Below are 72,089 nucleotides of genomic sequence, written 5' to 3'. Positions count from 1 at the left end.
TTGTGTCATCCCATCTTGTTTTTGGAGTATTCTCACTTGCAACCACATTCACATCACCCACATTTGTCCATTGTGTAGTTCTTTTGAATGGTAGTTTTGAAGCCATGTTCAAAAATACTATGATGTTGAGCCCTTAATATAAAATAACATAGCGAAATCATCGTTTAGTAAATAAAAAAAATAGCACACAACAATCTCTGAAAAAATAAGAATCCTAATGTGGTTTGAGTCTCAATATGAATAAGCCTCTTCACTTGAATATATATATATATATATATATATATATATGTATATTTATATACATAAAAAATATTGCTTAAGCTCAATAAAATTCCAGTCCCTAGTTATACTTGATAGAGTGAAGAGTAGATCTGCCCAACCATAATTTAAACAAGAGAGACTTAGTGTGACTACCAAATAACAAATATAAAATCTGAACAAGCTAAAAGAAACTCATAAAAAACAACTGCAAGCATACAAGCAAGGCTATTTGCTAACCATGCACATTAAAGAAGCCATCTTACCAAGGGAGTTTGGATAAAAAAACGGAACAATGGTCTTGAAGAACTTCAAGATTTGGAGGAGGTTTATACAATCAATATGTATTATTTGCAAAATCCTGCCTGTAGTCTGCTCATGCACCAGTTTATATATTATTTGCAGATCAAATAAGTAGCCTACAAAAAAACTGATAATTTTAGTTATTTCAAATAAATAGAAAAGAAGACATGCATTGAACAATCAAAATTTTGAGCAAGAGAAATAAGTGCACAGAATTATGCAGTTCATGGTTGCATATCAAAATTCATCTAACATAATTGAATGTACATTCTCTACCAACTCTTTTAATTGCTTTTGCAGTGAGTAAATTTGTATTGATGTTTAATTTAGTGGATTGCATTTGAACACTATTTTGTTTCATGCTCAGAATTCATTTAGTATTGTGTTTGATTAGAACAGCAGTTAGACAGGAATGCCTTAACGTATCGGTTAGTGAATCTTATAATCTAAACTAACTTGCTTTCTTTTTTGGAAGACAAGAACATTTGTGAATTTTCTGCAACTAAAGTTCTGATGGTTTACTTGTTATTCCCCATGATATTTCAAGCGGTTGTAGTGTGGGGGAATGATGGAACCTTAGGTTCATTTCTGCAGAAGTTGAGTGTCCATTCTTCTGAAAATAGGGAATCAAAATGTTTGATTTTGTTATCATGTTCTATATAATGAGATAATGTGGATTAAGTTTTTCAAATAGGTCATAAAATATATTTGCAGTTTGTGCAATGGTTTGTGCAAATACTGAATATTAGTCTCTGTTTTTGGCTACTTTCCACTCTTTTTCTTTTTTGCAATATTGATGTTGAAACCAAAGAACAATAGTCACAGAAGGGAAACCTTTTGTTATATAGTTTTTCAGAAACTAACTCAGTATAACACCATCAAAGATTAATCAAAGTCTATTATATACATCAATCAAGCAATGTGTTGACAATCATTTCTAACAATAGACTAGTACAGGTATACAACTCTAAGCATGAAATTTAATATACAAATACTAAGTTGGGTAAAAACAATCAAAAGAAGAAAAATAGAGGATCCTTTGACTTCAATTCTCTAATTCTTGCACCAAATTTCAAACACAAAATACCTGTGGTACCATATCCTAATTTTTTACCTCATGCCTTTTTACATTTTTGTACATGCATTAGGGGCAAAATAGTCATTTTGCACTAGTGGCATCCTTGCATGATTGCACAGTAGGTTATGTGTGGAAACCAGCCGAAAACTAGCGGCGAAACGGTCTTTTGGACCCTTTTTCATTCTATGTTCTCTTAAAGGGCATTTTGGTAATTTCTCCTTTTCTTTAAAAAAAATTTTGAAAATTCAACGGATAAGAAGCAACGTGGCTGCTTCTTTCCCTCATCCTTTCTTCTTCTTTGCTTTCATTTTCTTTTTCTTCTTCATTCGGCCAAAACCCATCCTTAAAAAATAAAATTTGTCTGCGAGTTTTTTTGGTGAATCAACGCTCCTATTATCTTCCTCTCATTCTCCTGAGCTTGGTAAGGCTCTGAAAATACTGTAGCACTAAAAAAACCTTGGTTTTTTTTTGTATTTCTTTGGTCCAAATCAAAGCCCTTCTTACTCAGAATCCATTGGAACTAGTTTTACGTCAGTTTGAGGTCGTTTGGCGTCCAAATGATGTCAATTTCCTCTAAAAACGCTAGCGTTACATGTTCAACATGTAACAATGCATTTGCATGCATTTTGTTTCCATTGTTGTATTCATTGGTTCTTAGATTCCCTGCTTGATTTTAGGTGGCAAGGCATCTTCCAAGGGGAAGGAAACTGTCGACTAGTGAGCGCATCTCGAGGCAAGACGACTGGTTCTGTGAGTTGTTAAATTCGTAATTGCATAGATTTAATAGGAGTAGTAGAGTATTTGTTTTTGTGTTTTATAACACAAGAAACATGGTTACATGTAATTGTATTTTACATACAAATGAAATATGGATTAATGTATATTTCCGTATTTACACATCGTATGCTTGATTTCTCGAGTTGGAATTGGAAATATTTGCATTGTGGCATTTGGATTTTGATGATGATGGCGGACTTCAAACCGACACCGCAATGTGGGGTTCCACTGTCCAGCCTGATGGGAGGCGGCATGGTCAACCCTGAGTTTGCCCTGGTCATGATGTGCGCGGAGTCATTGAAAGTTGGGTTCTTATATGTGAGAAACCCGGGGTCACCACACGGGGATCTCAGTGGCCAACACCAAGGAATGCAGCATTTTTGAACTTTAAAAGTCTTAAAACACCTTGGTAGTCCCGTAGCTAGTCGCGGCCACGATTAGCTTGGGAATTGTTTGAGGCCAGCCCGTATTTTGAGAGGTGCTCAATATGTTGAAAAATGTTACTTACCTGTACTATTTACTAAATCATTTTGTTATCTGTTAATCTGTTGAATACTTGGAACTCCTTTTATATGTTCTTATTATTTTGGTAATTACTATTTGGAATACTTTACAACTCTGTTGTATCATGCTGTCACCACTCACTAGGTAATGCTTGTTACTCACCACTCTCCTTTCTTCTTTCTCAGACTGTGACGTTGGACTAGGTTGTGCTGAGCAGGCAGTAGAGCGACCTACTTTTCCCCTAGGTTAGGTTAGTGTGCAGTGTGCATGTAAACTTTATGGGTCCACTAAACTTAATTTTGTGTGCATTGTTCCTGTACTTTGTATTTGCGCTTTCTGGTTATAGTTGGAACCCTGGCTGGTTTTGTTATTGTTGTTGGCTTCTTCTTTATTCAGTTGTGTTATTATAGTTGTTTTGAGCCTTACGGCAACTAGGAGGTAGGACGCTGTAGGGTCCACTCCTTGTTGTCGTGCCGATTGCCACTTGCTCGACTAGGGTTGGGGCATGACACTGCTGAACCCTCCCACCAATATTCATCTATGCCAGTGCATGGCATTGATAACTCATATCGAAGTTAAAAACTCTATATGACAGAATACAACCACAAACTACTTGAAACAATCTGATCAAGCATCAATGTTACTCAAACCATAACTCATATCAAAGTTACAAACTTTTCATAACAAAATATAGCCACAACCTGAGACAATCTAATGAAGCAATAATGTGCAAAAACCGGAGCTAATCATCAAAAGCTTAGATTAAACATTTTTTTTTGTAAAAAACTAATCATCATACATACCTTTTGATTGTAATCTAATCTATGAATTTGCAACTAAGATGGCAAACTGGTTGAGAGTGCACTCAGGACAGCATATGAGTTTATATTGTTCTTCCTTTACACTGAACAACAACAATAAAGAACTAAAGAAAATAAGAAAACAAGAAAACAAGAAAACAGAGACTGAAAGATGAAAGAGAGACATGAATCCACTGCTTCCATTGGCTAAGAATGAAATCTTCTTCTTTAGTTCAGAGACTTTGATTTTAATCTTAGTTTTGGACATGAGCCTCAGATGAAGTGAAGAGAGATGGAACTTGAGAACATGGCAGCACTTAAGTTCATTAGGAACATCAACACCTCTTTATTCTACAAAAAACTCAGTGACAAGTCCTTCAGTGCTTGAAAGAGTCACCGACCACTACAATGTTGTTCCCAGAGGGAGGGGGAGATGCAGGAGAGGCGTGAAGAGGAGATAAGGATGACATCAAGGCAGGGAAAAAGCGAGAGGAATCGGTTGATGTTGGGATCGGAGAGATGGGGAAGAATCAGGAGAGCAACTTAGGGATAGAGAGTGGGGAAATTTTAGAAAAGAACAAGGTTAATTTAGTAATTTTACAACCCACAAAATAGCTTTTTACAAGTGCTTTTCTCAAAAGCACCTGTTGAACAGCTTATGAAAAAAGCTATATTTTAGCTTTTTTTCACAACTTCAATTTTTGCCCAAAAGCCAATACAAACATGGTTTTTAAAACCCAGAACTGCTTAACTTATAAAAAAACACTTCTGGGATTTAAAAAAGCCAACCCAAACATGCCCATAATGTCTACCAAAAAAGAAAACAAAGATAGACCATGTTTTGACCTAAATGTACCAGCAGATCTGAGATTTCACTTGAATAAATCCACTGAAGAAGGAGAAGAAGCTTTGGAGGAAAAGTTTATTGTAGAAGAAAAAGAAGATATACGACTTTTCAACTTGAATGTACCAGCAGATCTTCAGTTTGACTTGAACAAATTCCATGACAAAGGAGAAAAAGTTTTAAAGGAGAAAGAATCGCAAAATGTAATCAAGGTCATGTTCAAAGTTTATCTTCCAAACTTTTATTGAGTAACACCTTTATTTTAGTAATTGTTTTGTTGTTAAAATTAGATTTTGAGTTTGTTGATGTTTTTGATTATTTGTATTATTTCCAAATAATCCGAATAGGTGGTTAAGGATTATTTGGGGAAAAAAATATCAAATTATAAAAAAAAAATCATCTCTTATTTATTTGCCGTTGTATTATTGAGTATATTTTCATTTTAATTTATGTTGAGTTGTTAAAAAATGTTCAAACACTTCTTAAAGAATTTGTTATCTACAAGCCAAAGATTTAAAATAGTAGATATATATATATAGATATATAACTATAAATGCTATTTGTCTGCAATCTTGAATATGATAGTATGTTAAGGCCATATCTTCTTAAACATTTTGGTTTATGGATGAAAATGAAATATTTTATCAAATGACTTGTGGATTTATACTAAACATGTTGGAAACACTAGCCATAGAATCAATCTTATGTAAGAAAAAGATCATAATTTAAAAAAAAAAAATTGGATTAAATTTTGCAATATTGTACAAGAGATTTCTTCTACATTTAGCTTAAATAATTGAGAACTTCTTCTACCAATGCAAAAGGTCATTTCAGTTGAGTAGGAAGATTGCCTTCACATTCTAACATTGCCTTCTTGATATGTGGAATTTTATATTTTTGGGATCCCCTTGCTCTCATAATTTCAATCATGCACAATTGCAATGTGAGAAATATACGATTAAACTTCACTTGAGGAAAAGCATCGAATGACTTCACAACAGTATCAATAAGTTCATCAACCGATTTAGGTGACTCCTTATATTGTAAGGATTGAATAGCACTAAAAAAAACCCAAGGTCTAACACATTCAAATCTGGAGAGTTTGCTGGTTGATTCATTAAATGAATATCAAGACCATCTTGTGTAGCAGCTTGGAGAAACACATCATCATCATTATTGATATGGGGTTTTGCATTATCTTGTTGAATGAATATTCGGTTTCTTAGATCCTCTCTTCGCCATTTTTCCTTGATGGCGGGCAATACTTTCTCAATCAAGTAACATCTTACAACTTCTTTATTTACTGAAGTTATTGGTCTAGTCTCTAACGTGCCTGCTGGTTTATTAACACAATCCCTTTTAGTTGCCTCTTTTTTGACAAAAGGAAATATGCCAATTTTTTCAAAGAAAAGTTCTGAACCTTGTGAATCAAACCTTGGGCGAGCTATAGCAACTAGAAACATGACTTTTCCAATAAAATTTTTTTCTTTTACAGCTGCGTGGTGGATCTTCTTCATCGGGTAGCAAGTAGTAATTTAAAGATTTTTTTGTCAGATAGAACCATTTATCATCAATATGAATAACACTATACATTCCTTTTGAAAGTTGGATCAGAATGTTACTTTCCTCAATCATTGATATGCAAAATTGTAGTCTATATGTTTTATTTTCTTACTTGAGGAAAGGTTTTATAGTATATGAATGCCGACGTATCGCTCCTGACTTTAGAAGGTAAAACAATCTTGTATTGCTTACTTCATGGCACATGATAAAGATTCAAGGGTTGTTCGTTTATGTAAAGGGATCTCTTGCAATCTAGTCAAGTAAAATTTGAATTCTTTTGCGACTACAATTTCCTGTTTACCTATGAGATACACTATCGTAGCTTTTTGATTGCTTTGAAATGCATTGAACAGTATGCATAGAAGAACTTATCTTTTCACTTGTATGACTTTGTGCTTGTGGCAGTTCCACATTTTGATAGTCATCATTACTTTCTTCTATTAGAAAATTGAAAAAAATAAGCATATTCGTAAAATTAAATAAAATAAATAAGCAATAAGATTTTTAATCCTACAATAGTAAATAAAACTTTATTTTTTCCACGTAAACTAGTTTTAATTAAAATAAAACTCGGATCATATCTGATTACAAGTTAATTTATCCATATCTATTTTGATTTAAATAAAACTATATTGTTTTTATCTTATACACTCCCTCCAAGATAAATTAAAAAGAGAGATTTATTTAAATCAAAATAGTTATTTATAAATAAATTAGTTTTGATTTAAATAAATCTCTCTTTTTATTTGATAACAGGTTGACTTATCTGTCAATTACTGTTTTTATCATAACCAAGTTTATTTACACTAGCAAACTAGTAAAATTCTAGGTTAATGTATTCATAAAGAACAGTCCAAATTTAAATAAAAATTTCTTTTTTAATCTTTGTTTACACTAGCATATTAGTAATTTTTTAAAATAATATAAAAAGAGAGTTAGCATACTTACCAATATCGAGTTTGTTTCCTGATGCAATCTTACTGCCATAGTTGAAGTTACTTCACCAAGTGCATCTGATTCGTTTAAGTTTAAATTTATAGGAGTATAATCTTCTACGATTTCTTCACATGGTGCACTGTTCAAGTCAAATTGTAAATGATTTGATGAAGTTATCTCAAATATTGAAAAAGTTGGACTGAGATTGAGGTCGATAACAGTAGCACCATCAACATTAAGATCAGGCAATTGAATTTGTACTTGCATTCGTGGCCTATCTCCATCTTTATTTAAATCTATTTCATGTAAATCCATTAATTGATAACCTTTTCTTACCATTGCTTTATTTTATAGGATAAGTTTTGGCGGGAATTATACATATCCATAATTTAAAATTAAAAATTTTAGTGGGAATAAATTTTATACATTGAAAAGTATGGATTTTCAAAATTTTAAAATGAAAATTTTGGTGGTAAAACATGTCAATTGGAGTATTTTGAAAAGAGAAAAGCAACCAACAATGTAATGGGTGAAAAAATTAATGAGGAGAATCATATTCAACTATAATTGTTGTCCTAAGAAAATGGGTAAATTGGTCATTTAACTTATTTTTATTCTAAAATATAGAAAATTTATTGTTATTGTTAATTTGTGTGCAAAGGGCTAAAACGGCATCTAATTCAGACTGAAGGGAGTATTAGGAGAGTACTTGGAGTGGTGCATCGCATGCATGTAGTGGAGTCTGAAAGTTAGTTGTAAATGCCACATGGCAGCATATGTATGGCACAATTGTTAGGGATTGAATAATACTTCTATATAAAGAACTTGTCTCATTTTAGAGGTTTTTTTTTTTTGTCTTTTTACTTGGCCATTGAGAAAATTTGTGAAGCATTATAAATTATTTTTAAAATTTATATTTTTTTATATTTAATATGCTTTTACAATTTTTAATAAATTATATTGAACTACACATTTCTTTAAAAATATATTTTAAATAAAAATAATTTTGAAAAATAAATATGATTTTTTTTCTAAATTTTAGATTATTAATTAATTTCAACCAACTTTTTTAATTTGTATGATTTAGTTAAAATGTACAACTCGTGATCAAGTATATCCAATGGAATCAATGGAGAGGCATTCAGTTTCTCTTCTCCTCATCGATATCTTGTCTTATCTATTTCTTTCTTTTCTCTCAACTCAATTTCTCTCTACTTTCTCTTTCTTATTTCCCATTAGTTGTCTGTTTATCATACCAGCTTGCAACAACATCATAACTTAAAAAACATAATTGTCCAAAGTAAAATAAAAAATTCCAATAATACTAAACAGTTTTTTAAGAAAAAATTATATAGTTTATGAATAAATAAATTTAATGATTTTTTTAATAAATATCTAATTTCTTACTTTAAATATTTTTAGTAATTAATTCTTAACCGATATATTTTTAACATTAAAAAAATGTAATTATTAACAAAAATTTTTAAAAGACAAAACAAATTTATAAAAATATTTTTCTTTTAACTTTTTAATTACATAACAAATATAGAAAAGAGTAATACTATATAGAACGAAAACCTCACACGAAACCCGACCACACGAATGATGTGGTCGGTGGCGTGTTTTTTAATTTAAAAAATTAAAAGAGAAGAGAGCCACACGTGATCTCTCTTTTTCTCGTCTCTCTCTCTCTCTCTCTCTCTCTCTCTCTCTCTCTCGTTTGAGTGTATACTCCCGGCCGATCTTGGTCTCCCCGCCTCCCGGCTCGCCTGGGTCCCGTCTCCCCGCTCCGGCCGCCATCGGTCTCCCGCTCCCAGGGCCTCGTCTGTCTCCCCGCTCCCTGCCCCGCTCCTGCTCTCCCCGCCTCCCGGCCCCACTCCGTCTCCCCGTTCCCGGCCCCGCCTGCATCTTCCCCACTCCCGGCCCCGTCCCGCGCCGCTTCCTTCCCCGCTCCCAGCCCCCATCCAGGCCGCCGTTTCCCGCCCCATCCCGGTGCGGCTTCCTCCTCGACTCCCGGCGCAATTTCCTTGACCGTAATTTCCTACTTGATTTGTTCAAATCCGCCATAGAATTGAGATTAAAAATTTTAAAAAAATAATCCATACTTAAAATTCTATTAGCATTGGGATAAAATTAAATTGAATTTATCTTTATTTTTCAAAAATTAATAGTTTACACATTTAATTAACGCATTTAATTAATTGTGGATTATTTTTTTGTTTGTGTTACTTATAACGGATTCTTATGGCCAAATTACGATTTTCAATCATTTAATTTCAAATGATGATTTAATTGAACTATAATCTCTTTTTAGGTGAATTCAAATTCTATATCGATCAATCCGGACAAGCATCATAGTTCTTCTCTAGGTTTTTACAAGCCATCCCAATGATTTCGAGGTGAGTTGCATCTGAGGGTACAATTTATATTTTTTTGCTCAATACTTACTGATCAAGATTTTTGGTGTTGTGAATTTCTCATGTATTATCCATTTTAATTTTTCAGGGCATCGTATGGTGATGCAAGTTGCTTGTGTTGCTTAATTTTTGTGTTTGTATTTGTGTTCATGTTCGTGGAGGAAAAACAAAAAAATTTGTGTTCATGTTCATGTTTAGTTGTTTGTGTTGATTATGTTTTGTTATTAAGATTTAATTTTTTTGTGTAAGGTATTTGTGTTCATGTTCGTGGAGGAAAAACAAAAAAATTTGTGTTCATGTTCATCTTCTAAGTTTGTGTTGATTATGTTTGAATACGATTTTGTAATGTTGTTTGATTTTTGTGTTTGATTTTTGTGTTTGATTTTGTAGTAAGGGAAGGGGTCCATGTTGTTTGATTTTGTAATGTTATTATTCTTGACCCTACAGAATACGAAAATTTGAATGTGTGTGTTGCTTATTATTGCTCAACAAAATACGATTTTGTAATGTTGTTTGATTTTTGTGTTTGATTTTGTAGTAAGGGAAGGTGTCCATGTTTGTTATGTGTGTGTCGCTTATTATTCTCTAAGGCATAACAGAATACGAAAATTTGAATGTGTGTGTTGCTTATTATTGCTCAACAGAATACGATTTATAAAACATATTGAACAAACAAACAAACAAACAAAATCTAGAAAAATCTCATCTCCAAATTACACAAATTAAATTGGAACTTAGAACAGATCCTTATACACATATGGAACATGATCTTCTTCTAAGTCATGCCATTTCTTGCTTGCTTGCACAGTGTAAATCATAACGGTGCAGACTTTTGATCATCTTCATCACTTTCTAAGCCCTGCAAGAAAACAGAAAAATGGAAACTTTTATTTGGTCTGTCTCTAAGGTCTACACTCAAGTCTAGATTATCATTAGAACAACTTTCATACTAATTTTTGCCAATCCTACATTAAACCAATAGAACTCAAGAGAGAACACTAGGGCAGGTAATTGGTGAATGTTGATTATAAACAAGCATAATTCTGAATCTTGTATATCTTATAAAATCACCAGAATGAGATGAAGCACAACAAGAAGCAATGAGAAATACTGAATTCACAGGGGCAAGTTAAGCTAAATCTGCATTGGCACCTTTCATAGTTGGCAATTGTCAGTCCTGTATAGCTTATAAAATCACCAGAATGTGACTTCCCGAACAAGAGAACCAGCTGGAAACTATAAAACAAAATCAGCATGTTCTTTTCTACTAGAAAACTAAAATCAAAAAATAAAGAAGAATCACAAAGAGGACAAAAATGTATACAAGACTTGCATATTTTCTTGCAGCATCAGATGTAAGTAAGTCTTCAATCTGAGTGACCAGTACGAAAATGTCCTGCCCAATCCTGAAAATTTTCAAATCAATGAAGTAATAACCATTGGGAGCACACTGAGTCCTCTCCTTGACTAGTCCATCTGTCGTGCGAAGCTCAACCTGCAACAATAGACAATAATTTATTTCTAATTTTTGTGAACACATGAACACTCATATAACCAATAACAGAATCTCCGCAATTTAGCAGCACGCATAGGGATGGCATGGAGTACCTTAACTATCTTCATGAATAAGTGAATCCAAAATGTGCAATAATTTATTTCTAATCCTGTCAAAAAATGAATACTCATATAACCAATAACATAGTCTCCACAATTTAGCAGCACTCACAGGGATGGCACGGAGTGCCTTAACTATCTTCATGAAGAAGTGAATCCAAAAGCAAGAATGGCATGTTGACAATTATGTCCCAAATAACACATCCACTAATACAATGGATTCTTAAATCATACACTTAAACATTCAACAAGAGTTCAAGATGCAAAAATTTCATTAAAAAAATCATACTAAAAAAACATTACTCTCACGAAAAGAAAAACACATCACAACAAAGCAAGAGACAATCATACAAGAATGTGCGAGTAATCCAACAGCATCGGTTGGCTTCCTAGCTTTTGATCAGCGTCGGACTCGCCTAGAAAAACAAGAATCAAACAAAGATTTATCAAAAAAACACCTCCATAAACCGAACCCTATACTACAAACAAAGTTTACGAGATTCGGATCACCTCAATGAATCCACCGCAACCATGGATCAAATTGGCGACAACCGAGCACACCGAAATGGGGACCAAAAAGGCAAAGAAAAAAACATCCTTAATCCCCCAAAACCAATAGGACCAAAACCAATAGGATCAAACCAATAGGACAATGCTCTATAATTCATCAAAGGCTCAGATCTTGCCCCCTATTCTTTCGAATGGATAAACATGTATCAAGGGCTGCAACTAAAGTTGCCACGCCACCCAATCTATATACTCTTTTATAAGGCAAATCATCATGGCCACAAGAACATTATTACTAAAGAGTAAGAGTAATGCTATATAGAACGAAAACATCACACGAAACCATCCACATCGACATAAAGAAATAGACCATGCAACAAAATGATTCCTGCTGAATGTATATAAAATATCAAGCAATAGAATCAAAATAGAGGCTCAGATTCAACATACATGATTTTCTCCCATCCTTCCCCCTCCCTCTACAATAATAACAGTAGCGGTTGCCTACTAGGCCATCCAAGCTACTATGCCATCATTGTAGAGAAACGAGTGCAGGAGAGAAATTTAGGGCATCATCATTGCCTCTATACCTGATTTCAAGGCGAGCCGGGCCTTTTGTCCCAAGAATTCAGAGATCCAGCCACACGAGAAAGAGGAGAAGCGATCTCGTGCCCTAGCTTCTCGTGCACCACCGGACCGGCCGCCGCTCTCTATCTCTTGTGTACCACTGACCCGTGCCCTAGTTTCTCTTCAAAGCCAAACAAGAGAGAGACGGCGGCCGGGAGTGGGGGAGGAAAGCGGCGGCGGGACGAGGGCCGGAGGCGGGGGACGACGGGGGCCGGGAGCGGGGGAGACGGACGCGGGCCGGGAGCACACACTCAAACGAGAGAGAGAAGAGAGATCACGGGGAGGAAGCGAAGGCCAGGAGCGGCGCCCGGTCGCGAGGGAGGGAAGAGGCGACCCGATCGCGATGGAAAGAAGAGGCGGTCGGTCGCGGGGGAGGGAAGAGGCGGCCGGTCACGAGGGAGGGAAGAGGCGGCCGGTCGCGATGGAAGGAAGAGGTTTTCGGTCGCCCTGGAGGGAAGCGGCGGCCGAGACCCACACGAGAGAGAGACACATAAATTAGGGCAAGTTGTGCGATTGTGCCCTAGAGAAGAGAGATCACGTGTGGCTCTCTTCTCTTTTTAAATTTTTTTAAATTAAAAAACACGTCACCGACCACATCATTCGTGTGGGTCTGGTTTCGTGAGGTTTTCGTTCTATATAGTATTACTCATAGAAAAAAATACATTAATTACACATTTTTTTTATCTTACAAAAGCAATTTTTGTGCTTAACGTTAAACAACAAACATAAAAACACTACAAGTATTGTATAGTATTTCAACCACTTATGTTTTTGTATTGCTTGTAGTATACTTATCTATGAGTCAAAAGGACTCTTAATTACCATATATATAAAAATTTTGGAATTTCATATATATATATACACATATATATACATGAAATGAAAACCTTTATCAAGGTTTGCACTAGTATATATAGATTTCCTAAAAGAGGACACCGCCATTTCATTACCTCAAACGGATGAGAATGGGTAGAGGGGGGCTTACGTACTTGAAATTTAGCATGTTATAAAATGACCTGGTATCTGATTCTCAGAGTAAACCAATTTGGTGCTTGAGTGTAAAATGCTTTCAAAAATATATTTTTAATGCATATATATATATATATATATATATATATATATATATATATATATATATATATATATATGTATATTTTTTAATGGATAGTTATATATGTTTTTAACTTTTAAATTAATGACTATGGTAGAAATGACAATTTTTTTATGGGAGTTGGATTAATATCTATATATATATATATATATATATATATATATATGATATATATCGGATCCGTTAAACAATTCCTAATAGAATTAATTATTATATGAGTTTGTTTAACTTTTTGGATTTTTAAAAAAATAAAAAAATAAAAAAATGTCTCATATGAACAAAAAAATTCGTCTTTTTAATTAAAAAGATAATAACAACAAGAACACCGGAGCAACTTATCCCTCTCCTTCCCTCCTCTCTCGCCCTTTTACTACTCTCTCTCTCTCTCTCTCTCTCTCTCTCTCTCTCTCTCTAGATTTTTTTATTTTTTTATTTTTTTAAAAATATCTCTATCTCTTTCTATAGGGTTTTTTTATTTTTTTGTTTAAAAAAAATAATTTTTTTAACAAATTAGTACCTATAGTTTAAAACATAATAATTTTATAAAAAAATATTTGCAAAAATTTATTATTTGATTTATTGATATTTTGCGCATTACTTTATGAGAATATTTGTTTTCAAAAATATATGTTTTAGTATTTTTGGTTTTTTTACAAATTAATTTATATAATATATAAAATTATATTTTTAGCTTAGGTTTTGTAAAAGTTTATTATTTGACTCTGATTTTTATAAACTAAACTATAAATTAACATATAAATAAATTTTAAAAACTTTAAAAAAAAATTATTAATTAATTTTTTCTTACAATTTCCTTCCTAGGTAATAATTTCTGACTCAGCGCTTGACCGAGATTATTATCACCGTGAGCACTCATTGAGATCATTATTTAACGATTGATTAAAAGACCTCTGCTATGAACACAAGTTTGTTGCTTTTAGAGCTCATCTTTGCCTCTTGAAATTTGGTATCACTAGTACGGAAATCAATGGCTCACCCATTCAGGGGCGAAGCTAGGGGTAGGTGAAGGGGCCATGGCCCCCCCTGATTTTTTATTTGGGTTTTGATTTTTTTTTCAATTATATATATATATATATATCACATTAATGTATAGAATATAAAAAATAATATTTTTAGAAAAAAATATTTGTGAAATTTATTGTTTTACAGTTTAATATTTTACAAATTAATTTATATAGTTTTTTTAAAGTCTAGTGTTTGGTGAGTTTTTTTTATCTTTTTTTTCAAATTACTATATATAATTAATATTATTATTTATTTTTTTGGCATTTAATAAATTAGTTATATAGTAATAATTTTTAAAAAAATTTATTGTTTGACAACTTGATTTTCTACAAATTGGTATATATGTTATTTAAAAAAACTGTAATATATTTATAAAATCTAATATTTTTCTCATTCACTTTTCTTATCTTTTAAAATGATTTTTTTAGCTCCCTTTTTATTTTGGGAGCGTTAAAAAAATTTTCTAACTCCACCCATACACCCATTGAGATTCTAAGTCAACATTGCCCTTTCATTGGAAACCATTATTAAAGTTTTTCGAATTTTTTTATTTTTTTCCTTATATAATTTTTTTATCAAAAAAACATGTACTTTAGGGTGAAAAAAAGGTTTATTTGCACGAATGTAAAAATTAGGAAAAAAAGGGTCTATTTGCAAAGATGGGTTTTATATGTAAATGTATAAAAAAATTGAGGATTTATTAAAAATCATGAAGAAAAATCATTATTACTATTTTAAAAAAATTTATTTGAGAGATATCATGAAAGAGTGGGAAAAGAATAAAGTTTGGGGTCTATTTTATGCAAAAATAACCTTGTAAATGCAAACTAATAGATAAATAAATAAAATTAATATAGATATAGGTGGTGTCTAGCTTAAATTTTTTTCATATTCAATTGAATTTACTCCCAACCAAAAAGTGAAACCCTTATCTCCAGTTTGCTGCTAGATTTGTGGAATTACAGATTTTTCATTGTAGGATGAGTGGAAGCAAGTGAGAGTGGGGCCTCACATACACATGTGGGTGTTAAACCCCCCACAAAGAAATATGTCTCACAGATTTCACAGAAATATGTCTCACAGGATTCAAATCTTTACCATTTGTAAAGAATTATAACCAAGTACGGATATTGAGGAATAGGGGGCAAAGCAAGGCAATCGTGGACCCCATTGCCCGAGACACCCTCCGCCTCCTTCCCTCGGCGCCGGCGCCCCTTCTCTAACCATGCGGCTCACCTCACCTATTTGGCCCTCCCCCCATAGCTGTTCTTGACCCAATCGCCCGCTGCGAAGCAAAGGGACCCGCTTTTTGGGATTAAGGATGGTGACTAACGGACAAGGTGAAGAGTCTAATCAATTTTAAAACGCTTAATGAAAAATGGAAACATGGTGTTTTGGTGGAGAAAAATATCCATTGCACTATTGCACACTTGCATTTACACATATCACGTGCTATTAAATGTATACATTATATATATAACAAGACTATCATGTTAACATCTTTACATTCTTTTTGAATCCATTTTCATCCATTTTCAAAGAATAGAGAATCATTCTTGATAAATAAGGTTGCTATCTTTCATCCATTTTCTCTCCAACAATTCAGTGAAACTCCGATTTTCTGATCTCTCCAAGCCTATAGTGAAGCTACGATCTTTCTAAGGAGGTGAAGCTTTTTGTAATCTTCTTCTCTATTTACTTATTTTTTTGTCATTTGTGAATATGGATGTTGTTTGAGAAAAATTTGTTGAAATGTTTGTAGATTGAGATTGATTAATGTGACTTGTGAATTAATAATTTAATATCATTGATTATTTGATTTAGAGATGTGGCATGTTCACTGATATCATTAATTTAATTTAAAGATTTAAGTAGTATTAAAATCAAAATTTGTGATTTACTAATAAATAAAAAAAGTTTAGCTGAAAAAAAGTTTAAATATAAGTTATCACTTTCAAATAAAATTTCATCTATAACTATATAAGATCATAAATTTAAAAACTTAATACAAATTAAAATTTTAAAAATTATAGAAATAAATTCAGAAAAATTATTTAAAATATAGTCATTTAAATAATATATGTCCATTCATTACAATTCTTCTAAATATTTTTTTTTTAAATTTAAAATACTACTTATATTTATATAACTATAATTGATGACCATAATAATGATAGAATATAATTATTTCTTTTATCCACTTATTGAATGTAAACTTATCCCACTCAACATAATTCTATTACATAAGAAATTTTTTTAATTTAAAATATTATTTACATTTGTATAACAAGTATAAGTTATACAAGTGGATAAAAATATTTATTTTAAGATAATGATAAATTGTAAATTATGCCTTTATTTTATTTATTGAATTCTAATCAATTGCTCTCAAAAATTTTAAATTTATATTATAGTTTTACTTTAAATAAACTCAAAGAGGTGCCACTAGTTCTCCCTCTTTGAATTATATCTTTCATATCTAAACAAATTGAGTTTTATAGCATAGTTATTTAAAAGGGGAAATTACTGTTTACCCTTCAAGAATTTCAAAACTTCCCAAATAACCCCTGTGAGTTTTGAATACTTCAGACAACCCTTCCTTTATTGTTTCACTTCCTTTTTGCCCCCTGCATTATGAAATTCCATCATTGCCGTTAAACCTTTTTGCATACATTTTTTCATTCTTTTTGCATTCCTTTTTGCATGTACTCATTTCTTAAACAGAGAACTCATTTCTTAAACAGAGGGTTTATTTTTTAAATAGAGAGCTCATTTCTTAAACAGAGAGCTCATTTCTTTAAACATGAACCTCATTTCTTAAACAAAAACCTCATTTTGTTAAACAGAAAACTCATTTTTTAAACAGAAACATTGATATTTAAACAGGAAAACCAATATTTACGTGAAAAATTAATCCTGGGTATAAAAACCAATTAATCTTGGCCACTCATACATATTTAAATAGAACAACGATATTTAAGCACTTTTTAAAACGTAAACGCAATATATTAAACAGAAACATCGATAGTTAAACAAAGACAACCAAGCATAAAGACGATCGTTCTTTATTATATGGAGATAACGATATTTACATTAAAAATTTAATAAGTTTGTGGAAAAGAATTTAGGTTAGCATGATTACATTATAACTACAAACAAACTTATAACTACAAACAAAAGAATTTAGGTTAGCATGAAGAGTAATACATGTACTCATTTCTTAAATAGAGAACTCATTTCTTAAATAGAGAGCTCATTTTTTTTAAACAGAAACCTCATTTCTTAAACAGAAAACTCATTTTTTAAACAGAAAGCTCATTTTTTTAAAACAAAAAACTCATTTTTTAAACAAAAACATTGATATTTAAATAGAAAAACCAATATTTCCATGACAAATTAATCATGGGTATAAAAACCAATTAATCTTGGCCACTCGTACATATTTAAATAGAAACAACAATATTTAAGCACTTTTTTAAACGTAAACGCAATAAATTAAACAGAAACATCGATAGTTAAACAAAGACAACCAAGCATAAAGATGGTCGTTCTTTATTATATGGAGATAACGGTATTTACATTAAAAATTTAATAAGTTTGTGGAAAATAATTTAGGTTAGCATGATTACATTATAACTATAAACAAACTTATAACTACAAACAAAAGAATTTAGATTAGCATGAAGAGTAATACATGTACTCATTTCTTAAATAAAGAACTCATTTCTTAAACAGAGAGCTCATTTTTTTTAAACAGAAACCTCATTTCTTAAATAGAAAACTCATTTCTTAAATAGAAACCTAACAGAAATCTCATTTTTTAAACAGAAAACTCATTTCTTAAACAGAAACCTCATTTCTTTTAAACAGCAAACTCATTTTTTAAACAGAAACATTGATATTTAAACAGAAAAACCAATATTTATGTGACAAATTAATCCTGGGTATAAAAACCAATTAATCTTGGCCACTCGTACATATTTAAATAGAAACAACGATATTTAAGCACTTTTTTAAATGTAAACGCAATATATTAAACAGAAACATCGATAGTTAAATAAAGACAAACAAGCATAAAGATGGTCGTTCTTTATTATATAGAGATAGCAATATTTACATTAAAAATTTAATAAGTTTGTGGGAAAAAATTTAGGTTATCATTATTACATTATAACTACAAACAAAATAATTTAGGTTAGCATGAAGAATAATGCATTTACTCATTTCTTAAACAGAAAACTTATTTTTTAAACAGAATATCATATTTTAAATAGAAACCTCATATTTTAAACAGAAGCCTCATGTTTTAAATAGAAACTCATTGCACCCAAGGGCATTATAGTCAAACCCTGTCACGCTTGCCACAACTTCCCACGCAAGAGACAATTTCTTCCAAAAAAATCAAAATTAACTCTATCAATCACTGTTAGATGCTTGGGGGGTTTTAAAAATTATTGTATTCAAAAGGAAGGGGTTTTTATGGATATTCAAATTTAGGGGGATAATATGTGCATATTGCAAACTTTGGGGTGTTTTTAGCAATTTCCACTATTTAAAATCAATGTTATAAGCCAACTAGTTAAAGTAAATGCAAACTAGTTGAAGTTATGATAAAGAACTTATAACCTCATATTTAGATAGTGTTATTTATCCATGTTTATCAATATATGCATATACACACAAAAAAATTCTATTATGAGTCAAGGTGTAAACCTATTTCAATTTGATTAGGATAAAATATCCAATTTAGTGTTACATATATTTGATTGGACAATTTATGAATTTATAATTTAGTTTAATTTATTAATATATTTAATTAAATCAATTTCATAGATATGGAGAGGTTTTTTTAAGTCTATACTAAAAAGTATTGAAGCAAGAATGAGTTCGACGTCTGATTCAAGTACTACTAAATAAAAGAATAGTCATGTTGGGTTTGATCCAAGTGATGTTATTGCCAAACCAGGGCTTCAAAAACCAATTGAGGAATATGACATAGGAATAAGAGATCAAGTAAGGAGAGAGTATTTGTTAATGGGTCCATGTCACTTAGTTGGCCACAATTTTCCTTGAAAATAGCAAGGAAAAGATTTGAGAAGTTTTAAATAAGTGTGGTTTCAGAAATTTGATTGATCGGAATATAGTGTGGAAAAAGATGCAGCTTATTGTTTCTATTGTTATCTTTTTAAGCAACCAAGAGGTGATAAACTGGGGATTAATGTCTTCATGAAGATAGGGTTTAGCAATTGTTAGAAGGAAATGGAAGTTTTCTCGGAGCATGTTGGTGAAGTTATTAGCAACCACAACAATGGAAGGTGAGATTGTGAGGATTTTAAAAATCAGATCTATGCAAAGTGTGTTACATGTGTTCTCTTCTCATAGTAGAGAGATGGAGATTGCATATAGAGCTCGTGTCACTGCTGTTCTACGTGTTGTTAGATTTCTTCTGTTGCAAGGTCTGGCTTTTCATGGACGTGATGAATCTTCTAATTCCACAAACATGGGTAACTTTCTAGGGATGCTGAATTGGTATGGGACAAAAGTTGAAAGTGTTGGTCGTGTGATTAAGGAAAATGCTTCTGAAAATAATCAAATGACTTCTCCACAAATATTGAAAAAGTTAGTGAGGGCTTGTGTAGAAAGACCATGCAGCCATTATTGATGAGATTGTAGATAGTCATTTCTCTATACTTCTTGATGAGTCTCGTAACAAATCAGTGAAAGAGCAAATGGTTGTGATTGTGAGGTTTATGAATAAGCAAGGGAAAGTAATTGAAAGATTTCTTGTTGTTGAACATGTTGTTGATATTTCAGCCCCTTCATTAAACACAACTTTGGATGGATTGTTTACTCTTTGTGGTTTATCCATTTTCAGATTGAGAAGGCCAAGGATATGATGGAATCTAAAATATGAAACGGCAATTTAATGGGTTGAAGACATAATTTTGAATGAAAATCCATTTTCTTTTATGTCCATTGCTTTTCCCACCAATTGTAGTTGGTTGTCGTTTCTATTGCTAGGAACATTTTGGCCATTAGTGATTTTTTCAGTTGTCACTATGATTGTGAACATTGTGGATGCTTCTTGCAAAAGGAGAGATGCATTGCTTCAAAAGCACCATGATAAGATTGTGGGGAAGTTGGAGAAAGGTTAGATCTTTTTAGGAATAGGCCAACACCAAGAGACTAATCTTACAAGACCTGGTGATACTTGGCGGGGCTCACATTATACAACTTTAATCCATCTATTTACTATGTGAAAATTAGTATTAGAGGTGTTAGAGAATATGTGTAATGATGGGAATGTTGCAGAACAAAGAGGCATAGCATCGGGTTTGATACAAATTATTGGGATTAACTAATGACTTGTCTAATGACTTGTCAAATGCCTGGCACTAGAAAGATCAAAACATTGTTAATGCAATGGGGTTGATTGTAATTGTGAAAAACCTTATGCAAGACTTGAGTAAAAATGGATAAAGTACATTTTTAGAAGAAGTCAAGAGCTTCTGTGTTGCAATGTCAGTTTCAATGCCCAATATGGAAGATGGTATACCAATTCGAAGTCGTTCCAAACTTGGAGGGCAATTGGTTACTTATTGCCATCATTATCATGTGGAGATCTTTATTGTTATGATTGATTTACTTAATGCTGAGGTGAATAACTGGTTTAGTGAAACTTCTACAGGGTTATTAAGATGCATTAGTTGTCTTGATCTAAAAAACTATTTTTCTAAATTCGATCATGGTATACTTATTCGACTTACTTAGATTTACTCTTATGGTTTCTCCACATTGAATCATCTTATCTTAAAAAAGTAACTTCACATATATATTCATAATGTGAGAAGAAATTCTGATTTTTCAAGTTATCATGATCTTGTAAGTCTTGTTGTGAAGATGGTTCAAACTGATAAACATTTGACTTTTTCATTAGTTTATCACCTTATTGAATTGCCGTTGACCTTTCCAGTAGTAACAACAACAATTGAAAAAGTGTTTTCAGCAATGAATATCATCAAAACAGATTTGCGAAACAAAATAGGCGATGAATAGGTGAACAATATGATGGTATGTTATATTGAGTGAGAAATGTTTGCTAAAATTGACGAAGAAATAATATTACAATATTTTCAAATCATACAAAATCGAAGGATTCAGCTCCCTCCTTGCAATCATTAGTGGTATTTTTATTTTGTATTTTAAAATATTGTTCTTAGTGTATTATTTTGAATTTTTTAATTTATAAAAATTGTGTTATTTGAATTTTTGTTTTTTTTAATCTATAGTTTCGTGAAGCTAAGGTAATGTTTGAGAGTTTAAAATGTTTTAACAACTAGCCACGTCATAAGATTGTTATAACAATCAATAGAGATTGTAAAGTTAGTTATGAATGTAAGAATGAAATATGTTAGGCCCCGTTTAGTTCCTGGGATAGAGATGGGAATAGGGTCATGGTATAGGGATGGGGATGGGGATGGGGATGCAGGATTAGAGATGGGAACAAAAGTAATGCTTGATTGAAGGGAATACAAATGGAAATAAGAAAAATTAAGAGGTAGAGATATGCTAAAATTACTTTTGTATCCTTTCAATATTTTATTTTTTAAAATACACTTGAATTATTTGTCAAATTAAGAATGGATAAATTTGTAAATTCATTGTAAATATTATCTATTTGAAATATTTATTATATTTATAATTAAAAATTTAATTATTTTTAAGAAAATAATTATTAAATTAGAGACGGATAAAATTTTAAAATTCATTGTAAATATCCATGTGAAAAACTTATTATTTGAGATATTTATTATTAAAATTTTAAAAAAAGTTAATCCAATTTTATATTTGAAAAAATTTGAGGGTGATGGCCAACATTAAATTATAATAAGTTAATCCATTTCGGGCATTTAACTATAAAAAAAAATTAAAGGAATTCAGTATTGCATGTATCAAGCAAGCATTATCATAAGCTATAAAACCCAACACAATAATCATCATTCTTGGATACCAAACTTGTACAGCTTAATAGAAGAACTAACCATTTGTTTTTCACACCAAACAAATAGCAAGTAATCCCACATTTAAAAATTTAAGATGCAAATATAAAACAAAACATAACATAGACTATGCTCCAACAATCATAGTGTATAAATCCAGATGGAAAATAAAATTAAAGCAAATACTAATATATTGCATTCACCAACAATGTGTTGCCAACATTTCTGTAGAAGTTCACTTATGAGAAACAAACAAAAACATAACACATTGCATATAATTTGTAAAGCACCCAACCTTGACATAAAACCTCACTACTATGCATGGTTCACACACTAGGTTGTGTATATCCCAACCTTGCTAGAAGTACTTGACAAAATGATAGGTTCATGCTAGCGGGTAACTCAATCAATGTTTTCAATTCATCTTCATATTTTGGTAAAACCTGCATGATAAACATCACTTTATGAATGGAGAGATCTTCAACCAATGGAAGAATTTGATGTAGTAATTTTCTCCTATCTTCATGGTCTGAACGATGAGCTTCTTTGATAGTACTTGCTTCAACCATGGACCTAAATCCTGGTCTAAAGATTTCTACAAAGTTGTGAAAATTTTCAGTCAATGTATCCATAGAGGGTCCCTTTGAACACTTTTCCTCTTTTCAATTTTTTGAGGTGCTAGTACTTTCTGATTCCATAGGTGATGGAGATGCAACAAGTTCTTGCATGGCATAGAAAACTCATCATTTGGTAATTGACAGAAACCTATATCCTCATTCAAACCAATATTTTCTTGTGCATATTGCTCTACATCATCTCCAATGTCACCTCGTGCAGTGTCCTACACTGTATCCTTTGTAAGCACTAGAGCAAGGTTATTAAAAAAAGGAAAATATTTTCCATAGAGGTTAGCTGCTTTTTTATGGTTCTACATTGCATTAAAAAATAAAGTTAGTAATACAAATTACATTTATCCCTCAAAAAATTGTGTATTTACCGAATATAAGTAATGCATGCCTTAACATATTCGGCGTATGCACTTTTCTCACATTCAATAGTGCACCTTTCATAGTTCCAAACAAAACCACAATCTGTAAGATGTTAGAAATCATAGTAGTTTGTTTACTCAATAGCTTCACTCGAGACTCAATATTAGGTGAGGCTTTTATCATGCTTTGTAGAAGATTTTCCTTTATCATCATCTCTAACTGAACTAGGTACCCATTGCAAAATCCATTCTTGGTCCTCCACATAGGATTTGTTGGTAGCTCTACTAAGACATCAATGAGTGCCTTATCTTTCATCCATTGTCCAATTGTGTCTAGTTTTTCCCCTACGTCCTGCTTATGAATCTAAATCCATACTAAATAAAGATAGCAACACCAGTAAATATCAGATAATCTATAGTATTATTGCATACATCGACAATAGTGCTTCTTTATTTAAAAGCTATTTTAAATTAAATTAAAACAATCGAAGTTCATACAACTGCATACAAATACTTAATAAGTGTAGACTTTCATTACATAATAAATTTCACAACACATGTTTCAAATAGCAACACAAAAATGTTTGTTTACAAAAAATAAACCTTGATTAAAAAAAAAAGTGCACATGGAAGCATTCACACTCATTACCCAGTATTACTTAACAAAATTAACTTGATCACCAAGTATTAAACAAATATATAGCCATATCATGTCTAAATTGGGTCCACTCATTTGTTGGGTCAACAGTTGTAGTATTGTCAATCTCATCTCGTATGTCTCTTCTAATAAAGCTACGCAACAAGCAACATGCATTAATGATATGACATTGGGTAGCTATATCATAAAAACTTGGGCTAGATAAAATTTTTGAATGAATTTTTAGGAGACCGAATGTTCTCACCATTACATTCTTAGCACTTGTATGTTTAATATTGAAGAATTCTTGAAATGTACATGGTTGACGTCCATCATCCCAAGAACTTAGGTGACATCTTTGCCCTCGAAAAGACGCAAGAAAATTGGGACAATTTGCATAGCCAGAATCCACCAAATAGTAAAATCCTAACATACAAAAATTCTTTAAACAATAGTTTATCATCATATAAATCAATGTGATTATAATTTATTTACCAATTGGAACCTTTAATCCATTGCGCTTTGTTATAACATCCCTAAGAACTCGACCGTCATAAGCTGAGCCCTCCCAACCAGACAAGACATAAATAAATTGCATATCCTAACTACAGACGCTGAGTACATTAGTAGTGATTTCAAATTGGGTGAACTACCTAGATAGTCCCTAAACTCTGGGTAGTTTCAATTTTGGTCACTGAACTTTAAAAACTTTCAAGTGCATCTCTAAACTATTTATTTCCTTCCAATCAAGTCCTTCTGCCAAAGGGTGTTAACGGCAAGTTGACGTGGATAGCCACATCATCAGCAACCTTCCACGTCAACTTGCTTGAAATTCTACAGAAAGAGAAATTGTCATACACCTAAGCTGGAAGGATGCATAATAGTAAGGTTTTCTGCTTTTGCATTGACCTTTTCTACTCTCTCTATAACAAACATTGGCCTCATGAGTATTAATAAATTAGTAATTATTTAATTACCTCATAGTATAAGAATAAAGTAAGTTTATGATGTAGTTATATAATTTTGAATTTTCACAAATTTGGTAAATTCAATTAGTTATAAGTGCTTAATCAGGTATGTAAGTTAAGCTCCCTGATTATTTTTTTATTTTCTAGAGATAAAGTTGAGTGACACTTTGAGATAAAACAAATGTAAACTAGTAAATAACAAGACCATTCTTCAGTATGAATAACAGGACCAAATGTAAACTAGTAAGTCATTTTCTCTGATATTTAGTTTGGATCTATGTATGAATGAGACATATACAAAAGGGCAAATATGGTCGAGATGGTAGCACAAATGAGTTCAATAACTTTTTGTAAGTGAAAAAAAAAATCCTTAAAACAATACTATCAAACATGCAATCATGAGACATGCAATCATTTTACAAACAATGCTATTTGTCTTCAAATTTAAATTCTTCTACATTGGTTTCTATTTCATTTCACCATGTTCTTGTAGGTTTTCAAAACAACTTTATAGAAATCAAAACCGAAATCAACCACCAAGGTTATTTCTAGGGCAGGGGAAGAGAAGAGGATGGGTTTTCGTGAAAGGGCGCCTACCTCAATATTATTCTAAGCAGGCTCACCACTCCGACGATTGCTCGATGTCTTGCCCGGTACCATGATCATCAAGGTTTCTTTGTGGATGAATGAAAGGGAAAGTGAGAAGTTTAGGAAAGTATTTGTCAGTAAAGGTAGAAGAAAAGAAGCTATGTGGCATTTCAGGCAAGCTAACATGGAAAGTTGCTAATGATATGGTGAGCCACGTCAGCATGCCATTAAAGTCATTCGCCATAAGGACTTGATTAGAAGGAAATAGATAGTTTAGGGATACAATTTAAATTTTTTAAAATTCAGTGACCAAAATACAAACAAACCCATAGTTTAGGGACTACTTGGGTAGTTTACCGTTTCAGATTTTCTTGATCAATATCTTGGTCGATCAACTTTAGGCACATTCACTCTGACATGGTTCCATCCAATGCACCAAGGAAATTTGATGTTGAATAAAAATAATTTGTTACTTGCAAAACATAGGCTATGGTTTTTTTATACAAAAAAACCTATGAAACTACATATTACCTTAAACCACTTCCAAGTAAAATCAGTTGAATTTTCTAGAACGGGTTCTGCTTTCTTCAACAAGTCACCATGGCAAAATATGATTGGCTTCAAAACAGCATGGACATGTCTACTAACTGTCTCACCCTACCAAACGAAGTCAAATTTCATTATCCTTTTTTTACATGATGTGCTACAACGTTCAAAAACATTACAACCATCTCTTCAACCACGGAATTTTACGTGCCTCGAAGCCCACCAGTTGTAGTCAATAGTTGACATAATCTATGAAAAAAACATCGATCCATATGAAGTTTATCAATGCATTTAACGTCATTTACATAGACAACACGATGGAGATAGTCAAACTGCTTCTGTCATCTTATCGATGTTATCTAGATCTCATATTCAATCATGTTATTTCTAAGAGCACAGTGTCTTATTGCACATGCACAGACTATGACGTTTACTACGAAAAAATAACACATATACAATGCGTATAGTTGAAGTTTTTTCCAACTCATCCATATTATTAATGCCCATATCTAAAATAACAATTAATAGTGTGCCAAAACTTATGTACACAATGTATTGGACGTAAAATTTAATCATTTGAAGCATGTCTAACATTACTACTCTAATGTTTAATATATTGATGTTCTAAAATTTAATGTGTTGCTTCATATGCTTGTAGATGTTTTCATTTCCCTTCAATAGTTACAAAATTTTTTCATTTTGTAAATATTCAACCATGAATAAAAATAAAAATCTAAGAAACTTGTTAACCACAATGCAACTAGAAAACATAAAAATCTATTTTTGAACATTTTCATTTCCCTTCAATGGCTGCAGAATATTTTCAATTATGAATATTTTACATGAAATTAGTCAACACCCTATATATTTCCATTATTCTAAAAGTGGAATGTTTTGCTGATATCAAATTAACAATGTTGTTGGATAATGATTGATAAACATGGTCTAATTTTCATTACCATGCAATAGAATCATAATATTCTTAATTAGTTATATTTGTTATTGTTTACCTATACAATTTAAATTAATTATATAAATTAGTACAAGTGACTAATTATGAAAGTTTGTTTGCTATTCTAACATTGTTTAGTATTTAGATAGTGATATGTTGTGAAATTAATTTATTTAAGGTCATATGAGTTTGTTAATTTTAAATTTATATCATTATTATTAGATTGAAATATCTTAGTATTAAGGGGTAGGTGTTGAAAAATTTTCAAAGGATAAGATAGTTAAAAGATAATAATTTCAAATTGAGTTGGTATGAAATCAAATAAGTGGATCCCAATATGTTACTTCTAATATGGTCTGATGTTTTTTATTTATAAAAATAAAAAAGATAATAATAATATAATAAAATGGAGTGAGAATATTAAAACATGCTTATCAATTCATTTTTATATATGAAAAGAAAAAAAAATAATATCAAAAGAAAATCTTCTTGGATACAATAGTAAAGCATAAATCTCAGGTTATATATTCAAGCAAAACAATGACGTTAGATTTTTAAAAAAAATGGGAGGAGGTCATACGTGGATCCTGTGGATATACGGCTGTCCAGTCAAGGAAAATTGCGTGTAAGCAATGTTACCGGTTGTGATGAAGGAGGCCTTGTCGGGGTAAGAGATGGAGGAGTAGTGACAAAACAATGAGGATGCTAACTGTTGTGGCCTCTCCTCTTTGATGAGTTAGGGATTTGTTAGGGCATAAAAATATATAAACAACAAATTTTTACATTTGTTAGGGGTAACATAGTAACTTCACTTATCAGGATCATCTAAACCCACCAATTTTAAGAGGAATTACCATGCAGGGTTTGAGGGGCATACATGCCTCCCTTATGCCTTTCCCAAGTAATTTGATGCATACCCAATATGTATCAAAAAGTGATCCCCAATGCATGGGGATCACTCCCTGGAATCAAACAGGCTTTAGAAAATTATTAATTATCAGTACAAATGCCATGAAAATGTAGAGTATCCATAGAGAAAACTAGAAAGCAGGGTGGAAATGAGAGGAGAAAGAGAGAGCTTTTCATTGAATGAGAAGTTACTCTAATACAATGTACCCCATTTCCTTTTATATAGAGCAATGAACTCTAACCTAGTTTGCCATTCTTAGCTACTTTTGATTATGTGTAATAAATATTCAACGGACCATGAACATAGTTGACTCAAACGATACTGGACCTAAATCTGAAATTTTTGACCCAACCAGATCTTCTAAGATAACTAGTCAATCCATTAGCCAATTTTCTAGGTTGGGTACCTGACTAGAACCCAGCCCCAACCAAAATTTATTTTATTGTGTGTATATATATATATATATTTCTATTTATAAGTTAAATTTTTAGCAATTAAAAATTTTTTTTTTTAGAATATCTATAAGAATGCAAAAAAATGTCCTACTAAAGGTTAAACCATAGAAAAATAATTTTTAAAAATATTATATAATTTTGAGTTTAAATAACATCCATAATCGAATAATTACTTAAAATTTGAAATACAACCACTAAAAGCTAGGGTCGTCTTCTTTTTAATGTATATATATATATATATATATATATATAATTAGATCTTGTTAGGTATTCAATTGGTTTTTGTTTGCTTGACCTAAACCTGAACCTAAAAACCCATGTTTTTAAAAACCTAATCCGAACCAACCGAATTGGTTTAGTTAACCAAATTTTTCTATTTGGTTTTAAAATTTCCTTTCAGATTTTTGGTTTTACACATTTTTTTTATCCACACTAAAACCCCACGGACTTAAAACCAGAGCAACTCAAATAAATGATAAATACAATTCTAAAATTCAATATCACAAATAAGTTAAAAGACCTAAAGAATTTAACAAATTAAAATCTAGAATACTTTGAAAACATGAAATGTTAAAGTTTTAAAATGTCAAATTTACTCAAGATCAAGTTTCCCACTCATAAATATTAAGATATCATAATTTGAAATCTAGGAAATATATTTATATGCAAATCCAAAGACTTAGAGAAAATCAACATAAATAAGTCAAAAGAGATACTCATACATCTCTCGGTGACAATGGCTGAAATAGTCAATGTGTTGTCAACCCTTTCTCACAAATTTCTAAAGTACATGAAGACAAAGAAACATGGGAAATTAGGAGTTTGTAGTTTTGGTAACTCTACTCGAGTCCATGTTCCCCTTAATTAATAAAAAAAATTATTTAATTTATTGTAATTAATAAAATTATCATTCATCCATTTTATGTATCTTTTCACTCTTGTTTTAATCCGAGTTCCCATAATGAAATTTATAGTAGATAATATTAAATGTTTGCTTCTAATGAAAATCAAAAACCCATAATCACCTTGAAAACTTAATTAGACAAAATTTAATTTATGATTTATTACATTTGATCGGGATAGAATCAAAGATCCCATAGGTGAGTAGCTGATTTACCTTGATAGTACTTACAAAAATACTGAAGATTTCATTAGTGGGTAGCTAGTTTACCTAGATAAACTCAATTACAATGAATACTATATAAATAGTAATACTATAGCACTTCTGTTCTAACTCAGTTCAATTCATGAAATATTTTTTAGGCATGCACATAGTAGGACTCTAATCGCCTATACTATGTTTGAACATATTTGGCCTAATTAATAAATCTCTAAGGAATGATTAAGCCACCATAATCGGTACCTATCTGTCCCTTGACACCCCCTTATAGAAATGCCGTTTGTCGCTTTTGTTAAGAAAAGAAAAAACATATTAACCTTGGTAGCTATTTTACCAAGTCTAAGCATTACTCTCAAAAGAATAACCTTAAGAAAACACCTTGAAAATTCCAGTAAGGGTTTTATCCTACACACTTTACACATGCTGCAGCAAATAAAAGAATTTAGAGCAACACTCTTTGATTGATAGAGAAATACTTCAAACACTGACATCTTAATTTACAACATATATAAATATATATTATATGTATAAATAAAATTAGCAGAAAATTAAAAAGAAGAAGAAGAAGAAGAAGAAGAAGAAGAAGAAAGAAGAAGAGGAAGAGGAAAAAGGGTAAAAGAAACATCTAAGAGGCAGGTTGAACTTCAAGCATGAATAGGAACAGATGAACTTGTTGGAATGCAACCCTTGAAGATCCCAACAAGTGAATTATGTATTGTAAATTCTTGATGTGCAACAAGAGGGAGTCCTTCCTTAAGACACTCGTCATACTTCTCCAATGCTGAAACTATATAATTGAAATCAGGTCTCTTTGCGGGGTTTGCCGACCAGCAACTCTTGATGAGATTATTGAGGACAGGCTGACATGTTGTCGATAACGGAGGCCGGAAGTTCTGAAGAAAAAGGAAAACACAATGCAATGATAAGAACATATATTTGAAGCTTGCAGTGAACATGTATGTCAGAAAATTGACAGATGAAAACAGATAGACAATGCTTGCAGAATAATGGTTTGGAGTGAAAAATCAATCCGCAGACATACTAAATGTGAGATTTATATATACAGCTATTGATTGTTAAACTGCTCAACAATTGATCCTCAATTGAATCATAATCAAGATGCCAATAACATCAGAATTTAATACGATATGAAAGGTGATTCTAGATTTTCTAAATTTCATTAGCAAATTGATCATTCATGTATTTCATTCTTCTTTAGATTAAGAGGATTCTCCAAAAGAAGCAAGCAAAATGTCAAAGATCAAGTACTTTTCTAGTCCATGAACTAAGGTCATTTGGTCATTTATGCCTTCAAACTAGAAGAAAGGTGCACTTATAATCCTCGCATGTTATGACATATCATTTGGTTTACGAGGAATATGACATGTTCCTGTTATATCATAAGATTGCAGACGAGATATTATTTTTGTAACACTAGTCGAATTGTTTTTAAAGCCTTACCTTTTCCGAAGCGGCAAATGCAGCCTGCACTGGTGTCATTCCTTGGAACGGAACAAGCGCTGTAGTTAGTTCCCATAACACGATCCCGAAACTGTATACATCAACCTTTCTAGTATACAGTTTTTCTTTGATCATTTCTGGAGCCATCCATCGGTAAGTTCCCATGTTACCTTTGGATTTTCTGCTCTTAGTCTCCAAACAAGAGGTGCCAAAGTCAGCAACCTTGACTTGCATTTCATCATTAAGTAGCAAGTTATCAGACTTTAAATCTCTGTGAATCACACCTTGTGAATGAAGATACTGCATTCCTCGAGAGATGTCGAGTGCTAACCTTAAAATTGTATCAGTCGATAGTGAATATGGCTCTTTCTTGTGGAGATACATTCTCAATGTTCCTTGAGACATGTATTCTGTAATTATACAGTACACCGGTGGCTTTTTGCAGGCTGCTATAAACTGCAATAACATAAAGCAAACTGAATAAATTTTAAATACGCACACCGTGCATTAAATTAGAAGACACTGTTCTTAGTAAATAAAGATCAGAAAATCTTAAATTTGCTGAATAAATGTGCTTACAGAAGCTGAGATAAGATTCACTGATAATTTGTATTGATCATGTAAAGAAAACAACTTGACGCCCACAAGATAAGGCTCAACAAAGTCAAATGGCATGTGACTTACATAAAAGTCTCACATGAGAAACATTAACCATATCCATTTTAACACCATTCAATATTTAACATGAAGAGAGCAAACAATAACTCAATAAACATGCAACCATTTCTTCAAGCAGAAAATTTCTGTTGAAACTAATGCACAATTCAACAGAATGCAATAATTTATCAATGGATTAAGATCACAAGAGTAAGAAACTTTGACCATATCCATGGTGCCATCATTCAAACCATTCACATAAAGAAGGAAACATGAAACCCAAGGCAAACATTTCTTCAAGTGGAAAATTTCTGACAAAACTAATGCAAAATCCAACAGAACATAATGATTTATCAATAGATTGAGCGCAAAAGAATAAGAAATATCGACGATATCCATAATAAATCAATTCAAACGGGACATAGAAAGCATTTCATTAAAAGCAAATTGAACAGAAGAAAATGCGGAAGAAGATGATATATGAATGGAATAAGAGGACAAGAGCAAGAACCTGCACAACATTAGGATGATAAAGGCGAGAAAGGAATGAAACTTCAGACTTGAACTGTTCTTCAAGCTTGGCACGCTTCTCCTCATCCTGATCAGGAATCCTCACCATCTTGATAGCCACTGCCCTCTGCTTATAAATCCCTCTATAAATCCTACTATGAGAACCAGAAGCAAACTTGTTGCCAATGAAGAGCTGAGAAAGATCAGCCATCCATTCTTCTCTCTCCCCATCTTGACCATCATCCAAACTCTCTGCATTCCCAGGTTCCAAAAGCATGGACCAAGATTCCAAGCTATCCCATCTTTTCTTCTCCATTATCTCCATCTCTGGTGGCAATGAGCCCCTTCTACGAAACTGAGAAGAAGAAGAAGAAGGTAAGCAAACCGAAGACTGTGAAGGCGGTGAAGGTAAATTCGGCGTTCCACTGTTTTTCCTCCCAAACTTGAATGCCCGGAAGCAAAAACCCATCTTTTTGTGAGTTTCTAATGGCTGACTCCATTGAAAAGCTTCAGATGAAGACTCTGAGCTTCATGAGGCTCACAGGAGCAGAACATCCTCAGTTTCACGGCCTTGTTCACTAAGATAAGCATTAAAAAAAACAACTACAGAGAACATGCTACTACTTGTACAACAACTACAAAGAAGAAGGATTGATGGATTAGAGACGTATGCAAGTATGAAGGGAGTCAAGGAAGTCTCGTGAATGGGTGGTTGAAAAGGAGGAAGGGGATGTGGTTTAGGATGGAGGGAGCTTGGAAGGGGGAGGAGCTTGGAAATGGTGGACCTGTGCATGGGAAAGGAAGGAAGAAAAGGGACTGCCCTTGCCCACACTCTTTCCTCTCACCATTCACAATGGGCATAGCATCATTCATTCATTTCTCTTTTTCTCCCTATATCCATCTCATCTTCTGCCTTTTCTTTCCCTTTTTCAAATTAAATATAATTAATTAAATTAAATTTTCTTTTTCAGGTACTTTTACACATATGCCCTCATAAAATTTCTCATCTTATGCATGGATAGAGGTACAATGCATACAGCCAAAAAAAACACACACACACACACCAACAGACAAACAAACAAACAAAAATATAAAAGTGCTTAGCTTATAAAATTTCCTGTTTGCTGCACTTTTAAGAGCATCAAACCAGTAGCATTATCATATATTTATGAACTTAATTCATGCTGATATCTCATCAAATGCATTCATAAGTCACTGGCTTCACAATTTTGAAGAAAATGACAGCTATAAAAATGAGTAGCTGCTTTTCATTCTATATCAAGGGACCTCTCTGTGCTTTTAATACAAATGATATTTTTGGCGATGAAAGATACAGAAACTAACCTAAACAAGTGGGATATTATTGGTACCATAGACGACGTTCCCATTTGAGAGATTAACCCGGCTCATCGCTTCAGTTCTTTGGGAAAATGGAGTTTAATAAGCATAGGAAGTTCAGCCAGAGCAACTTGAGGCTTGCCCAATAATATTCTCTTCAACTTGTCATCACAATTGACCAAATTCTTGTTGCTTGGATCCTGCAGATTCAAGCTCATTTACCATCAAAATCTGGTCCCAACAGTATAAAAAGTAAAGAGATATTCAAATTGGAGTGTTGCAAATGCAAAGATAATTATATACTTTAGATCAACCCTTAAAATAATCACAAGTTCCAGGAAAAACATGGGAATCTAGTAATTCAATGAGAGGAATAAGTATCAGTTGAACAAAATCGAATTGGAGTTATTTGAATGATAAAAAACTTAATAAAACAAAGCCATGATTCCATTCAATCAATGCAGCTAAACGTCCTCCAACTAGTTTGTGACCGAACTTCAAAATGATATGCAAATTGAACTGATTGAAGAAATAGATTGAATCATGAATCTTCATTTTTGATGGTTTTTCTTTTAAGTTTTAACCTCTTTTTCTGGTCAATGGAGTTGACTGTGCGAGCAGTACAGAACAGAGCAAGGTAACTGTTTATCCTTTCATAGAATGGAAGGCTCTTCAACAATTGAAGGGTTGGGATTTCAGAAATTTTGATCTTCAATCATTGTAAATCTGGAAGAATTTATGCTGAGACAAGATAGTACAGAAGAATGCTTGCTGACAGTAAAATTAAAGTAAGATCAATGACAAAGTAAAAGTACTGTAGTCTTTTATACATGGTGAAATTATATTTTTATTATTATCAAACTCAATCATGGTAGATGACTAATAAAATTAATCTACGAAAGAGAAACTAGTAACATAATATAATACATTCATAGAGACATCATCCCAGGTAATAAACTGAAAACCCACAATATTTAAATTTGTCAGTTATTGGTGAATTCTCATTAGCAGCATTTAACATATACGATAATTTGTAGATAATCTCCATGAGTATAAGTGCAAATGGTCTTGTAGCATTTTAAAATAAAATTCAAAAACTCCTTTTTATACATATTGTCCAGGTAAATATAGAATGAACTGCTTGAGAGGAAAAGCAAATAATTTGTTGAAACCAAATGGGAAGTGAAGAAGATAAGAGGTCCCCATGTTGAGCCATGATAATCAACAGTGAAGACTATCATACAGAGGCCATATGATTATTTAATCTCAAAGGGTCACTCCAAAATGCAAATGATGTTTACCTCTAAAAAAGTTTGCAATCCAGGCCAATGAAAAAATGCGCATCTCAAGCAGTTTTACATCTAAACTTGAAAGAAAATGATCCTCATTTTAGGATAAATTAGGGTTGGAGTTTGACCTTGATTTGATTCGACTCTGAAACCAAACCTTTTCAATTTTATTCAGCCTGTTCAACTTTCCATATATTTAAATCAGAACTCACAAAAAATGACTCCTCAAGTTCGCATGAATTAGGGTCAAGGGTATTACTACGATTTCATTCCTAATTGAAACCAAACCTCCCAAACAATCTTGTCTATTTAATTCAAAACTAAAAAACCTAACTCCTTAAGTTAGCATGAATTAGGATTTAGGGTTTTACTATGATTTCATTCCTGATCGAAAGCGAACCTGTCAAACCTTCTCGTCTGTTTAATTCAAACCTCATAAAAAATAGCTCCTCAAGTTAGCAAGAATTAGGGTTTAGGGTTTTACTATGATTTCATTCCTGAGTGAAAGCAAACCTGTTCAACATTTGCATGTATTTAATTCAAAACTTATAAAAAATGACTCCTCAAGTTAGAATGAACTAAGGTTTAGAGTTTTACTATGATCTCATTCCTGATCAAAACCAAACCTATTCAACATTCTCGTCTATTTAATGAAAAACCCATTATCAATGACTCCCCGAGTTAGCATGAATAGGATTCAGGGGTTTAATAGGATTTGATTCCTAATTAATACCAAACCTGTTCAACATCCTCGTCAATTTGATTCAAAACCCATAAAAAATGACTCAAGTTAGCATGAATTAGGGTTAAGAATTTTACTATGATTTTATTCCTGATTGAAACCAAACCTGTTCAACATTCTCGTCTATTTAATACAAAACCCATAAAAAAAATTGACTCCTCCAGTTAGCATGAATTAGGGTTTAGGGGTTTAATAGGTTTTCGTTCCTAATTAATACCAAAGCGTGTTCAACATCCTCCTCTATTTGATTCAAAACCCATAAAAAATGACTCAAATTAGCATGAATTAGGGTTTAGAATTTTACTATGATTTTATTCCTGATTGAAACCAAACCTGTTCAACATTCTATTTAATACAAAACCAATAAAAAAAATTGACTCCTCCAGTTAGCATGAATTAGGGTTTAGGGGTTTAATAGGATTTCATTCCTAATTAATACCAAACCTGTTCAACATCCTCCTCTATTTGATTCAAAACCCATAAAAAATTGCTCAAATTAGCATGAATTAGGGTTTAAGACTATGATTTCATTCCTGATTGAAACCAAACCTGTTCAACATTCTCGTCTATTTAATTCAAAACTAATAAAAAATTACTCCTTCAATGCTCATGAATTAGGGTCTTATTTTAATCTCATTCCATATCCAAACCAAACCTTTCCAATGTTCAAGGAATTCAAATCAAGGTTTCAACACCATTTCCTTACTAAAGGCATAGCAAAGCACACATAAAGCAATAAATCATGGAAAAACCCCCAAAAAAGAACTCTTTAAAAAGGGGAATTTGGAAAGGATACTGATGAAAATTAAGACAAAAAATGGAACTTTGGAAAGAGAAGAAGACCTGGAGATTGTTGGCCTTGATGTAAGACCAAACGCGGATGAAGAAGTCGAGGCGAGAGATCTGGGACAGCCCCACGAACTCTCGCAGGTTTGTGGGCAGGTTAGCGAGGTCAATCAAGCTCGCCACCTTCTTGGGGCACTCCGCCATTGCCTTCCTCGCAATCACCATGAGCTCTCGTCACTTCTCTCTCTCTCTCTCTCTCTCTCTCTCTTTCCCTCTCGAGCTCGGCCTGGTAAAGCTCGTTGACCGAATGGCAAAGAGGGCGAAGAGGAGGGTCGTGGAGGCTTGCGGCGGCGGCGGCGGCGAAGGTGGCCGGCGTAGCGTGCAAAGCGGGAGTAGGGTTTGGTTGATGTTATGAGAATTTAATTTGGAAAATTATCTAAAGGTTCATACATAAATTGTAATTATAGTTTGGGATAAGTAAATAGGTTTAATTTCATGATTGGTCCGTTATCGATATTTTTTTAATAACGTGGCATTTGAAAAATGCCATGAAATCAACGAAAAAGAAACTATAATATCCAAAAATAGTCCTCCCTCCCCCCTCCCTCCCTCCCTCCCTCTCTCTCTCTCTCTCTCTCTCTCTCTCTCTCTCTCTCTCTCAACGCTATAATATCCAAAATGGTGCTATAATATCCAAAATATGTCATGCTTGGATGGGGGATATGTGGAAGAAGGATAAAAAAAAGGTTTTGTAAACAACTATGTTTTGATTAGAGGTGTAAATCGGGTCATGGTGACTCGCCCCTGGCACAATCTAGCATGACTTGGGCCGTGCATAGCCCGGGCATGTCACATAGCGATGGGCCGGGGCTTGGCACATCCCAGATCCCTTTGACGTGTTGGGCCAAGGATCTGCGGCCCTCGAGTTATGATGGCCCAGGCACGAGGGCTAGCACAACACGGCCCAAGTGGGCCAACCATTGGGCGTCGTGCTTGGCACGACCTACATCGGTCACATGGAGGGCCTGGAGAGGCTGGTGGCCAGCCAAGTTTTTCCTTTCATCAAACCATTTCAAACATGTGAAATGGCATTTTTAACCCCTTCAACAACTATAAAACGGCTAGTTTTTAGGGTATGTTAGTCTTTAAAGCTATAATTACTTTTTCACCCTTTCCAACATCAATAAACGGCTGGTTTAGAAGGATATTTTTGGAATTAAAAAAATTTAAAATACCTATAAATACCCCTAAACACTAACACTTTATTCACACCAAATTACTCATTCTTATTCTAATTCTCAAGCATCCAAGCTCTCTTAGTTCTCAATCCCTTCAAGTTCAAGATTTGAAGTTGTAAAATTTGGCTTAAGTGCTTCATCAATTTGACAATTCCTTAACTGTATTTATACAAAGGCTCCAATTAAATTTACATCATCAATTCATTTTAAAACAATTGAGGTAATTCTAAACTTTTTTTTTTGTTTTCCCTAATGGTTAGCTCTCCCAACTTTCCTTTCGACAATGCACCATTTTATTTTTATGAAAACACCTCCGCAAGTTTTGCTGATTTAGATTATGAGCCTGTTACTGAATCCCCTAATATGGGAGCATTTTATAGGAGGCCTCAAGCAAGCACATCGGGGTTATGGCAATTTTATGATATTGTGGAATTTCCAAGCAAAGGGACTCGTGCAGTTTATAAAAAATGCAAAAAAAAAAAAAAGATTTTTCTTGTCAAACTTCTAGGGGGCGTCTCATTTGAAAAAGCATGCCGACAAACATGCTACAAGTCAAAATGATCCTACCCAAACACAAATTAGTTTTGCAAATTCAAATATTGGAACTTTTTGTTTTTAACAATGAACATTCAAGCAAAGAAATTGCAAAACTTATTGTTCAAGCAGAATAACCTTTTTACCTTGCTGAAAATCCCGCATTTAAAAAATGCTTCTTAGAAGTTTTAGTCCAAATTATAAATCCGTTTCAAGAACTACTATGAGAAAATATTGTCTTATTATTTATGAAGAATATAAAGAAAAATTAATTTTTGAAATTTCTAAAGGTTCATTTAAAATTGCTCTTACTTCTGATATTTGGTCTTCTCAAAATAATTAGGATTATCTTTGCGTTACCGCTCATTATATTGATAATAATTGGACTTTGCAAAAATGTATTTTGAATTTTATTGAATTGAAATATCAACATACCGCAAGTAATATTGACGGTTATATCATGAGCACTATTAATGAGATAAAATTGAAAATTTATATCTTCAATTACTCTTCATAATGCTTCTGCAAATAATAGTGCCTTTGAAATGTTAAAAATGCAATTAAATCCTATTTTTTCAGGAAATTTTTTTCATATTCGTTGTGTTTTGTCATATTTTAAATTTATGTGTTAAAGATGGTTTAAAAATTATTCATCCTCATCTTCGTAGAGTTAGAGAAGCTATTTTACATGCAAAAAATTCTTCAAATCGAAGGTATGAATTTAAAAGATATTGTAAGCAAATGGGAAATAAATATAAGAAATTTATTTCCGATGTTGCCCATAGGTGGAATTCAATTTATGCAATGTTGGATTATGCTTTTGATTATAAAGATTTTCTTACAATGTATTGCCATGAGTATTTTCCCGAAGTTGGACTTACTAATTATGATTGGGAAATTAGTTATATGATAAAGGAGTTTTTGGAAATTTTTAATACCGCAACTAATTTTTTTTCCCGGTGTTTATTATGCTACTACTTTTACGAGTATTTATCAATTGTATTATATTAGTGAAATTTTTTCAAAATATAGACATGATTCTAATTTTTCTCCCATTGTTGCTTCTATGGAATTAAAACATAAAAATATTTTTCAAAATCAACCCTCTTCTGGTTTTATCAATGATTATTGATCCGCATTTTAAAATTGATGGCACTTTTTGTTTAATTGATTTTTATGATGAAAACATGGGACTTGATCATTCTCTTTATAAAGATAATTATCGTTCTTTGGTTTATGAAATATATAATGAATATAATGCAATATAAGGAAATAGAAGAACTTCTAATTTGGGTACAAATTTTGAAAATCCTTCTTCATCTTCCAAAAAAAATTCCGCAGCACATTTTGTAAATATGATTAGAAGAAAATTTGCAAGTGGTGCTGCTTCTTCTTCTTCCTCCTTTCTAATGCTAGTTCTTTACATGAATTAATTATTTTTTAAAATAATTATTTTAATAACTTTCTTACTTCCGAAGAAATTAATAATTTTAATATTTTGTCATGGTGGAAAGCACAAAAACATAATTATCCTATGCTAGCTGCCATGGCACGTGATCTACTAACCCCACCGATATCTATAATAGCATCAGAGTCTTATTTTAGTGCATAAAAAAGGGTACCTGATGATAAGAGGGGTTGAATGAACCAAGCAACAAGACAAATGTGCATATGTTTGAAGGGTTGGGTAGATGCAGAAGATAGATTACAAGAACATCAAGGACATGATACTAGTAGTGATACCGGAGAGGGCGCTACATCATCCGAGCGTTCAACACGCATTGATGAAGAAATAGACTAATGGAGTGATATTCGAAGTTTTGCATTTTCTATGTGCTTTTTTATAGTTTTTAAATAAACGACAATGTTTTTTTATATCTATTTGTAATTTATTTATTTATTATGAAATAGTTAGTTTTTAATAATTTGTTTGTCTTTATTTTTTTTTCATGTAATATTTTCTAATTTCATGTTAAATTTCAATAATTTTTTTAGATTTTTTTCTATTTTTTCCTTAAATTTTATTATTATTAAAATAATTTTTAATTTATTTAATTTGAAATTAAATTAAAAAGTAATATCTTGCCCAGCATGCCCCAACCCAATGGCTCGGGCTAATCGGACATCCGTACAGATGGGCGAGCGGGTGCTCGGCACTAATGGAAGCCTGGCCGAGCCAGCCCATGCACGCATAGTGCCTAGGCCTTAACGGGCCCATGCCGTACCGGCCTAATTTGCACCTCTAGTTTTGATTGAGGAGTTTTGAGAGAGTAGGGTGTGTTTAATTCATCGAAGTAGAGGTCAAAGTGACGGAAGTGGGAGCTGATGTGACACTTCCGCTTATTTGGCTCATTGAAGTAGAGCCCGAAGTGCGGAAGTTGCCACTTCCAAAACTTTTCACTTCTCTCTTGGACTTCGGAAAAATTTTGGTCGAAGTGAGACTTCGGTTGCCACTTCAGCCATATGATTTCAGATGGGTGGTTAAAATCACCTATTTTTATTTATTTATTTTTATTATCTTTAGGTTTTATTGTTTTTTATGTTTTTATTTTTTTATTTTTTTATCTTTTATTGTTTTTATCTTTTATTATTTTTTATTTTATATCTTTTATTGTTTTTTTATCTTTTATCCCTTTTTTAATTATTTTATTATTATTTTCTTTTTTTATCTTTTATTGTTTATAAAAAATTATTTTTAAAAAATTATCATATTAATTAACTATAAGCTCAACCCAACAAGTACAAAGAGGTAATCTCACACCCATCATGAAATGGTGAGTAGAATCTCATTTCCATCATTTTCTAAATTTTCACTTTCACTAACTAAAAAAAAAGTAGTTAATGATTTGACACTTTCCCTTTCAACCAAACACATGGAACTGAACACTTCAACTGAAGTGGCACTTCAAGACTTTCACCATTTCGGTGGACAACTTCCGAACCAAACACACCCTAAACGTTTAGAGGATAAGATGGAGGTTCCATGGTTTGTCAACACTGTGGAACTGGGGTTAAGAAGGTTTTATATTTTTATATGACAATAATACCCTTCTTCATTTTGCTAAATTACTTTGTTTATCTTTTAATATATAAGAAAGCAAACAATGAGGGTGTTCTAGGGTTCAAGTTAAACTCAAGAAAGCATTGAAGGATCAACTAGGAATTCCTTCATTTTTTTTTTTCCTTTTCTATGAATTTACGTAATTCATAACTAATATGCTTATTAGGATGTGATTTTTTTTTAATGTTTGAGGCCCTGTTTGGATAACCCAAAAATCCTATATAATCCGTACATTACGGCAAAAAAAAATATTTTCACGGATTTATGGCATAATGGTCGTTTGGGTACCAAATTTACACCCCAAAAATATGCCATAATATGGGGATTCTGCCAGAAAAAAATATTTCAGGGGGACTGGAATATTTTTTTCTTACGAAAGTCGTGGCCCTTCATTCACCCTCTCTCCTTCACACCAATTCCTTTCTTCTCAAAAAGCTTCACCAGATCCAGACCCTCAATATGATGCGTTGCCGACTGCCACGCCCAGAAGCTTGAAGCCGTCGCCGGAGTGGAACATCCAAAGCATCCTCCCACCTCGGACAGCTGTGTCGCCGGCTAATGAGCGACCACGCTGACGCCTGAAGCCACGATAACAAGGTTTAGGGTTTGATCTACGGCTGATCTAAGCCACGAAAACGAAGAGGTATGTTGAGCTTTTTCTTTCGAGTTTGTTTCTTTCTTCTCTGTCTAATGGTCATGCTTTCATTTCCAAGAATAGCTGAATCATTTTGAAAGCTGATGCTTACTTTTTGGTATATTATGCTTCCATTGGATCGTGATTTTATTCAGAGAAAAGATTGATCTTGATTTCCTTTAGAAAGGTTTGATTTGAATTGTTTTGGTGTCGTTGTGGTTTTGGATTGTTCCATATGATGATCAATAACTTCTTATCCTGTTTTTTTTTAACTTTATGTTTCGATTAAAATAGCAATTATGTTTATGTTTTAATGAGTTAAGTGGTTGATGTTGTAGCTATGGCCCTTCTTCATCTATGAAAACCATGCTCGGAAATATGTTCCCGACTTTGAAATCTCAATAAAGTCCTATCTTGAATTTCAATATCATGTGCTTGCATTTTTTTGTCACTGAAAGCAAAAATGTCATTGTAAATTTGTAATGACTTGAGTGTTGAAGGAAATTGTGATGAAGGTTTTTTTTTTCTTTTGTTGGTATTGTCTTGGAAGTCTTGGCTGTTGAAGGTGTCCTGTTCATAAAGATGAAAAAAGCATTTGTTGTTGAACCATCAGTGGTTATGTGATGTTGATTTTTTTTTATAACAATATATTTATTTGTGAACTTTATCCTGTTGTAGGAGAGTAGGTTTGTGATTATGGTTAATTGCAAGATCAGGTGATGGTTGTATTGAGTAGATGATTTTCTGAATGAAGTTCACTTGGAACATTGCCTCACAATCATACATATTGGGTTTTAGCACACTTTCGAATGACTTATCTTCATGTGTGAAACCCCACCTGTCTGTCCAAATAGAATGCCTCAACATCCCAACTTTTTGGAATAGCAAGGATTTGATTTCATCTGTCTAATTTTGCATGTTGGTAAGCAAAGATGATGATCATGATTGAAGATTCTGTGTATTCAATGCATTGGGTGATTAAGTCAAACTTGGCAACAAATTGAACAAAAAAGCATTACTCAATAAAGTAAAAAAAGGCAAATATAAATATTATCTAATTTGGAGAATATGACAAGTTCAACTTACAAAAATGAAAAATTAAAGCTCAAAATCATTGCTAGTATGAATTTATAAAATCCATATAGGCATGGAAGTCATCAATCTTATTTTTTTAATATTATTTTGTCATTGTCATTGAAAAAGATAAAAAAACAAGTATATGACAAATGTGATCTATTCAAATTCAAAAAATACGCAGTAGCTGGCCAAAACCAAAACCAAAACCAAAACCAAGGCAAGCATGCTGTTGTTTTAAGGTGTTGTCTTCTTAATGCTTAAGGATATTCATAGTGGTGTTAATGATCTGCTAATAATATGTTTCTTGATTTTTTGATAACTGTGTGTCGTTTCTGCTGTAATCACCTAGTGATTTTAAATTACAAATGTTTCAGCCTTGTCTAAACATCATGATTGAAAGTTTTAATTGTCTAACCATCAATGGTGAAAAAAGATTTTGATTGATTAGCTATGTGAGTATAACCATTACATTTTACAGTGCTTGATTAGTTATGGCAAGTGAAGGTATGGCAAGTGAAGGAAGACATGAAACTAGGGCAAAGTGGAATGAAATACACAAGGCTCACCTAGTAAAGTTATTAGGTGAGTATAATACTCCTCGCGTACTGCTCACAAAAATGGATGGACCAAAGAAGCATGGAACAAGATGGTACGCGACATGATAACCAAGTTTTCCATTCCAAGCATCACCACAAGCCAAGTCAAAGCATTAGAGAAAGAGTTGAAAAAAACCTATAAGCTTTCTAAAAAGGGTTTTCTCGAATTAAGTGGCTTTGGATGGGATTATGAAAGACATATTGTATCGGCTCCCTCGATGATGTTTGGGCACCACTACTAGAGGTATGTACATACATAATGACTGGTTTCATAAATTACAACCATCTAATTTGAAAAAAATCAAACAGAGGAATCGAGATGCAAGGAAGTGGCATACTAGACCGTTTCCATATTTCATGGCATTGCAGGAGGTCTATGAGGGTAAGCATATAGTTTCTAATATTTTACATTTATAAACTTGTATTTCACTGACATATTATATATTTAAAATGTAGGGAGATATGCTGAAGGCAAACGGTCTCGTGGTATAGAAGATTATGAAGATATCTCCCAATCACCTGTGCACACCACAAGTCCAAGTGTTTTTACTCCAACCGATTCAAGGCAACAATCACCTACACACGAGACTGAGGATGATGATATCATGCAAGTGGAACCACCTAGTTCTCAACCACGGAATCCTTAAACTCAAAGTTCAAGCAATGAAATTCTTTGGGGACTAAGAGATCAAGATGGACACAAAAGAAAAAGAGAGCGAAAAGGGAAAAAGCCGCAAGATTCATCATTCAATATGGATAAATACATTGCATTTCGAGAGCGCGAGAACAAAGAATATCTCGAAGTTCTTAAGGGCACTAAAGTAGTGGAAAAACACACAATAGAAGATTGCATGAACGTGTTCAATCAAATGAGTGGCATTTTCACTGAAGAAGAAATTTTCAAAGCTACCCAAATTTTTATTAAAGATAAGAGTTATCGTGAACTCTTCTTATGTCTTCAGGAAGATCATAAAGTGCCATGGCTCAAAATGATGTTCTCCAAAATTGAGTAGAAGATGATTATGAACTTGTTATCTTGAACTTGAATGTTTTCATAAGCACAATTTTGTATCGAATGAACTTGTTTTGATTATGAACTTGTTGCCATTATGTGTAATTTTGATTGTAGGTCTTTTTTTTTGCATGAATTTGTTAATAAGTATCCTTTTGTCTTGTAATATACTCTATAATGCTATTTCAGTATAGGCAATGGTTTCGAACAAGACCCAAGATTCATTCATTCAACGGTACTCGGCGATACAATGGATAAGAAATAATTTTATGATTGCCACACACCTATGGTCAATCTCGGCGATAGATACAATAATCATTCCACATTTGCATTGCTATTTCATTTCTTTTACGAGCACCTGCATTTCGCTCAGAGTTCATGGTGTCAACATCCTCTCCATATGACTCATCTCCATTAGGAACAATAGTTTCTTCAGCTTCATTATCGAAATCCTCAACAGCATCTGTACCATTATGTATACGGATGAAGTTATGCAACATACAAGCAGCAACCACTATATCAGTTTGAGAGTCTATTGGGTGGAAAGTTGCTACTTTAAGGATTGGAAACCTCATCTTTAAAATGCCGATGATGCGTTCAACATGATTCCGTAATGACGCATGTCGCAAATTAAACAGTTCTTTATAATTGGTCGGTCTAGTTTGCGCTCGACCTTGCTCTTGCAAATGGTAACGGACACCTCTATATGGAGCAATAAAATTCGGGGTATTAGCATATCCTGTGTCTACTAGATAATATTTACCCCGTGGGACTTCAAAACCTTGTTCAATCGAACGTTAGAGAATCCTAGCGTCAAAAGCAGAACCTTCCCAACCAGCTCGAACATATACAAAACGAAGATCAAAATCACATGCAACCATAACATTCTGTGATAACGTTTGCTTCCTGTTTCTGTAAGGATCTTGCTTATCCAAAGAAATCGTGATTGGAATATGTGTTCCATCAATAGCACCAACACAATCCTAAAAAATAAACAAACATATAAACATTTATAAAGATAAAAAAAGTTCACAAAAAACTTCATAATATATAGATTTTCCTACCTTGAAATATGGAAAAAAATTTTTGGGTATTCTGAATAACCGGTGATGTCAGTGTCGATGGAGGTTCTATATATTCACGAGCAAGTCGATTAACAGCTTTAAGTACTTTAGTAAAATATCGACTAACCGTTTCTGCAGAATGTTGAAATCGCTCTTGCACATCACGGTTACTAGCATTATGAGCTAGAGTGTACATGAACATTGCTAGTTGCTCCTCGACTATTGTCCGTTTTGAGTTGCAGAGGAGAGATTTTTCTCTTAAACGATCAACCAGTGCTTGAAATATATAAGGCTCCATACGAAATTCCCTTTTGCAACATTCCTCATGACCTTGAAGAATTTTTTGTACATATGCAGCACCTGTAAGAATGGATGTGTGATGTTCTACATTTCTGGAAGGTGCTGGACATTCCCTTGACCAATTGCTTAGCATGAGTAGATCATCTTCTTCATTTTTTTTCCTCCAAAGATTTAAGGAATCCATGGTGAAACAATGGTTACAACTATGAATTTTTTTGAGTTATGTGTATAATGCAAAGGAATCATGTTGTGTAAAAATAGGGAAAAATGATAACGGCTATAATTATAACGACTATATTTACAACGGCTATATTTTAACGGCTATTTTTCAAATTTTAATTACCAACGGTTATATTTATTATGTAATAATTATTTATTATGCAAAACAAACACTCATTATGTAAGAAAAAATATGTAATAATTTTTGTAATATTTTTTTATTTTGTTACCCAAACACCCATTCTGTAGGAATAATATATGCCATAATTTCTGTAATAATCACTTGCATTTCCTGAATAATAAAATTATGCCATATTTTTTTATTTTGCATCCAAATAGGGCCTGATTGTTGTGTATTTTAAAATTTGTTATTATATGTTTTTGAATGAATCTGCCAAGCCTTCTTAACCACTTTAGATAGATATGCTTGTTAGGAGTAAATGTTGGTAGTGATGTTTACATAGATTTGTTTGTCAGGAGTGCAGGCGATAATAATGTTATGCCATTGTTTGATGGGGGCTCATAGAAAAAGCTTGAGATAGAGGGTTGGCTATTGGGAGAAGGAGGAGTTAAGTGAGAAAGATAGTGAAATAATAGATGGAGTGAGTGATTGCCTATGTCATTAGGGTCACATGTTCCTTAGCCTTTCGTCTTTTCACAAGTTAAGGGCAAGATGAATTTCTTGCCTCCCCTCAATCCACGAATAGAAATTTCTTCTTGAATAGTATCAAACCCATGACTAGTTAACAATGATTAATTTTTAGAATTTGTTAATAATAAGATAACTACAGATTCAATAATTAATTTTTAAAAGTTATTAATTATAATAAAGAATTATTGTTAAAGAATAATTAATTATTAAAGAAACTTTTCTATAAAATAATTAGTTTTCTTATTATTGTTGTTGTTGTTGTTGTTGTTATTATTATTATTATGATTATTTTGTTAATTTCATCATTAACTCGCATTTAGATTGTTAAACTTTTAATGTTTACGTGACCGATGAAAAATATTTGTTGGCTAAAATTCTTTCGGCTCTTGTTATCTTAGACAATCCTTTCATGAGTTTCAAAGATTGCACTATTTCACAGCAGCTTACTATAATTAGCTGGATTGCGAGACATAGGAATGAACTTAAATCACTCATGAAATATGGCTTCAAGGAAACCGAGTAAGAGATGAACCAATGCCACATTTGCTTGAGAGTGATCTTTACCGTAGCATAATAAGAATGTGTCCTACAACTTTTCTAGGATTGTGTGATATGTAAGTTAGAGAGGCTGGTCTTTGATCAACTTTACAAGTACTTGTTGAGGAACAAGTTGCAAAACACTTTATTTATTAGGTAATAATCTATCTCATCGTGAACTATCTTTCTTATTTCATTGTTGCACCATGACAATTTTCAGTCATTTTCATAATGTATTAAACGAAATAGTAGAGTTGGAGGATAAATTTCTAACACAACCAAAAGATGCATAAATACGTACATTTAGAAATATTCAACAACAATAGATTCTATCCATACTTCAAGGTAATCAAATGTCTACTAAATTACAATTTACCGCAACTGTGTGTATAGTGAGAATGAAATATAGCATTTAATGTCAGAACTTTGTTACTGCCATTGATGGAACACATATTCATGTAAAAGTTTCTAGTGCAAAAGCTCCCAGGTATTATGGGGGAAAAGAGTACCCAACACAAACAGTGTTGGCTACATGTGCATTTGATTTAAATTTCACTATTTTACCTATGTGGGAAGACACAACATCTGATTCGAGAATTATAAAAAAACAAATTATCTAGAGCTTGTTCTCTTAAAATTCTAGAAGGTACTTGTTGATATGATATAATATTATATAAAACACCTTCTATGTGCGTACAATGTAATAACAAAAGTTCATCTTATTTTTAGGAATATAGTGTCTTATTGATGTTGAATTCATGTTGAAAAATGGGTTTATCACACCATATAGAGGGGAAATATATCACTTGAAGGAGTATTCAAAGAATCCACTCTAAAATGAACGTGAATTATTTAATCTTCACCATGCATCTTTACATAATGCTATTGAATGAGCATTTGGTGTCATTAAAAGTGCTTCCCTTAGTAGGGAGCTCGTCGTAGCTGCGTTATGGATTGGAAACACAGAAGAAAATTATTTATGCATGCTGTATTTTGCACAATTATTTAATGACTATAATAAAATTTGTCAATGTAAAATGATACTAGAAATTATATTCCGACCTAATGATATCAACTAAAATAAAAATTGTTAAAAAAGTACCCGAGGTTCATGGCTACTAGCGGAGGATACATTTCATGCACATATTACTTGAGTTGGTACACTATTAGCATCTCTTAGGGAACCAAAATTTAAATTAAATCCAAGAACTTGGTTAATATTTATTCCTGTACTCAAGGCTTGGAGTTGTGACATTATAGAAATAAATTGTTGCTACATAGATGATTTGTAAACTGCTAGTTGTTCTTTCATTTCTTTTCTCACTTCTTCTCTCATCCATTCCTTCATGTTTTCAATAAAACTTTGAGAAATTATTACATAAGATTCACCACTAACTCATTTTCCTTTTAAATCTATTGGTATAATAATCCTTCCATACAACATAACATGATGTGGTCGTGTCCCTCCCATCACCATAGAAAATGCATCAATAGATTGGTTCTCTTTGCTTCATTGCGATTGAACAGCTATATTTGAGACTATAATAAAATAAGAACTTTAGTAAAAATTTATTCTAATGATACATTGACCATAAGTAAGATTTAATATCACATTCTAGAAAATTATATTCTAAAAGCATATAAATGAAAAGAAATCCTTACAATCTTGTTGCTAGTGCCATTAAAGGATTCCTTGTAAATCTTCTTGTATGGTTGTCCTTTTCGAGTTTCACCAAAAAGAGCAGAATTAGTTGGTAGCTCATTATTATAATTTGCATCTTGTTGTTTTAATTCCAAATAAGAAAACATAATTTTTATTAGCACGGACATTTATATGATCTAAAAAGAATCAAATGTATTACCACACATAGAAACTATCATATCAATAAAAAGACATAATGTAATTAAATATTTTTAAAATATTACAAAATTAAATTCATTAATGATACTAATCATAATAGGTATAGTCAAGTAGTGGCGGACCCACATAGTTGGCAGCCAAGGCTGAAGCCTGAGCTGGCCAGTCGAAAACCTTGGAAGAACTCCGTTTGGCAAGGTTTAAGCCCTGCTGACGAAGAGGGCAGCCATGGCTAAGGAGAGGGAACCTGGGCTGGAACCGTGGTTGGGACGTAGTCCAACTATGGTTGGGCTGAGGGTACCGAAAGATTGGAGAGTGACGCACCTGAGAAGATGAAGGAGTTGTAAATTTTTTTATAAAAAAAACAACGTCATTTCTTTTTTACTTTTTCCCCCCAAAATTCAGCAGCCCCCTTTCATTATTTTTCCCCAAAATTAAAATCCCTAACCCTTATATCTCAAATTTTCCCTTTCCCCCCAAGTTCCCCTCCAAACTTCCACCACCAAACCACTGCCTGTTGTTCCGCCGTCATTGTCTACCAAAGTCACTATCAGTTGTGAAAAGAAGGTGAGTTATTAATAAATAAGTCAGAAAATTATTTTGCAGAATGTATTTTTTATTTTATTGTACTTTCAAAAAATCAAGGAATTTTATTTTTTTGTAATTTCCAAATATATATATATATATATATATTTTATTATCCGAAATATTCTTTTTGTAATTTCTAAAAAAATATATTAATTTAAGTTAATATATTTGTTGTGGATTTATTTGTTGACTGTTCTATTAATTTGTAAGACTAGTTAACATATTTCTTAACTTTGTTAAATTTGTTATGTTAATTTAAGTTAATATATATTTTTATTAATTGTGAAAATTTGTTATTTTATTTGTTTAGCTTGTTGAGATGAAGTTAGTTAAAGTGCCGAAAATTGTTAGTTTATTCATTTAGTAACTTTAGTTTCTTGAGATTATTGGTTTTCAAAATTATTAATGTGCTGAGATTTTTGTTTAATGTAGGTTATTTAATATGGATAAGTTTTTTACTATAAGACCAAGAAGCACCGAGTCGAGTGTTAAAGATGATAATGTCGGAGCAACATCTAGCTGGGGACCACTGGAGTTTTCTTTCTGGTCTTCCAGACTTGCTTTCATCAATGCGACCACATCTTGAAGTCTGAAATGAGCAAGAGTTGAGTTTGATCCAAATAGTCTAATTGTGGATCCTGGGCCTTGAATGCCAATTGAGAAACATGATGGCAACATTGGAGACGAGGTGAGATGATCTTATGTAGCAAAAGGTCCATGTCAACCGAGGACTCACAACTTTCCTAAGAAGAAATATGGGAATTAGTATAGGTGTTTCAACCCTTCATGATTTGATTCTTTTCCGTGGTTGGAATATAGCGTGGAGAAGCATTTTGCATTTTTCTTGTGGTGTTATTTGTTTAAACCAACAACTTATGAATTGTAAAGAGGGAGGGATGCATTTTCCAAAATGGGGTATAATAATTGTAAGAATGTTATTTCTACTTTTAGAGATTATGAAGGAAATGTTACTAGCATTCTTAATTTTGCAGCTGATAAATTGGAATTATTCAAGAACCTGAGACAAAGTGTCACACAAAAGATCTCACAACATAGTTAAGAAATGGAAATTGCTTATCTTGTTAAATTGACGGAAGTTCTAGATGTTGTGCGATTTTTGTTAAGACAAGATTTAGCTTTTCAGGGGCATGATGAATATTCAAATTCCGTGAACAAGGGTAACTTTTTGGAGCTACTCTATTGGTATGGTGCACGTGTTGATAAGATTGCCAAGACATTGAAAGCAAATGCTCCTGGGAATAACCAAATGACTGCTCCAAAAATTCAAAAGGACTTGGTGCATTCTTGTGTTGAAAAAGTGAGATCACTCATTATTGAAGACATTGGTGATAAGATTTTGTCACTTATGGTTGATGAAGCTAGAGATATTCTAGTGAAGGAACAAATGGTGTTGTTTTGAGATGTGTTGATTCTCGTGAACAAGTGATTGAGAGATTTTTGTGCGTAGAGCATGTGACAGACACTTCATCCCAGACTTTGAAAGAGGCCATTGATAATTTGTTTGCAAAATATGGATTTCCCTAATCAAGTTTATGAGGACAAGGTTACGATTGAGCTTCTAATATGCGAGGAGAATTTAATGGCCTAAAGTCACTCATATTGAAGGATAATCCATATGCAAGATATGTGCATTGCTTTGTGCATCAACTTCAATTAATTGTTGTTGGTGATCAAGATTGATGTACTTCAACAAAGCCAACATGAAAATATAGTTACACGTATAGAAAATGGTGTGATTCTACCGGTAGAGACCACGATCAAGAGACAAGCTTTGCAAGACCTGGGGACACACATTGGGGATCTCATTATTATACAATATTTCATCTTCTAATGATGTGGTCAGCGGTAACGGATGTTGCTGGAAATGTTCATGATGATGGAACTAACCCTAACCAACAAGGTGTAGCTTTGGGTTTGATTGATTGTATGGAAAGAATTGAATTTGTGTTCATATTATTTTCTAAACCCTTGCAAGAGAAAAATCAAAATGCAGTGAATGCTTTAGACATGGTTGAAGGTGTCAAGTTTAAGTTGCAATCATTGAGAAATGATAGATGGGATAAATTGTTGGTTGTTATTTTAGAGTTTTGTGTTGAAAGTGATATTGATATGTCAGATAATATGGAAGATAGTGTGTTGGTCTGCTGTCGTCCAAGACGTGAGAAACAAACTACTATATATTTGCACTATTATCGCGTTGACGTTTTTACTCAGTTAGTATTTTTTATATCACTTTCACTTTATTTTGTTATTAAAATTTACATGTTTATTGATTAATGTTTGTTTTATTTATTTGTTATGGTAGGTTCTTGATATGATTATGCAAGATATGAAGAGTCTTTTTTTTAGAATCTACTATTTAATTACTTTCTTGCATAAGTTGCCATGATCCAAAACAATCATTTTCAAGATTTCATTCTATTAAATTAGTTCATATTGTCGAGCTCTATCCTGAAGATTTCTCAGAATTGGATTGAATGGCATTGGTAGATCAATTAGAGATGTACATATATGGCATGAGAAAAAATGTTGATTTTTCTTCACTAGGAAGCATTGGAGAACTTGCTATAAAGTTGGTTGAAATAGAAAAACATCTCATATTTCCTATAGTTTATCAATTGATTAAGTTGGTGTTCGTCTTACCTATTTCAACTGTTTCATTTGAAAGAGTTTTTTCAGCAATGAATATTATCAAAGACCGATTTGTGTAACAAAATAAAGGATGATTTCTTGATTGATAGCTTGATTTTCTATATTGAGAAAGACATATTTTATGAAATCATAATGAAGATATTTTACAGTATTTTCAAAATATGCGAACTCATAGAATTCAATTAGTACCTTTTGATCATAGCAATACCAAGAGTAGCTCAAGTGTTGGCACGTAGTTTGTATTTGTATTTTTCATTGTTATTTCACTTACTATATATTGTCTTTGAACTTTATTCATATATTATTATTGATATTAAATATTTTCCTAGTCTTTATTGTCCTTTAAATTTGTCCATGCATTTTGTAATTAATATTAACATTGACTTTTATTTAATCCCGGGCTGGACCAAATTCCTGAGTCTACCACTGTAGTCAAGGTCACCAAAACAATAATAATCATAATAGGAATATCAATTTAAAATAAGAAAAAAATACATGTATTCTTACCATTTGTTTTCTTATCCTTGAAAAACTTTTTTTGCCGGCTATGTGCATACTTGTTTGTCTCTTTCAGTTCTTGGCATCTATTTCAATGATTCTCTACATAAAGATTTCCATTACTATTATCAAATCTTAGAGAAAGTAGTTTTGACATTATAAAATCAATTAAAAATATAAAAAAATTGTAATTACATACCTTTGCATTAGTCAAATTCTAGTAATTCAATAATTCTTTGAATATAACTTCAACGACATGTTGTGGGTGATTCAATATTCTAAGCTTATCAGTTTTGTACTTCTAGTAATGTTCTTTCTTCACCCTACACTTATATACCCTCCAATCATCTCCAATAGTTGCCAAACCCCACTTTTTACTTTCTCGAGAGACTATGTATTTTTTTCACAAATAATTATGTTTAATTAAATTATAAAAATAACATGCCAAATGTTTGATATGAAAAGAAGTAATTACATAACAAAAAAGCATGGATATTCAAAACTTGAACATATTCCCATTATGCTTCTTTTGTGAGCATTTTTTGCTAATTAGTCATTGTAATAGGTGCGAGTGTTGATTTTCGAGCCAATGTTCCTAAGAAGTTGTTAAACTCACTCCAAGTCTTATCATCAGGTCATATTGGCTAATTTCATTAATTTAGAAATATTGGCTTTTGGTTCTTCTCGAACCGTGCATGAACTACCGTCATTGTTGTTCAATCCAATATTTTTCAGACCCGAACCAGACCAGTCGGTCGGACTGGATTGACCCGGACCCGGCATTAAAGCTTGTATAATCTAATATAGAAAACCATATTTTAATAAAACTAGGACTGAACCAGCAACCCGGCCGATCGGACCGGTGATCTGGTGATCCGCCCTGGTTACTAGCCCGAGTTTGCACAAAATAATTTTTTTAATTATTATTATTATATTTTTATAATATACTAATATTTGGGGCTTAAAATATAAAATTGTAAGACTAGGTTATTTAGAATTTCAGATCTCAGAATCTGATAATCATTGAATCACTCATTCCCAACTTCTCGACATCAAGGGGATGTTGCAAGATTGGAGCTTGAAATCTCTTATCTTCAAGGCGAGTTCTGCTTCCGCATTAGATCACTATTGTTTTTTTCTTTTGGTTTTTTAACTCACTCACTTTCTTTTCACTTTTCATAGATTAAGTCTCTGCTTTGAGGAGTCAACAGAGGTTTTTGGATAGAAAGAGGAAGGAAATTCTCAACATGATTTTGGGCATTAAAGGTGGTTGCTTTTCCTTTGTTTGATTATGTTTTTCAATGTTTGTGAACTTCTTAAAAGAAGTATTAGAGTTTTTAGGAAGCATTAGAGTTTTTTAGGAGAGTGAAATCATTGATTCAAGAGAAGAACAACAAAAAAACATGAGGTTGTGTGCTCATTAAGCTTGATAAACATGAAAGGCATGGTGTCTTTTTGTATTGATTTCTTAAATAAAAATGATGATAGATTTAGAGTGGTAAATACTAAATAGTGGTGGCATCATGCAGCCGATTAATAGCATGTATTTAATCATTAATTTTAGAAAATAATGATTGTTTTATTGGACATGAATTTTAGAAAATAATCAACTTATTGTTTAGCTCTTTTCCATATTTAATCAAAATTTTACAATAGGAAAACATAAAACCCCAATGAAACTTTGAACAAGAGGAATTTATCTGACAATTGCTTTGCCTTGATTTGAATGTGCACTTTCAGAAAACCAAAGTCTCTCTAGATATGTTTCTCCTTGGTGATTTTGGTTCATCACAAATCATACAAGAAGAAAGCATTACCTTGTTATCATTTAGTTTGCCATGAAAGAAACCATAATGAGAAATATCATGATCTTTGTATTTTATTATATTTATTATATTCAATATAGCAAGATGTAATATGTATACATACTATAATTTTTTTTATCTTTTGAATTTTGTTTTTCAGGAAATGGAGCCTAATACACAATCATCATCGATCTCTAGCTCTGTTCGTTCAAAGAGTGATCTTTCTTAGGACCCTTTTTCTTTAACCACTAATGATCAAGGAAGAAACCAATTTCAATGTCTTTATTGTGGATCCAAATATCAAGGTGGAGGAATTAACAGGATGAAGTACCATTTAGCTGAAATTCGTGGCAATATTGCGGCATGTAAAAAGGTTCCACGTGATGTTCGTGAGCAGTTTTTTGACGCATCTTAATTATTTAAAGCAAAAGGAGAAAGAATGTGAAGATGCATATAAAGTTGTTGAAGGGGATGATGATGAAGAGTTACAAGATTTAAATCCTCCACCAAAGTAACAAGAGAAAAATTCAGCCTTTGAGAAACTACTAGGGAAAAGAAAGGCAAAAGATCCAGTTAGAGATGATATGATTCCAAAAACTACTTCAAGGTCTCAACCTAGTATCAAAGTGTACTATGTGGCAAACAAGCAATTCATATGGCAATCGCTTGATGGTTTCTAGACTCATGCATTCCTTTTAATGTGTTGCGGTCTCTTTATTTTTCAGTCGGCTTGGGATGTTATTATTATGATTGGTAGTGGATATAAGGACCCATCCTACAATGATATGAGAATTCATTTGTTAGCATATTGCAAGAAAGAATGTCAACTTCTGATTGATGGTTATATAAGTAATTGGGTTAACTCTAAATGCACAATTATGGGTGATGGTTGGACTTATCAGAGACAAATGAATTTAATTAATTTTTTGGTGTATTGCCCTATTGGAACAACATTTATCAAGTCTATTGATGCATCAGATATTGTCAAGGATGCCTCAAACTTGTATAATTTGTTTGTAGAAATAGTTAAATGGATTGGGCCTTCTAATGTGGTACATTTAGTTACTGATAATGTGAGAAACTACATTAAAGCTAGAAAATTATTGCAAGAGAGATATGAGCACATCTATTGGTCTCCTTGTGCAGCCCATTGCCTGAATTTATTGTTGAAAGACATTGGCAAAATGCCTCATGTAGTCGAGCTTGTAAACCGTGCTTCAAAAGTGACTATTTTTGTTTATAACCATATTTTCTTGTTACCTTTATTGGGAAAAAAAGATGGTTAGAAAGAAATTGTGCTACTAGAGATACCTTGCTTTCCCACCATCTTTATTACTTTAAAGAGCATTCATGATCATAAGCATGACTTGCAAGCTTTGGTGACAAGTAAGCATTACAGAGATAACAAATTATCTAGAAGTGTCACTAGAAAAGATGTCAATGATATTGTTTTAGATAATAAATTTTGGGATGATTGTTTGCTTATGGTGAAGATTGCAGCACCTATAATCAAGCTTTTGTGTATTGTGGATAGCCACAAAATTCCTTCACTTGGTTATGTTTATGAAGGCATGACTAGTATTTGTAAAGGAATCATGGCTACTTTGGGAAACAAGAAGAAGTTTTACACTCCATATATTAATATCATTGACAATAAATGGGGAAAGCATTTTACTCATGATATTTATGCTACAACTTACTTTTTGAATCCAGCTTTCAGGTATGGTGATGAAATAATGGATGAGATAGAAAAGATAAGAATTTTGTAATATACTAATTGTTTATTTTTGTTGTTGTTAGGTATGGCGAAAAACCATTTATTGATACTCCAGAAATTGTCCATGGTCTCTTAATTTGATTGAAAAGACAAGCATGTGTAGAGAACCTAGTGATAGTGGCAAAGTAATGGATGAGATCACTATGTATCATGAACGAAAAGAAAGTTTCTGCCGTCGATTAGCGATTGACTCTTATAAAGCAAAGAGACCTTGAAAGTGTTAATTATTAAACCTTTCATCATTTTTATTACTTGTATGGCTTTAATTAAATGTTTTAAAAATGTTTATATAATGTTATGAGTTTGCTAAGCAACAGCAGTTTCATAACATTAATACTAGCATTTTTCATTTCTTCTTCTTGCTGATATTGTTGATCAAGAAGAGAATTTAGAGTAATTTGTTGAAGTCGGTAATGCAAACAATGATTCAAAATATTGGCCGTCAGGAGGGGCTCCTAATTTTGACAATCGTGGCATGGATCCAAGTTTATAGATTTGACTCATTTGAGCATATTTTTGTGTTATGTTTCAACTTTCATGTTTATGTTTAATTTATAAAGATTGAACAATTTTATGTTTATTAATTATGGATTATTTAGTTGTTTATTTCATGTTTATAATTTAATGTATAGAGATTTGAACAAGTTTATGTTTATGGTATTTGATGTATTTGAATTTATGAAGATTGAATATTTTTATGCTTCTTTTTTATGGTTTTCTTAGTTGTTTATTTCTTACTTGAATATTTTTATGTTTTTCAATTGATTTTGTACAAGTTTATTTTTATGTTATTTGGTGCATTCCACAATTTAAATGTGGTGTACTTCAAAATTTATTTATGTAGAATACTTACTTAAAATTTTAAAAGTCATGTTTTATTTTTTTATTTTTTTATTCTTCGATATTTGATTTTTTGAATCATATATAACTAAAATTTAAATTATTTTTAATAAAAATTGTTGACCCCTATTGAACCCCTTGACCCCTAACATTTTCTGGGTCGATACTCGGTCCGGGTTTGAGAACCTTGGTTAATCACGTTTTTCCCATGTAGAAGGATCTACATTATATATATAATCATTATAACTACATTATATATTTATAAACATAATTATATATTGAATATAGTAATTGGACATGCTGAGCTTGTAATTACATCCTTATTGCTATTGTCATCACTCCTGCTGAAGCTAGCACAATTTCCATGGTTGAATTTTGATTTATTTTTTGTTGGTATTCAAAATTTGTATGTTCTAGATCTTGCTGCTAAACCCCAAGGCCCATTTGTTGCTCCATTTGCACTTCATTCATGTCTTCATCATGATTTATTTGTGTTGATTCCTCTAACTCATGATCTTGTATGTGTGCTACATATTACTTGAGTTTGACTTCTACGTAACGATGTTGTGTCTGCAAATAAGATGCAATAGTCCATAGTTTCATAAAATTCTTTGCCTTCTTCATTGTTAATATTTAGAATTTTTTTTTTGCTTACAAGATTTTCCTGCATTTTTAAAAATGCCAAAATCTAGTGAATCATGAAAATAATATTTACTATAGAAAGTTATGAGCCAAAATGTATTTGAAAATTTTTATACACATTTAAACATGCCAAAACTAGATATGTGACCTATAATGTTGGTTATATGCAAGACGTTAGCACTTAAAATTTTCAACAAGCAAAATTAGTGAACAAAATCATTTTAAATAAAATCATGGATATAGTTTAAGTTCATAATTTTCTCAATTAAAACCCACCTTTGACTTAAAACAAAAGAAAAATTACTAATATTAAGATTATACCTATTAGAATTACTGTGAATAACATTTGAAATAGCTAGAGTCTCAAGGAACTTTACGTGAACTTCCTGAAACTCATCCTTACAAAAAAAAAAGTAAGAAATATTATTAAAAAAATTCTAGAGTATTAAGATAAAAATGAAGAGTTGATCATGAGATATTAAACATCATGACATTAAAATATAGTTAATCTTGAAGGGAACACAATCAACTAAATATGCACCATTAATATATAAATGGAGACACAAGATAATAAAACCAAAATTTCCTACACCATTCAATATCAACAATGGCATTTACAAAAATAAGAGATAACATAAATGAAAAAAAAAAACCTTTTCTACTCATTAATATCCATTCAATCCCAATAGGTATCATCTATATCTGAATCCTCTTCTAGCTCTTCATCTTCTTGGACTTCTAACAAATGTGAAAGTATATTCATAGTTTCAATGGCTTTATCATCTTTTGCTCAATTAATGGATTATGTTTCATTATGTGATTCACTAATATCATGTGAATAGTCATTGAGCTCACTCCAATAAACTTGCTCAATATTTGGGTAGTCTTCATCTTCAAGGCCATATAAATCTCTTAGAACCCTTTTCATAATATAATGTAGCCCCACTTCAATAGGATCTTCAATATAGAACACTTGTTGCACTTGTAAAGTTATGACAAAAGAATCATCCAAGTAGCATAACTTGCACAATTGAGGCTATAGTCATCTTTCATAACTTGAAACCAAGCCACCTAACTAGCTCAACATTGAGATTACACCAATAATCAATTACAACTATTTCATCTATTGCTCCATTGTAAGTAACATATCCAACAATTGGGTTTTGATACCTAGAACTTGTAAAACTAGGAGTTAAAGCTTGCAAAGTGACTCCACTACTTTGAGTATTGCATCTTGCATCACGTTTTCTAGTGTAAAAATAAAATCCATTGATGTAATACCCTTTATATCTAATAGTAACTAGATTTGGACCTTTAGACAACAACATAATGTAGTCAGGTACATGTTCATTCTTCACCCTTTCTTCAAACCAAAATATAAAATATTAACTGTGAGTTTGTGCTCTTTCCCATCTATTTGACCTACTTCTTGAGTTTATCAAGTTTTGGTGTTCTTTGTATTCATCAAACACAAACATATCCAAACAATTACACCTCATGCTACTTTAAAAAAAAAGGACAAAAAAGAAAACACACACACACAACCAATCATTTAAGAGACATGATTACTTCGTACATGATATACTCTTTGACATATTTGTCTTCACAATGGAACAAAGAATAACAATAAGCCTGTGCCAAGGATTCGTGGTCCAAAGTGAAGGACTTGCCTTTATTTCTCCTTTTCCCCACAATTGGGTGGTGAATCTTAGGGAAAATAGGTGGTGTTTCATTATCTGTTGTTACCATATCACTATTTATTTCATATCAATTTAATCTTGTCTTTGCACCATAATTCATATACTTTGAGCAAAATATCAAACATTCCTCTGCTAACCTTTCTCCAATAGACCTCTCTAGACGGCTCTAATTACGAACAAATGACTTCAATTTACACAAGTTTCACTTAATTGGAAACATCCAACAACAATAAACTGGCCACCAAGTTTGATTTCATCTACTAAATGAATACTGAAATGCACCCTTATATCCAAAAAAAAAAAAAATGGGATAAAAGTCATTTCAAAATGACAAAGGATTTCAACAATTTCCTTTTGTAACCGATCAACGTCCTACATCTTCACAACTTTACTGCATATACCTCAAAAGAAATCACCTAACATGATTAAGATAACAACAACAGCCTTAAGTAATGTTTTATTCACTGCAAGATCTAGCACATAGTGCATCATAACATGAGCATCATATCATGGCTTTTGTAGCCTAAAATCTTCTTATCATCCGATGGTACACATCGAGAAATATTTGATGCAAACCCTTGTGGTAATTTAACTCGCTTAAAGATTTTGCAAAAAAAGAGTTTCCTCCCATGTGGTCATAGAATAACAATCTTTAGAATGTTGAATCTTGTTGTATCCATCTAATTGAGTAGGTTGAAGCTCTCTCCTTCTACCCATTTCTTCAAGGTTAAGGCGTACATTTAAATGATCTTTTGTTTTCCTAAACATATTTAATAATGTCCCCAACAAATTGTCCCAAACATTTTTTGGTATGTGCATGACATCTAAATTGTGGTACAATATATTATGCTTCTAACATGGTTAGGGATGGCAATGGGTAGGGTGTGGGTAGGGTATGGGTAGGGTATGCCAAAACCCTTACCCATACCCGTAACCCCTATCTCATACCTGTACCCTTATCCGTACCCTCCAGGGTATAAAAAAATCATACCCTTACCCTTACCCGCAAGATACGGGTATACCCGCAGGGTACCCGCTTACCTGTTGTTCAAATTATCGAATTAAAGTTACATATAAATTTAAATAATAATAATAATACAATGTTAAAACACATATTCATAAATTCAAAATTATAAGTTGATATATATTTGTTTATCTTAAATTATATAATCACATAAAAGTTATACGTAACAAATTAATTTATACAAAATAACAAGTTTATTAATATTCATTGCCGTCTATTTAGGACTCAATGATAACTCTACCTTTTTTTGTTTATGTTTAACTATCTTGGTTTTTGTTTTAAATCTTTTCATATATCTACTATTTACATATTATATAGTTTCAAATTTTATAAAGTGGAAATTGCCAAAATAACCCTCTAATTTTGCAATATTGCCAAAAACACCCCATTAGTTTTGCAATCCCCAAAAACCCCTTCCTTTTAAACTCTATGTTTTTCAAACCCCCAAAGCATGTAACGGATGTCAAATGAGTGATTTTCAAATTTTATGGACGAAAATGCCCTTGCATGGCGAGTCGTGAGTCTGCGACCATTTCAGTGATATGAGAGGAAGTGGCGGGGTTTTCCGTAGGGGTAACCCTAAAAAGGCAATTTCTTTGGAGTCGTTTACTTGCTTTTTTTCTCAACTCGCGTCTTGACTTTTCCATTTCAAGTTGTCTCCGAAGTTGTCTCTCGCGCATGACCTCTGTAATTCTGACTTTTCCCTTTCCACGGTATCTCGAAGGAGAAGTCCCAGCGCAAGTAGTTGGCATTTCATCGGTTAGCAATCTAAGGTATTGAGTATAGTTTTATGTTAACTATTACATTACAAAGAAAGATTTTTTTCGGTTTTTGTTTTTTTGCTCTGTTTTTTGTTGGAAGATATTGAAGCTTGCGAGGGATTTCTCGGTTTGGGGTTTTTGTTAGTTTTGCGAGGGCAATTTCACGGCTAGGATTTTTGTTTTGTTTTTGCATTTTTCGATGCAGTATACACTATCAAAATAGTTTTTTTCGATTGTTATGATTTGTGTAATATTTATAATGTACATTTCCCCTTTCATTTGATATGGTTTGCGGTTTTACAAATGAGGTTTACGTTTAAGAAATGAGATGTTCTGAGTTTAAATTTTTGTTGTCTCAGTTTTAATAAACTAGGTCTCGTTTAATAATTGATATCTCGTTTAAGAACCCGAAGGTTACTGTTTAAAATCTTATATTTCCGCTTAAACATTTGTGAATCTGCATGTTGAATGTGTTGTTATTATCGCGAGGGCTTGTGACTATGGCGGTCAACCTAGTTAATGGGCGATGCTATTGACACGGTAGTGGAGACCTTAGGTGAATTGAAAGATAACATGACTCCTCGACACCTGGGAGATCATCCGAAGGACACCGTTTGCAACATTCATCGAGTCGGAAGCTATATACCAGAGAGGGCCCTTCTTGATTCTCTATTGCAAAAGGTGCGATGGCCGCACCAATAAATTCGAGGATCGGGGAAAAGCTGCTTGAGTTTCATGCCTCAAAAATGTGGCTCGCGTTCTTGAGTACGCGTTGTGATGGCGACACGATCGTGTTTAAGAAGAATAAAAACCCGCTCGGCGTTCGAAGGGAGGTATTTATCAAAAAAACCAACGAGAGACACGGAGACTCCATCAAGAGCACTCTTGTGCAACTTGTTCGACGAGAGGGAAGAAGAAAATTTTGTCAAACTCGATGGTGTACCTCATGGGTGCAGATCCTCTTCCCAAATACATCATGCTCGGTTCGAACTAGATCGTTGATTATGTCGATGATCTACACGCCATGAGGCGATACGCATAGGGCGCGAGTGACGCACAAGTGGCTTATAGAGGGCATTCCACAGCGACCGCTCGAGATGTAAGATAGATGCGTCGGGAAGAAGACCAACCAGGGGTATATTAAGGGTTGCTCGGTCGCGCTAACGTCCGGTTTTATGAGTGACCCGAGCGGGAAAGAAAGTCCGCTTCGGCGAGATCCCAAGGATGTTGTGCTATAGAGAAAGTAGTTACGAAAGCAAAGCAGCCGGTAGAAACCCGACTTGTCATCGCTCGAAGGAAAAGATGTAATAAATCATGGATAATGTTTAACGAAGTCTTTAATGTTTAAACATATTATTTAGCGTTTAACTTTATTATTCTGAGTTTAAAAATATATTCATAAAGGTTTAAATATTTTGATCTCCGTTTAAATATATTCTATAATGTTTAAATATAAAAAAACTACTGTTTAAATATAGTTTTTTTATAGTTTTAAAAGCTGAATGATTTCGTTGAAATTATTTGGTTTACATATGTTAGTTTCTGAAATTTGGTTCGGCGAATCTTTGAAGAAGAAATATTTGTTGGGGCCAACCCAGGCGGATGGATGCTATTGCTCGGGAACCACTTGCTCGAAGGCGGGATGAGAGGCGGCCTCTATCGTGCTGCGCTCAGCGCCGTTCTCCTACTCTGACCCCACCACGCGCACGCATTCCTCGCCAGCTGGAGAAGCCCTCCCCTATCACGCGATTGCAACAACCCCTATACCACGACAATGGCGGTCCCCCAATTGTGGCAACCCCAACCATGGCGGTCCCTCCGAACATGGCGCCCCATCGATGACATTAGGCGAAGATGTCACTGCAACTCTTATGCAGGCGTGCCAGATATTGATGACCGAGTTTCCTCAGCTTGTCGCTCGTGTTGAGGCACTAGAAGGACGTTCATAATCGACTCCGCCGTCCCTCCAAAGAAATGAAGCACCCGGGGACGAGCGAGGCGTCGAGATTTAACGACGGCGACATCGTCGGGGTGGCCATTCAAAGACGGCCACATTCGAAGAGACTTGAGAAAAAGAGGAGAACAATACTGCGTCTGTCTCCACCGTCGGTGACGATGAAACAATAGCAACACCATCGGCGGTCGATCGTTTATTCTTGAGTCATGCGCCGTTGATGACATGGCCATAACGGTGGAGGACATCGTAGATGATGTGGCCGTTGCCACGGTTGACAAGATCGTTTACTCTCTTGTTGACGAAATCCCCGACCCGGTGGAGCCGGGCTGCCGAAAGTCGCGGCATCAAAGATGGACACAATCCCTAAAGAACAAGAACAAGCTAAGGGTGTGTCTCCCGTTGATGCTGTTGCCGTGGCCACGGTTGAGAAGATCTTTGAATGCATGTTGCGTGGCCGTGGCCGACGAGTACCCGCTGTCGAGCGAGGACACAATCCCACAACAAGAAGAAGCATGTAAGGGTATATGCGTAGTTGATCTGCGTCCTCGTCCACTGCATCGAGCCGGGACACAATCCCACAACAACAACAACCATGTAAGGATGTATGCTGCGGTTGATGTTGTTGCCGTCGTCCCCGCATCGAAGCCAGACACAATCCCACAACAACAACAACCATATAAGGATGTGTCTGCGGTTGATGTTGTCGCCGTCGTCCCCGCATTGAAGCCAGACACAATCCCACAACAACAACAACCATGTAAGGATGTGTCTGCGGCTGATGTTGTCGTCGTCATCCCCGCATCGAAGCCAGACACAATCCCACAACAACAATAACCATGTAAGGATGTATGCGGTTGATCTTGTCACCGTCCCGCGTCGAAGAACGATGTTGTTGGTCTTTGAACATCTGTCGAGGCTCAGCGGCGAGTGCCCGATGAAGACCCCGACCGAGCAATGAGAGAGATGATCAAGGCCAATCAACACTGGGAAGAGACGGCTCGAAAAGTCTTTGTTCCGAAGAAGAAAAAAATGGGTTGGCTAATCGGCGTCTTAACAAATCTGAGCGAGGGAGTTGATGAGGATCTTCCTCAGTATCGTATGGACAGGTAAGTTTAAAGTTTTTATGATAGTGTTTAAAGTTTTTATGATAGTGTTTAAATGTTTATATATTATCATTTAATTTATCTACTTAACATTTAATTATTTATAATATCATTTGAAAATTGATAATATCATTTAAAGTTTATGTCAAAGAAGGACGACGCACATGAAACAACTATGGCTATGATCGGAGATGCTGTGTGCAACTTGCATGAAGTTCAAATTGTCATCCTCCCGATAATCATGAATGGCCACTTCCATGTCATCGTCCTTGATAATGATAAACAAGAATACAAGCATTATTCTTCATGCGCGGGGTATGAAAAAGACGCGTTGGACATGGTAAGTTCTTTAATTATGTCCGATTAATAGTGTTTGTTATTTGATCGATATTTTAATCTCAACTTGCATATCTCGACAGCGGTATCTATTCGACAATTGTGTCGATATGGAGTTCGGTGAGTCGGCGACCACAAAGTACCCACTCATTCATGACATGGAAACTCCACGCTAAAAACAAGGAAGCGTCGATTACCCCGTCTATGTCATGCGGTTTATCGAGCAATTACTTTGGAGTGAGAAGCTACGGCTACCGCAGACACACATTCCTTACCTGAGATTAAAGTATGTGTCCCGCATACTTAAGGATGGGAGGAGCAGCCGGCAACCATGAGAAAGGGCGGTCGTCAGAAGCGGGTTAAATTTTGTTTTCGAAAAAGCAGGGACTTGTATATGTCAATGTCAATTTTATTTTTCGAATGTAAAGCCGAGGACAAATTCAATTCATTGTTTTTTTGTTTTCAAAGAACATGACTTGTATATGTCAATGTAAATTTTGTTTGTTTTCAATTGTAAAAGCGGGTTAAATTCCATTCGAGTTTTCATTTCATTTTAATTTACTGATGTTATTGTTTACATTTCGGTTTAATTGTTTAAATTTACCATCTACCGTCTAAATATCGGTTTGAAATATTTAAAATTACAGTTTCTGCTTTTAAAAATAACACTGTCTCTATTTAAATAAATGATAACATCTGTAAAGAATAAGAGTTTAAATATGCAAAGTTACCACTCAATTCGATTGTTTCTCTTTAGAAGTCGACTTATTTATAATGCCTAGTCGTGACAGTTTCATTGCAAGATCTACGATTGTGACTGGATCCATAGCAGCGGCTGCAATGTAACTCGCTGGACATCAAATAGTTGCGACTCGATCCTCTTTCGTCTAGGGCGCCCTAGTGCTGCCTTCTCGTCACGAGCGGTCGCAAAGCGAAGCTCACGATTTCCGTCCGAAGGCTTGTCATCGTCGGGTATGGGGAATATAGCTTCTTTATCGCCCGGTTTATGATTATCGGCGGTGAAGTAGCCGCTAATAAATCGATGAACGTTGGTGTATGTCGCATTATTGCGAGCATAAGCGTGTTTGCAAGGGATACCATAAACTTGCCACCTTCGACGCGAACAACTCCGATGGCAAGATCTACGGAGTTCTTTGCCTGCGGTCGATCACTTCGTAGCGATCATCGACACAGCGACCAACACAAAGATTTTTGGCTATCCTCGACAATTATCTCGACCTTGAATGTATGTCGGGCATAAGTAGGTCTCCCATTTGTTTTGCTTGCTCACGCCGGTTACATAACATGCGTATCAATTTGAACACGGCAAATAAGGTTAAACAAAAGGCGAGTGATGGTTAAATAATTGGTAAACTTGTTTTAAAGCGAGTATGGTAAATATTTACACAATTAAATTAATATTTAAAGTCAAACAATTGTAATTAAACAAATATGGAAATGTTTAAAGGGTAAGACTAAATGTTAAGTGTAAATCAACATTCGCGAGACCTTATGGAGTCGACCATTTTACGTCACCGGTAAATGGCGAGCTTCTTTGATCCAAGCATTGAGCGACTCCACAACATTTGAATACATCTCACCCCAACGATCACCTCACGAGCAGATAATTCGACCAATGTGCCATATCCGATTTATTAATCAACGGTGATGGGCTTCGGGTGATGTGGCTGCGAGTTAGATTCGCGGTATCATCGAATTCTTTAGCCGTGGATGCCCACGCATGTCTAAAAGCATATAGACCAGCACTCCTCCTCAATGCCTTCCCAAAGTCCGACATTGGCTTTCATAAAATTGACCTCCAAATGTCGAAGGCGGTATGCATGTGGCAAAAAGGGAAGACTCTCGCAATTGCGTTCCAGCGCCCTTAGACCTACTCGACACGAAGGTAATTATCTCATTATAATCTCCTTCCTCGTATAAAGCATCGCCTAACTTGGATATGAACCAAGTCCAATTGGCGTCGGTCTCGTTATCGACTATACCGAAGGCGACGTGAAAAAAACCATTGTTTCCATCTTTCCCTGTGGCATCCAGTAGTGTACCCCGATACTTTCCAAGGAGGTGGGTACCATCGAGAAACGCGATGACACTGCAAGCCCTCTTGAATCCCACAATACGCGTGCGAAAGTAAAGAATGCACGTTTAAAAGCGATCACCGTCTCTTTCCACGATCGCAGCTGTCGGGGGTTTATCTCGACCACCTTATCCACATACCAAAGCAACAAGTCGTAGTTGGAGATGTCACTGCCGTCGAGGATCACCCGGGCATACTCTTTTCCCAACCAAACCTTCTTGTATGGTATGTGCACACCATGTTCCCGCAACATGTCCTTCGAATGTCGATGGCCTTGTACAGAGGGCGGTCCTTGAGCTTCGAATCACTACGTGCGCTTACCCATTTTTTTGGGCGCTTTTTGGATGTGGCGCTAAACCTATTCCACCATCGCAAGTGTGTGACGGGTTGATTATCTTGATTTTGAAAGTATTTTTATTATACTCTTTTGATGCATGAAGGCGCCAATGACAACCATCGGCAGCGCATTCCACGATCGCCCGATATTTTTTTGTTCTTTATGAATTTGAAGTCAAAATTCCGTTTGATTGCAAAAATTTGATACGTCCCCTGAAATGTTTAACACCGTCAAAAGCGTTGTCCGATTTCCAACGACGACGCAGAATGATCGGCGAGGAAGGAAGACATCCCACACCGTCGAAAGGTCACCATGGGGTTGAACGAGGCGCTCGTGAGAATCGCAATTCACGCCAACACTTGAGTTAAATGAAAAGATCAATATGTTAAGTAAAAGAATAGGCTGTTTAAGTGATAAAGTAAATATTTAAAGCGTTAAATTAAATAGTTAAAGCGGTGAACAATTAACTTAAACAAATAGTACAAGATTTTTAACCGATTGGGTGACATACTTAAACAATAATGAACCTATACTAGCTGGATCAAATAAAAGAGAAGGAACTTTTCAACGAGTAAAAACTACGTTTTTCATTAGGATTCGACAATGGCACATTATGCATCTCAACTCACTAAGATCAACTTCTGAGCAGCATTTGAAGATGGAGTGCACGTGACACATCCACTGGAAGTCAACATCGTTTTCTATTGGACAAACCGTTTTATATCCATCGGGTGCGATAAACTTCACTACGACAAGGGAAACTTGAGACCCCATCGCTCACATATCTCACTAACACCAACTCCCAAGAGTCGAGCCGTGAACATTAGTACTCTTCCCTCCCGTTGTATCTAGCAATACCACAAAAACTCTCCATAATATATCGGCCGAAAACCAAATCGTACAAACCAAATGAAAAGAAGAAGAAGAAGAAGAAGAAGAAGATGTAAAGAACAAACAGCAATGAGAAAGGCCAACAAAAAAAGTGCAGGTTGTATACATAGAGGTTAGACTAGGCGTGATGTGATTGGGCGGTATTTTTCCCCTCCATCCCAAGGGCAAAAAAAGGAAATATATGTCACATTGTTCGAGGAAGCCATATTGTCATCGCTCGAATGAAAGTTCTCACCTTATCATGAGTCTCTGTTTAAGCGTCAAGCTTTTTATGTTTAAACCGATACATATAGTGTTTAAAAATAACGGTTAGCTGATTTTAAATAAATTCTATATCATTTAAATAATATGTAAACCGTTTAAATATAGTGATTTAACTGTTTTAAAAATATATGTTATTGTTTTAAATTGAATACTTTCAACGACATCGCGTTCGAGATGGGTACCTCTCAGGTCATTTGTTTAAACATCTTTATGTATTTGCTAAACTACTGGTGTCATTGTTTAAAAGAAATAAATCGATTATTATTTAACTTTTTGTTTTTGTTTACAATACCGTTTTTTTGTTTCTCAAATTGTTTTTTTACTATGTCTCTGTTTAAATTTCACAAGTTATCACAAGTTGACACTCAAATAAGTTTGTTTGTTTAAAAAAATTTAAGCGTTTACAATGGAGAATCTGATTAAATATCGAAGTTCACACTCAAATAAAGCTTGTTTCATTTAAAAATAAAACATTTACAACATTTACAACATTTACAACGTCTTCTCGGACCTTAGACACTTTCATGAGTCGACCCTCGTTCGTCTATTAAGATTTTTGGTTTGACTCACTGAAAGTATCATGACATTCGAATGCTCACGGCAGGTTGCATAACATGCGCATCAACTTAAACCTGCACAACATAGAACACAACACATTAAAAAAGGTTAAGCAAACACATTCATAAAAATCGTCTATTAATCAATGTGTCGTGAGTGCGACTAAAGCGAAGATCACGAGAGTTAAACACGAGTAATATTTGTAAAAGCGACAAAAGGTTCTTAAGCGGTAAGAAACAATTCTCGAGTGATAAATATCAACTCCGCGCTAAAAGGATGTTTCATGATCTTCCTCCTCTAGAGAATCCTCCGCAATCACGCAATAAGTGAAAAACTTTCTTTTCTTACTCAAGTCGAAAATGCCAGCTAATTGCTTTGCCGTCATCCACGTTGGAGAATCCTCTGCGATTCGAGCGATTATCGCGAGAATTTTTGACTTGGGCGAAAAAAGATAGTTTAACTTTTATTGCGTGATTACTGTCGATGATTCTCAAGATGAGGGAGGATCATGAGACATCCTTTAAGATAGAGTTGATCTTTGAATTTTAATCGACTCCAGCGAATATCATACACAAGAAGCGAGATGAGGGAGGAGGAGGATGAGGATGAGGACGACGAGGAGTGGTTGTCCAGGGAAGGGTTCTTCCTTGTCATTTATGGTGTGAAGTCCACAAGCGAGTTGGCGCTTCATATCCGAGACAAAAGTGAAAGCCTGCGATGGACCGAGATTGGTGATCTAGCGAGCGGGTGTTCGGATATTTATATTCACGTGCACAAGAATTAATGCCGTCGTTAATTCTTATGCACGAGACTACTACTTTGCTCACACGCCACTGCCAACACTTGAGTTCAAAGCGAAAAAGATCAATATTTTTACGCTAAAGACTTTTGAGAATTTTACGTTAATATGAATAGTTAAACATGTAAAGATAAATTTAAGCGAGGCGACAATTATTAAAGCGAATTTGTAATATATTTAAACATATAATAGCAAAAGAGTTAAGCGATTATTTAAAATAAACAACTAGATAACCATAAGCGAGAAGGACTACTATAAATGAGAAGAACTTTACAACGAAATGAACTCATTTTCAGTAGGATTCGATAATGCACATCATCTGTCTCGACAACAAGATCGACTACAGCTCATTTGAAGATGGAGTGCACTTGACCAAACCGATGGAAATCAACTTCATTTTTACGTTGGAGAAACCGATTTATATATTTTGGGTATGATAAACTTCACCCGAGACTCGTTTCACGAAGCAGTTTACATCTATCATTACCATAAAAAAACCCTCCATAATAAACACTGCGAGAATGGTCAAAATGATAGCAACGAAGAGATTCTCACCGGGATTACGAAACCGTGCAAAAGCCCGAAGTCGAACAAACCAAATGAGGAGAAATGAGGAGAAAGAACAAGATGTAATGCAACTTCTAGGCATTGTCTATTATAAATTAAGCAGAAAGCCCTTGAAAAGGTTGGACATGATGTGATTTGGCACTTTTTCCCACCATTTTCAAGGGCAAAAATGGGATTTCACAACATGGACCCATTTGAAGTGAGCAGTAAGGGGTAAAGGGAAGTTAAACACTAACGGAAGGGTTGTCGGGGTGTGTAGAAGTATGAGGGGTTTTTGGGAAGTTTTTGAAAAAGTCACGAGAGGTGAGCATGTAATTTTTCCCTTTTTATAAATGTCTAATGAGATTTTTGAATATAAAAAAACATTATAAGTAATTCTCAATAACCAATTGATTTTTTATTAGTGTCTTATTTTTCATGATGTTTTATAATTTATCGAATAAATTATTATAACATCATTTTTATATTGTTTTATAATGTTTAATTTTTAATTTAATTGTGATTCTTAATATATATATATATCCAAAAAAATATTATTCTATATCAAATATAAATATAAAAAAATTAAATAAAAATTCAAAAATAATATATTAAGAGAAAATTTAAAAGTATTATTTTTAAATTAATCCTAGCAACGGATCTTGGCTAAATTGTGGGTAAATGTTTAGCTTAATAAAAAATATATATATATATATATATATATACGAGGGTAAGGGTAAGGGTAAGGGTAAGGATCGCAGTGCAGTGCAGGTAAAAATCATGCCCTCTTCAATGGGTAAGGGTACGGGTAGGGTAAGGGCATACCCTTACCCGACCTGTAACCGCTCAAAAAATAACAGGTAATACCCTTACCCGTACCTGTACCAGGTTGCCATTCCTAAACATGGTAAATCGGAAAAAAAAAATCTTTTTCCTCCATGTATCATTTTTATCATGTTGCTTCTTCTTCTGCGTCATCCTAAAAACATTCTTATAATTAGATACTTTTGTGCAATGCCCGCACTAGATAAAGGGACTAGTGCTTCTCTCAACTCCACATCACTGTCAAAAGATGCTTTGTTACACTGCTAAGTATGATTTTTATCTAAAAATCTCTGATGACCCATGTATCATGTCTTTCTACTATACACCAAATATCGGGAACAAGTTTTATAATTGCAATGAGGACATGCAAGCTTTCCTTTGGTACTCCATCCTAATAACATGGCATAAGCTAGAAAGTCACTAATTGTCCATTACAATGGCACTCATATGAGAAATGCTTCTTTGGTTGAAGAGTCACATGTTTCAACACCAACCTCCCATATGTGCTTCAATTCTTTAATTAAAGGTTGCAAGTAAATGTCAATGTCTTTACTAGGGGATTTAGGACATAGAATAATTCAAGTTTCATGAAAATCAAAGAAGTTAAATTATAATTGACTAATAAAACAGGCCATGTGTTATAAGAAATGCTCAACGTTTGAAATGGATTGAACCCATCACTTGTGAATCCCAATCTCACATTATAAGGATCTTGAGAAAACTCGGGGTATAAATCATCAAAATCTTTCCAATCTTTTGTATCAGCAGGATGCCTCAAATTTCCATCATTTGGACAATTTGCTACATGCCATCTCATTATAGTATCCGTCTCTTCACACATGAATAACCTTTGTAGTCTTCGAGTAAGAGGAAAATATCATAAAACCTCAGCTAATATACCAGAGATTATTTCAAGAGTATTAAGAAAAACTGGTAAACCTGAGTCGAAACATGGTAACTAAAAAAACGAAACAAG

The 72,089-nt window shown here is 33.5% G+C and overlaps 2 protein-coding genes across 2 annotated transcripts; both read right to left on the bottom strand.

Moving 5' to 3' along the window:
• Positions 1-30,093: 30,093 nt before the first annotated feature.
• Positions 30,094-33,033, bottom strand: LOC120278869 (serine/threonine/tyrosine-protein kinase HT1). The gene is made up of 3 exons (XM_039285616.1): positions 32,159-33,033; positions 30,991-31,446; positions 30,094-30,422 (listed from the first exon to the last, which is right to left on the bottom strand). The coding sequence occupies exons 1-3, from the start codon at positions 32,624-32,626 to the stop codon at positions 30,174-30,176; spliced, it is 1,173 nt and encodes a 390-aa protein (XP_039141550.1). The 5' UTR covers positions 32,627-33,033; the 3' UTR covers positions 30,094-30,173.
• Positions 33,034-33,312: 279 nt separating this feature from the next.
• LOC120278842 (upstream activation factor subunit spp27) lies at positions 33,313-36,730 on the bottom strand. Its single transcript, XM_039285582.1, has 2 exons — positions 36,370-36,730; positions 33,313-33,695 (listed from the first exon to the last, which is right to left on the bottom strand). The coding sequence occupies exons 1-2, from the start codon at positions 36,535-36,537 to the stop codon at positions 33,564-33,566; spliced, it is 300 nt and encodes a 99-aa protein (XP_039141516.1). The 5' UTR covers positions 36,538-36,730; the 3' UTR covers positions 33,313-33,563.
• Positions 36,731-72,089: the final 35,359 nt, after the last annotated feature.

This window comes from Dioscorea cayenensis, chromosome 16 (genome assembly GCF_009730915.1).
Source record: "Dioscorea cayenensis subsp. rotundata cultivar TDr96_F1 chromosome 16, TDr96_F1_v2_PseudoChromosome.rev07_lg8_w22 25.fasta, whole genome shotgun sequence".
NCBI lineage: Eukaryota > Viridiplantae > Streptophyta > Magnoliopsida > Dioscoreales > Dioscoreaceae > Dioscorea > Dioscorea cayenensis.
Note: the sequence above shows the minus strand (reverse complement) of the source record. Positions and strands in the feature narration are given on the sequence as shown.

Excerpts from the sequence above, each read along its gene's own strand:
- LOC120278842 (XM_039285582.1), bottom strand. The coding sequence starts at position 36,537 with ATGGTGATTGCGAGGAAGGCAATGGCGGAGTGCCCCAAGAAGGTGGCG. Across the intron at positions 33,696-36,369 it reads TCAAGGCCAACAATCTCCAG|GATCCAAGCAACAAGAATTT; the intron begins GTCTTCTTCTCT and ends TTGAATCTGCAG.
- LOC120278869 (XM_039285616.1), bottom strand. The coding sequence starts at position 32,626 with ATGGGTTTTTGCTTCCGGGCATTCAAGTTTGGGAGGAAAAACAGTGGA. Across the intron at positions 31,447-32,158 it reads ATCATCCTAATGTTGTGCAG|TTTATAGCAGCCTGCAAAAA; the intron begins GTTCTTGCTCTT and ends ATGTTATTGCAG. Across the intron at positions 30,423-30,990 it reads CATTTGCCGCTTCGGAAAAG|AACTTCCGGCCTCCGTTATC; the intron begins GTAAGGCTTTAA and ends CTTTTTCTTCAG.